The following is a 71,024-nucleotide window of genomic DNA, read 5'->3' as shown; positions in this document are numbered from 1 at the left end:
TCCAGTTTAAAAATGAGAGTGTGTGTCATTTCTCCAATCTTAAAATGGGAGTGTATGTCTTTTCCCCAGGTATAAAATGGGAGCGTGTGCCATTTCTCCAATTTGAAAATAGGATGGTGTGTCATTTCTCCTGTTTAAAAATGGGAGAGATTGTCATTTACCCAGGTTTAAAATTGGAGTGCGTATCATTTCTCCAGTTTTAAAATGGGAGGGTGTGTCATTTCTCCTGGTTAAAAATGGCAGTGTGTGTCATTTCCCGAGTTTTAAAATGGGAGAGTTTGTCTTTTCCCCAGTTTTAAAATGGGAGTGTCTGTCATTTCTCCAGTTTTAAAATGGGAGCGTGTGTCATTTCTCCAATTTTAAAATGGTAGGGTATGTCATTTCTCCAATTTTAAAATGGGAAAGTTTGTCTTTTCCACTGGTTTAAAAGGGGAGTGTGTGTCATTTCTCCAGTTTGAAAATGGGAGGGTATGTCATTTCTCCAGTTTTAAAATAGGAGGGTGTGTCATTTCTCCAATTTTAAAATGGGAGAGTTTGTCTTTTCCACTGGTTTAAAATGGGAGTGTGTGTCATTTCCCGAGTTTTAAAATGGGAGAGTTTGTCTTTTCCCCAGGTTTAAAATGGGAGTGTGTGTCATTTCTCCAGCTTTAAAATGGGAGTGTGTGTAATTTCTCCTATTTTAAAATGGGAGTGTGTGTCATTTTCTCCAGTTTTAAAATAGGAGGGTGTGTCATTTCTCCAATTTTAAAATTAGAGTGTGTGTCATTTCTCCAGTTTTAAAATGGGAGTGTGTGTCATTTCTCCAGTTTTAAAATGGGACGGTGTGTTATTTCTCCAATTTTGAAATGGGAGTGTATGTCATTTCTCCAGTTTTAAAATGGGAGTGTATGTCATTTCTCCAGTTTTAAAATGGGAGTGTGTGTCATTCCTCCAGTTTTAAAATGGGAGTGTGTGTCATTTCTCCAATTTTAAAATGGTAGGGTGTGTCATTTCTCCAATTTTAAAATGGGAGTGTGTGTCATTCCTCCAGTTTTAAAATGGGAGTGTGTGTCATTTCTCCAATTTTGAAATGGTAGGATGTGTCATTTCTCCAATTTTAAAATGGGGGTGTGTGTCATTTCTCCAGTTTTAAAATGGGAGTGTGTGTCATTTCTCCAATTTTGAAATGGGAGTGTATGTCTTTTCCCCAGGTTTAAAATGGGAGGGTGTGTCATTTCTCCAATTTTAAAATGGGAGTGTGTGTCATTTCTCCAGTTTTAAAATAGAAGGGTGTGTCATTTCTCCTGGTTAAAAATGGGAGTGTGTGTCATTTCCCGAATTTGAAAATGGGACGGGGTGTCATTTCTCCAGTTTATCAATGGGAGAGTTTGTCTTTTCCACTGGTTTAAAAGAGAAGTGTGTGTCATTTCTCCAGTTTTAAAATGGGACGGTGTGTCATTTCACGAGTTTTAAAATAGGAGGGTGTGTCATTTCTCCAATTTTAAAATGGGAGTGTGTGTCATTTCTCCAGTTTTAAAATGGGAGGGTGTGTCATTTCTCCAGTTTTAAAATAGGAGGGTGTGTCATTTCTCCAATTTTAAAATGGGAGAGTTTGTCTTTTCCACTGGTTTAAAATGGGAGTGTGTGTCATTTCCCGAGTTTTAAAATGGGAGAGTTTGTCTTTTCCCCAGGTTTAAAATGGGAGTGTGTGTCATTTCTCCATTTTTCAAATGGTAGTGTGTCTCATTTCTCCAATTTTAAACTGGGAGAGTTTGTCTTTTCCCCAGTTTTAAAATGGGAGTGTGTGTCATTTCGCCAATTTTAAAATGGTACTGTGTGTCATTTCTCCAGCTTTAAAATGGGAGGGTGTAATTTCTCCTATTTTAAAATGGGAGTGTGTGTCATTTTCTCCAGTTTTAAAAAAGGAGGGTGTGTCATTTCTCCAATTTTAAAATTAGAGTGTGTGTCTTTTCTCCAGTTTTAAAATGGAAGTGTGTGTCATTTCTCCAGTTTTAAAAAGGGAGGGTGAGACATTTCTCCAATTTTGAACTGGGAGCGTATGTCATTTCTCCAGTTTTAAAATGGGAGTGTATGTCATTTCTCCAGTTTTAAAATGGGAGTGTATGTAATTTCTCCAGTTTTAAAATGGGAGTGTGTGTCATTCCTCCAGTTTTAAAATGGGAGTGCATGTCATTTCTCCAGTTTTAAAATGGGAGGGTGTGTCATTTCTCCAATTTCGAAATGGGAGTGTATGTCATTTCTCCAATTTTAAAATGGGAGTGTATGTCATTTCTCCAGTTTTAAAATGGGAGTGTGTGTCATTCCTCCAGTTTTAAAATGGGAGAGTGTGTCATTTCTCCAATTTTGAAATGGGAGGGTGTGTCATTTCTCCAGTTTTAAAATGGGAGTGCGTGTCATTTCTCCAATTTTGAAATGGGATGGTGTGTCATTTCTCCAGTTTTAAAATGGGAGGGTGTGTCATTTCTCCAATTTTAAAATGGGACGGTGTGTTATTTCTCCAGTTTTAAAATGGGAGTGTGTGTCATTTCTCCAGTTTAAAAATGGGAGAGTTTGTCTTTTCCCCAGGAGTAAAATGGGAGCGTGTGTCATTTCTCCAGTTTTAAAATAGGAGGGTGTGTCATTTCTCCAGTTTTAAAATGGGAGGGTGTGTCATTTCTCCAGATTTAAAACGGGAATGTGTGTCATTTCTCCAGTTTTAAAATGGGAGTGTGTGTCATTTCTCCAATTTTGAAATGGGAGGGTGTGTCATTTCTCCAATTTTAAAATGGAAGTGTGTGTCATTTCTCCAGTTTTAATATGGGAGGGTGTGTCATTTCTCCAGTTTTAAAATGGGAGTGTGTGTCATTCTTCCAGTTTTAAAATGGGAGTGTGTGTCATTTCTCCAATTTTGAAATGGGAGTGTATGTCTTTTCCCCAGGTTTAAAATGGGAGGGTGTGTCATTTCTCCAATTTTAAAATGGGACGGTGTGTCATTTCTCCAGTTTTAAAATGGGAGTGTGTGTCATTTCTCCAGTTTTAAATTGGGAGTGTGTGTAATTTCTCCAATTTTGAAATGGGAGGGTGTGTCATTTCTCCAATTTTAAAATGGGAGTGTGTGTCATTTCTCCAGTTTTAATATGGGAGGGTGTGTCATTTCTCCAGTTTTAAAATGGGAGTGTGTGTCATTCTTCCAGTTTTAAAATGGGAAGGTGTGTCATTTCTCCTGGTTTAATAAGGGAGGGTGTGTCATTTCTCCAGTTTTAAAATGGGAGTGTGTGTCATTCTTCCAGTTTTAAAATGGGAGGGTGTGTCATTTCTCCAATTTTAAAATGGGACGGTGTGTCATTTCTCCAGTTTTAAAATGGGAGTGTGTGTCATTTCTCCAGTTCAAAAATGGGAGCGTGTGTCATTTCTCCAATTTTAAAATGGGAGTGTATTTCTTTTCCCCAGGTATAAAATGGAAGCGTGTGTCATTTCTCCAATTTTAAAATGGGAGTGTGTGTCATTTCTCCAATTTTGAAATGGGAGTGTATGTCTTTTCCCCAGGTTTAAAATGGGAGGGTGTGTCATTTCTCCAATTTTGAAATGGGAGGCTGTGTCATTTCTCCAATTTTAAAATGGGAGTGTGTGTCATTTCTCCAACTTTGAAATGGGAGTGTATGTCTTATCCCCAGGTTTAAAATGGGAGGGTGTGTCATTTCTCCAATTTTAAAATGGGACGGTGTGTCATATCTCCAGTTTTAAAATGGGAGTGTGTGTCATTTCTCCAGTTTAAAAATGAGAGTGTGTGTCATTTCTCCAATCTTAAAATGGGAGTGTATGTCTTTTCCCCAGGTATAAAATGGGAGCGTGTGCCATTTCTCCAATTTGAAAATAGGATGGTGTGTCATTTCTCCTGTTTAAAAATGGGAGAGATTGCTATTTACCCAGGTTTAAAATTGGAGTGCGTATCATTTCTCCAGTTTTAAAATGGGAGGGTGTGTCATTTCTCCTGGTTAAAAATGGCAGTGTGTGTCATTTCCCGAGTTTTAAAATGGGAGAGTTTGTCTTTTCCCCAGTTTTAAAATGGGAGTGTCTGTCATTTCTCCAGTTTTAAAATGGGAGCGTGTGTCATTTCTCCAATTTTAAAATGGTAGGGTATGTCATTTCTCCAATTTTAAAATGGGAGAGTTTGTCTTTTCCACTGGTTTAAAAGGGGAGTGTGTGTCATTTCTCCAGTTTGAAAATGGGAGGGTATGTCATTTCTCCAGTTTTAAAATAGGAGGGTGTGTCATTTCTCCAATTTTAAAATGGGAGAGTTTGTCTTTTCCACTGGTTTAAAATGGGAGTGTGTGTCATTTCCCGAGTTTTAAAATGGGAGAGTTTGTCTTTTCCCCAGGTTTATAATGGGAGTGTGTGTCATTTCTCCAGCTTTAAAATGGGAGTGTGTGTAATTTCTCCTATTTTAAAATGGGAGTGTGTGTCATTTTCTCCAGTTTTAAAATAGGAGGGTGTGTCATTTCTCCAATTTTAAAATTAGAGTGTGTGTCATTTCTCCAGTTTTAAAATGGGAGGGTGTGTCATTTCTCCAGTTTTAAAATGGGACGGTGTGTCATTTCTCCAATTTTGAAATGGGAGTGTATGTCATTTCTCCAGTTTTAAAATGGGAGTGTATGTCATTTCTCCAGTTTTAAAATGGGAGTGTGTGTCATTCCTCCAGTTTTAAAATGGGAGTGTGTGTCATTTCTCCAATTTTAAAATGGTAGGGTGTGTCATTTCTCCAATTTTAAAATGGGAGTGTGTGTCATTCCTCCAGTTTTAAAATGGGAGTGTGTGTCATTTCTCCAATTTTGAAATGGTAGGATGTGTCATTTCTCCAATTTTAAAATGGGGGTGTGTGTCATTTCTCCAGTTTTAAAATGGGAGTGTGTGTCATTTCTCCAATTTTGAAATGGGAGTGTATGTCTTTTCCCCAGGTTTAAAATGGGAGGCTGTGTCATTTCTCCAATTTTAAAATGGGAGTGTGTGTCATTTCTCCAGTTTTAAAATAGAAGGGTGTGTCATTTCTCCTGGTTAAAAATGGGAGTGTGTGTCATTTCCCGAATTTGAAAATGGGACGGGGTGTCATTTCTCCAGTTTATAAATGGGAGAGTTTGTCTTTTCCACTGGTTTAAAAGAGAAGTGTGTGTCATTTCTCCAGTTTTAAAATGGGACGGTGTGTCATTTCTCCAATTTTAAAATGGGAGTGTGTGTCATTTCTCCAATTTTAAAATGGGAGAGTTTGTCTTTTCCACTGGTTTAAAATGGGAGTGTGTGTCATTTCCCGAGTTTTAAAATGGGAGAGTTTGTCTTTTCCCCAGGTTTAAAATGGGAGTGTGTGTCATTTCTCCATTTTTCAAATGGTAGTGTGTCTCATTTCTCCAATTTTAAAATGGGAGAGTTTGTCTTTTCCCCAGTTTTAAAATGGGAGTGTGTGTCATTTCGCCAATTTTAAAATGGTACTGTGTGTCATTTCTCCAGCTTTAAAATGGGAGGGTGTAATTTCTCCTATTTTAAAATGGGAGTGTGTGTCATTTTCTCCAGTTTTAAAAAAGGAGGGTGTGTCATTTCTCCAATTTTAAAATTAGAGTGTGTGTCATTTCTCCAGTTTTAAAATGGGAGTGTGTGTCATTTCTCCAGTTTTAAAATAGGAGGGTGTGTCATTTCTCCAGTTTTAAAATGGGAGTGTATGTCATTTCTCCAGTTTTAAAATGGGAGTGTATGTCATTTCTCCAGTTTTAAAATGGGAGTGTATGTAATTTCTCCAGTTTTAAAATGGGAGTGTGTGTCATTCCTCCAGTTTTAAAATGGGAGTGCATGTCATTTCTCCAGTTTTAAAATGGGAGGGTGTGTCATTTCTCCAATTTCGAAATGGGAGTGTATGTCATTTCTCCAATTTTAAAATGGGAGTGTATGTCATTTCTCCAGTTTTAAAATGGGAGTGTGTGTCATTCCTCCAGTTTTAAAATGGGAGAGTGTGTCATTTCTCCAATTTTGAAATGGGAGGGTGTGTCATTTCTCCAGTTTTAAAATGGGAGTGCGTGTCATTTCTCCAATTTTGAAATGGGAGGGTGTGTCATTTCTCCAGTTTTAAAATGGGAGGGTGTGTCATTTCTCCAATTTTAAAATGGGACGTTGTGTTATTTCTCCAGTTTTAAAATGGGAGTGTGTGTCATTTCTCCAGTTTAAAAATGGGAGAGTTTGTCTTTTCCCCAGGAGTAAAATGGGAGCGTGTGTCATTTCTCCAGTTTTAAAATAGGAGGGTGTGTCATTTCTCCAGTTTTAAAATGTGAGGGTGTGTCATTTCTCCAGATTTAAAACGGGAATGTGTGTCATTTCTCCAGTTTTAAAATGGGAGTGTGTGTCATTTCTCCAATTTTGAAATGGGAGGGTGTGTCATTTCTCCAATTTTAAAATGGAAGTGTGTGTCATTTCTCCAGTTTTAATATGGGTGGGTGTGTCATTTCTCCAGTTTTAAAATGGGAGTGTGTGTCATTCTTCCAGTTTTAAAATGGGAGTGTGTGTCATTTCTCCAATTTTGAAATGGGAGTGTATGTTTTTTCCCCAGGTTTAAAATGGGAGGGTGTGTCATTTCTCCAATTATAAAATGGGACGGTGTGTTATTTCTCCAGTTTTAAAATGGGAGTGTGTGTCATTTCTCCAGTTTAAAAATGGGAGTGTGTGTCATTTCTCCAATTTTGAAATGGGAGGGTGTGTCATTTCTCCAATTTTAAAATGGGAGGGTGTGTCATTTCTCCAATTTTGAAATGGGAGTGTATGTCATTTCTCCAGTTTTAAAATGGGAGTGTATGTCATTTCTCCAGTTTTAAAATGGGAGGGTGTGTCATTCCTCCAGTTTTAAAATGGGAGGGTGTGTCATTTCTCCAATTTTGAAATGGGAGGATGTGTCATTTCTCCAATTTTGAAATGGAACGGTGTGTTATTTCTCCAGTTTTAAAATGGGAGTGTGTGTCATTTCTCCAGTTTAAAAATGGGAGAGTTTGTCTTTTCCCCAGGTGTAAAATGGGAGCGTGTGTCATTTCTCCAGTTTTAAAATAGGAGGGTGTGTCATTTCTCCAGTTTTAAAATGGGAGTGTGTGTCATTTCTCCAGGTTTAAAACGGGAATGTGTGTCATTTCTCCAGTTTTAAAATGGGAGTGTGTGTCATTTCTCCAATTTTGAAATGGGAGGGTGTGTCATTTCTCCAATTTTAAAATGGGAGTGTGTGTCATTTCTCCAGGTTTAATATGGGAGGGTGTGTCATTTCTCCAGTTTTAAAATGGGAATGTGTGTCATTCTTCCATTTTTAAAATGGGAGTGTGTGTCATTTCTCCAATTTTGAAATGGGAGTGTATGTCTTTTCCCCAGGTTTAAAATGGGAGGGTGTGTCATTTCTCCAATTTTAAAATGGGACGGTGTGTTATTTCTCCAGTTTTAAAATGGGAGTGTGTGTCATTTCTCCAGTTTAAAAATGGGAGGGTGTGTCATTTCTCCAGTTTTAAAATGGGAGGGTGTGTCATTTCTCCAGTTTTAAAATGGGAATGTGTGTCATTTCTCCAGTTTTAAAATGGGAGTGTGTGTCATTTCTCCAATTTTGAAATGGGAGGGTGTGTCATTTCTCCAATTTTAAAATGGGAGGGTGTGTCATTTCTCCAATTTTGAAATGGGAGTGTATGTCATTTCTCCAGTTTTAAAATGTGAGTGTATGTCATTTCTCCAGTTTTAAAATGGGAGGGTGTGTCATTTCTCCAATTTTGAAATGGGAGTGTATGTCATTTCTCCAATTTTAAAATGGGAGTGTATGTCATTTCTCCAGTTTTAAAATGGGAGTGTGTGTCATTCCTCCAGTTTTAAAATGGGAGGGTGTGTCATTTCTCCAATTTTGAAATGGGAGGGTGTGTCATTTCTCCAATTTTAAAATGGGAGTGTGTTTCATTTCTCCAGTTTTAAAATGGGAGTGTGTGTCATTTCTCCAATTTTGAAATGGGAGTGTATGTCTTTTCCCCAGGTTTAAAATGGGAGGGTGTGTCATTTCTCCAATTTTAAAATGGGACGGTGTGTCATTTCTCCAGTTTTAAAATGGGAGTGTGTGTCATTTCTCCAGTTTAAAAATGGGAGAGTTTGTCTTTTCCCCAGGTATAAAATGAAGTGTGTGTCATTTCTCCAGTTTTAAAATAGGAGTGTGTGTCATTTCTCCAATTTTGAAATGGGAGGGTGTGTCATTTCTCCAATTTTAAAATGGGAGTGTGTGTCATTTCTCCAGTTTTAATATGGGAGGGTGTGTCATTTCTCCAGTTTTAAAATGGGAGTGTGTGTCATTCTTCCAGTTTTAAAATGGGAGGGTGTGTCATTTCTCCAATTTTGAAATGGGAGGTTGTGTCATTTCTCCTATTTTAAAATGGGAGGGTGTGTCATTTCTCCAATTTTGAAATGGGAGTGTATGTCATTTCTCCAGTTTTAAAATGGGAGTGTATGTCATTTCTCCAGTTTTGAAATGGGAGTGTATGTCTTTTCCCCAGGTTTAAAATGGGAGGGTCTGTCATTTCTCCAGTTTAAAAATGGGAGAGTTTGTCTTTTCCCCAGGTATAAAATGGGAGAGTGTGTCATTTCTCCAGTTTTAAAATAGGAGGGTGTGTCATTTCTCCAGTTTTAAAATGGGAGGGTGTGTCATTTCTCCAGTTTTAAAATGGGAATGTGTGTCATTTCTCCAGTTTTAAAATGGGAGTGTGTGTCATTTCTCCAATTTTGAAATGGGAGAGTGTGTCATTTCTCCAATTTTAAAATGGGAGTTTGTGTCATTTCTCCAGTTTTAATATGGGAGGGTGTGTCATTTCTCCAGTTTTAAAATGGGAGTGTGTGTCATTCTTCCAGTTTTAAAATGGGAGGGTGTGTCATTTCTCCAATTTTGAAATGGGTGGGTGTGTCATTTCTCCAATTTTAAAATGGGAGTGTGTGTCATTTCTCCAGTTTTAAAATGGGAGTGTATGTCTTTTCCCCAGGTTTAAAATGGGAGGGTGTGTCATTTCTCCAGTTTTAAAATGGGACGTTGTGTCATTTCTCCAGTTTAAAAATGGGAGTGTGTGTCATTTCTCCAGTTTAAAAATGGGAACGTGTGTCATTTCTCCAATTTTAAAATGGGAGTGTATTTCTTTTCCCCAGGTATAAAATGGGAGCGTGTGTCATTTCTCCAATTTTAAAATGGGAGGGTGTGTCATTTCTCCAATTTAGAAATGGGAGTGTATGTCTTTTCCCCAGGTTAAAAATGGGAGGGTGTGTCATTTCTCCAATTTTAAAATGGGACTGTGTGTCATTTCTCCAGTTTAAAAATGGGAGTGTGTGTCATTTCTCCAGTTTAAAAATGGGAGTGTGTGTCATTTCTCCAGTTTTAAAATGGGAGTGTGTGTCATTTCTCCACTTTTAAAAAGGGAGGGTGTGTCATTTCTCCAGTTTTAAAATGGGAGGGTGTGTCATTTCTCCAGTTTTAAAATAGGAGTGTGTGTCATTTCTCCAGTTTAAAAATGAGATTGTGTGTCATTTCTCCAATCTTAAAATGGGAGTGTATGTCTTTTCCCCAGTTTTAAAATGGGAGGGTGTGTCATTTCTCCAATTTTGAAATGGGAGTGTATGTCATTTCTCCAATTTTAAAATGGGAGTGTATGTCATTTCTCCAGTTTTAAAATGGGAGTGTGTGTCATTCCTCCAGTTTTAAAATGGGAGGGTGTGTCATTTCTCCAAATTTGAAATGGGAGGGTGTGTCATTTCTCCAATTTTAAAATGGAAGTGTGTGTCATTTCTCCAGTTTTAAAATGGGAGTGTGTGTCATTTCTCCAATTTTGAAATGGGAGTGTATGTCTTTTCCCCAGGTTTAAAATGGGAGGGTGTGTCATTTCTCCAATTTTAAAATGGGACGGTGTGTCATTTCTCCAGTTTTAAAATGGGAGTGTGTGTCATTTCTCCAGTTTAAAAATGGGAGAGTTTGTCTTTTCCCCAGGTATAAAATGAAGCGTGTGTCATTTCTCCAGTTTTAAAATAGGAGGGTGTGTCATTTCTCCAGTTTTAAAATGGGAGGGTGTGTCATTTCTCCAGTTTTAAAATGGGAATGTGTGTCATTTCTCCAGTTTTAAATTGGGAGTGTGTGTCATTTCTCCAATTTTGAAATGGGAGGGTGTGTCATTTCTCCAATTTTAAAGTGGGAGTGTGTGTCATTTCTCCAGTTTTAATATGGGAGGGTGTGTCATTTCTCCAGTTTTAAAATGGGAGTGTGTGTCATTCTTCCAGTTTTAAAATGGGAAGGTGTGTCATTTCTCCTGGTTTAATAAGGGAGGGTGTGTCATTTCTCCAGTTTTAAAATGGGAGTGTGTGTCATTCTTCCAGTTTTAAAATGGGAGGGTGTGTCATTTCTCCAATTTTAAAATGGGACGGTGTGTCATTTCTCCAATTTTAAAATGGGAGTGTGTGTCATTTCTCCAGTTTAAAAATGGGAGCGTGTGTCATTTCTCCAATTTTAAAATGGGAGTGTATTTCTTTTCCTCAGGTATAAAATGGGAGCGTATGTCAATTCTCCAATTTTAAAATGGGAGGGTGTGTCATTTCTCCAATTTTGAAATGGGAGTGTATGTCTTTTCCACAGGTTTAAAATGGGAGGGTGTGTCATTTCTCCAATTTTGAAATGGGAGGCTGTGTCATTTCTCCAATTTTAAAATGGGAGTGTGTGTCATTTCTCCAACTTTGAAATGGGAGTGTATGTCTTATCCCCAGGTTTAAAATGGGAGGGTGTGTCATTTCTCCAATTTTAAAATGGGACGGTGTGTCATATCTCCAGTTTTAAAATGGGAGTGTGTGTCATTTCTCCAGTTTAAAAATGAGAGTGTGTGTCATTTCTCCAATCTTAATTTGGGAGTGTATGTCTTTTCCCCAGATATAAAATGGGAGCGTGTGCCATTTCTCCAATTTGAAAATAGGAGGGTGTGTCATTTCTCCTGTTTAAAAATGGGAGAGATTGTCATTTACCCAGGTTTAAAATTGGAGTGCGTATCATTTCTCCAGTTTTAAAATGGGAGGGTGTGTCATTTCTCCTGGTTAAAAATGGCAGTGTGTGTCATTTCCCGAGTTTTAAAATGGGAGAGTTTGTCTTTTCCCCAGTTTTAAAATGGGAGTGTCTGTCATTTCTCCAGTTTTAATTTGGGAGCGTGTGTCATTTCTCCAATTTTAAAATGGGAGGGTATGTCATTTCTCCAATTTTAAAATGGGAGAGTTTGTCTTTTCCACTGGTTTAAAAGGGGAGTGTGTGTCATTTCTACCGTTTGAAAATGGGAGGGTATGTCATTTCTCCAGTTTTAAAATAGGAGGGTGTGTCATTTCTCCAATTTTAAAATGGGAGAGTTTGTCTTTTCCACTGGTTTAAAATGGGAGTGTGTGTCATTTCCCGAGTTTTAAAATGGGAGAGTTTGTCTTTTCCCCAGGTTTAAAATGGGAGTGTGTGTCATTTCTCCAGCTTTAAAATGGGAGTGTATGTCATTTCTCCAGTTTTAAAATGGGAGTGTGTGTCATTCCTCCAGTTTTAAAATGGGAGGGTGTGTCATTTCTCCAATTTTGAAATGGGAGGATGTGTCATTTCTCCAATTTTAAAATGGGAGTGTGTGTCATTTCTCCAGTTTTAAAATGGGAGTGTGTGTCATTTCTCCAATTTTGAAATGGGAGAGTTTGTCTTTTCCCCAGGTATAAAATGAAGCGTGTGTCATTTCTCCAGTTTTAAAATAGGAGGGTGTGTCATTTCTCCAGTTTTAAAATGGGAGGGTGTGTCATTTCTCCAGTTTTAAAATGGGAATGTGTGTCATTTCTCCAGTTTTAAATTGGGAGTGTGTGTCATTTCTCCAATTTTGAAATGGGAGGGTGTGTCATTTCTCCAATTTTAAAGTGGGAGTGTGTGTCATTTCTCCAGTTTTAATATGGGAGGGTGTGTCATTTCTCCAGTTTTAAAATGGGAGTGTGTGTCATTCTTCCAGTTTTAAAATGGGAAGGTGTGTCATTTCTCCTGGTTTAATAAGGGAGGGTGTGTCATTTCTCCAGTTTTAAAATGGGAGTGTGTGTCATTCTTCCAGTTTTAAAATGGGAGAGTGTGTCATTTCTCCAATTTTAAAATGGGACGGTGTGTCATTTCTCCAATTTTAAAATGGGAGTGTGTGTCATTTCTCCAGTTTAAAAATGGGAGCGTGTGTCATTTCTCCAATTTTAAAATGGGAGTGTATTTCTTTTCCTCAGGTATAAAATGGGAGCGTATGTCAATTCTCCAATTTTAAAATGGGAGGGTGTGTCATTTCTCCAATTTAGAAATGGGAGTGTATGTCTTTTCCCCAGGTTTAAAATGGGAGGGTGTGTCATTTCTCCAATTTTGAAATGGGAGGCTGTGTCATTTCTCCAATTTTAAAATGGGAGTGTGTGTCATTTCTCCAACTTTGAAATGGGAGTGTATGTCTTATCCCCAGGTTTAAAATGGGAGGGTGTGTCATTTCTCCAATTTTAAAATGGGACGGTGTGTCATATCTCCAGTTTTAAAATGGGAGTGTGTGTCATTTCTCCAGTTTAAAAATGAGAGTGTGTGTCATTTCTCCAATCTTAAAATGGGAGTGTATGTCTTTTCCCCAGGTATAAAATGGGAGCGTGTGCCATTTCTCCAATTTGAAAATAGGAGGGTGTGTCATTTCTCCTGTTTAAAAATGGGAGAGATTGTCATTTACCCAGGTTTAAAATTGGAGTGCGTATCATTTCTCCAGTTTTAAAATGGGAGGGTGTGTCATTTCTCCTGGTTAAAAATGGCAGTGTGTGTCATTTCCCGAGTTTTAAAATGGGAGAGTTTGTCTTTTCCCCAGTTTTAAAATGGGAGTGTGTGTCATTTCTCCAGTTTTAATTTGGGAGCGTGTGTCATTTCTCCAATTTTAAAATGGGAGGGTATGTCATTTCTCCAATTTTAAAATGGGAGAGTTTGTCTTTTCCACTGGTTTAAAAGGGGAGTGTGTGTCATTTCTCCAGTTTGAAAATGGGAGGGTATGTCATTTCTCCAGTTTTAAAATAGGAGGGTGTGTCATTTCTCCAATTTTAAAATGGGAGAGTTTGTCTTTTCCACTGGTTTAAAATGGGAGTGTGTGTCATTTCCCGAGTTTTAAAATGGGAGAGTTTGTCTTTTCCCCAGGTTTAAAATGGGAGTGTGTGTCATTTCTCCAGCTTTAAAATGGGAGTGTGTGTAATTTCTCCTATTTTAAAATGGGAGTGTGTGTCATTTTCTCCAGTTTTAAAATAGGAGGGTGTGTCATTTCTCCAATTTTAAAATTAGAGTGTGTGTCATTTCTCCAGTTTTAAAATGGGAGTGTGTGTCATTTCTCCAGTTTTAAAATGGAACGGTGTGTCATTTCTCCAATTTTGAAATGGGAGTGGATGTCATTTCTCCAGTTTTAAAATGGGAGTGTGTGTCATTCCTCCAGTTTTAAAATGCGAGTGAGTGTCATTTCTCCAATTTTGAAATGGTAGGGTGTGTCATTTCTCCAATTTTAAAATGGGGATGTGTGTCATTTCTCCAATTTTAAAATGGGGATGTGTGTCATTTCTCCAGTTTTAAAATGGGAGTGTGTGTCATTTCTCCAATTTTAAAATGGGAGTGTATTTCTTTTCCTCAGGTATAAAATGGGAGCGTATGTCATTTCTCCAATTTTAAAATGGGAGGGTGTGTCATTTCTCCAATTTTGAAATGGGAGTGTATGTCTTTTCCCCAGGTTTAAAATGGGAGGGTGTGTCATTTCTCCAATTTTGAAATGGGAGGCTGTGTCATTTCTCCAATTTTAAAATGGGAGTGTGTGTCATTTCTCCAACTTTGAAATGGGAGTGTATGTCTTATCCCCAGGTTTAAAATGGGAGGGTGTGTCATTTCTCCAATTTTAAAATGGGACGGTGTGTCATATCTCCAGTTTTAAAATGGGAGTGTGTGTCATTTCTCCAGTTTAAAAATGGGAGGGTGTGTCATTTCCCGAGTTTGGAAATGGGACGGGGTGTCATTTCTCCAGTTTTAAAATGGGAGTGTGTGTCATTTCTCCAGTTTAAAAATGAGAGTGTGTGTCATTTCTCCAATCTTAAAATGGGAGTGTATGTCTTTTCCCCAGGTATAAAATGGGAGCGTGTGCCATTTCTCCAATTTGAAAATAGGAGGGTGTGTCATTTCTCCTGTTTAAAAATGGGAGAGATTGTCATTTACCCAGGTTTAAAATTGGAGTGCGTATCATTTCTCCAGTTTTAAAATGGGAGGGTGTGTCATTTCTCCTGGTTAAAAATGGCAGTGTGTGTCATTTTCCGAGTTTTAAAATGGGAGAGTTTGTCTTTTCCCCAGTTTTAAAATGGGAGTGTGTGTCATATCTCCAGTTTTAATTTGGGAGCGTGTGTCATTTCTCCAATTTTAAAATGGGAGGGTATGTCATTTCTCCAATTTTAAAATGGGAGAGTTTGTCTTTTCCACTGGTTTAAAAGGGGAGTGTGTGTCATTTCTCCAGTTTGAAAATGGGAGGGTATGTCATTTCTCCAGTTTTAAAATAGGAGGGTGTGTCATTTCTCCAATTTTAAAATGGGAGAGTTTGTCTTTTCCACTGGTTTAAAATGGGAGTGTGTGTCATTTCCCGAGTTTTAAAATGGGAGAGTTTGTCTTTTCCCCAGGTTTAAAATGGGAGTGTGTGTCATTTCTCCAGCTTTAAATATGGGAGTGTGTGTAATTTCTCCTATTTTAAAATGGGAGTGTGTGTCATTTTCTCCAGTTTTAAAATAGGAGGGTGTGTCATTTCTCCAATTTTAAAATTAGAGTGTGTGTTATTTCTCCAGTTTTAAAATGGGAGTGTGTGTCATTTCTCCAGTTTTAAAATGGAACGGTGTGTCATTTCTCCAATTTTGAAATGGTAGGGTGTGTCATTTCTCCAATTTTAAAATGGGGATGTGTGTCATTTCTCCAGTTTTAAAATGGGAGTGTGTGTCATTTCTCCAATTTTGAAATGGGAGTGTATGTCTTTTCCCCAGGTTTAAAATGGGAGGGTGTGTCATTTCTCCAATTTTAAAATGGGAGTGTGTGTCATTTCTCCAGTTTTAAAATAGAAGGGTGTGTCATTTCTCCTGGTTAAAAATGGGAGTGTGTGTCATTTCCCGAGTTTGAAAATGGGACGGGGTGTCATTTCTCCAGTTTATAAATGGGAGAGTTTGTCTTTTCCACTGGTTTAAAAGAGAAGTGTGTGTCATTTCTCCAGTTTTAAAATGGGACGGTGTGTCATTTCACGAGTTTTAAAATAGGAGGGTGTGTCATTTCTCCAATTTTAAAATGGGAGTGTGTGTCATTTCTCCAGTTTTAAAATGGGAGGGTGTGTCATTTCTCCAATTTTGAAATGGGAGGGTGTGTCATTTCTCCAGTTTTAAAATGGGAGTGTGTGTCATTTCTCCAATTTTGAAATGGGAGTGTATGTCTTTTCCCCAGGTTTAAAATGGGAGGGTGTGTCATTTCTCCAATTTTAAAATGGGACGGTGTGTTATTTCTCCAGTTTTAAAATGGGAGTGTGTGTCATTTCTCCAGTTTAAAAATGGGAGAGTTTGTCTTTTCCCCAGGTGTAAAATGGGAGCGTGTGTCATTTCTCCAGTTTTAAAATAGGAGGGTGTGTCATTTCTCCAGTTTTAAAATGGGAGGGTGTGTCATTTCTCCAGTTTTAAAATGGGAATGTGTGTCATTTCTCCAGTTTAAAATAGCAGGGTGTGTCATTTCTCCAGTTTTAAAATGGGAGTGTGTGTCATTCTTCCAGTTTTAAAATGGGAGGGTGTGTCATTTCTCCAATTTTGAAATGGGAGGGTGTGTCATTTCTCCAGTTTTAAAATGGGAGTGTGTGTCATTCTTCCAGTTTTAAAATGGGAGGGTGTGTCAATTCTCCAATTTTGAAATGGGAGGTTGTGTCATTTCTCCGATTTTAAAATGGGAGGGTGTGTCATTTCTCCAATTTTGAAATGGGAGTGTATGTCATTTCTCCAGTTTTAAAATGGGAGTGTATGTCATTTCTCCAGTTTTAAAATGAGAGGGTGTGTCATTTCTCCAACTTTGAAATGGGAGTGTATGTCATTTCTCCAATTTTAAAATGGGAGTGTATGTCATTTCTCCAGTTTTAAAATGGGAGTGTGTGTCATTCCTCCAGTTTTAAAATGGGAGGGTGTGTCATTTCTCCAATTTTGAAATGGGAGGGAGTGTCATTTCTCCAATTTTAAAATGGGAGTGTGTGTCATTTCTCCAGTTTTAAAATGGGAGTGTGTGTCATTTCTCCAATTTTGAAATAGGAGGGTGTGTCATTTCTCCAGTTTTAAAATGGGAGGGTGTGTCATTTCTCCAGTTTTAAAATGGGAATGTGTGTCATTTCTCCAGTTTTAAAATGGGAGTGTGTGTCATTTCTCCAATTTTGAAATGGGAGGGTGTGTCATTTCTCCAATTTTAAAATGGGAGTGTGTGTCATTTCTCCAGTTTTAATATGGGAGGGTGTGTCATTTCTCCAGTTTTAAAATGGGAGTGTGTGTCATTCTTCCAGTTTTAAAATGGGAGGGTGTGTCATTTCTCCAATTTTGAAATGGGAGGGTGTGTCATTTCTCCAATTTTAAAATGGGAATGTGTGTCATTTCTCCAGTTTTAAAATGGGAGTGTATGTCTTTTCCCCAGGTTTAAAATGGGAGGGTGTGTCATTTCTCCAATTTTAAAATGGGAAGGTGTGTCATTTCTCCAGTTTAAAAATGGGAGTGTGTGTCATTTCTCCATTTTAAAAATGGGAGCGTGTGTCATTTCTCCAATTTTAAAATGGGAGTGTATTTCTTTTCCCCAGGTATAAAATGGGAGCGTGTGTCATTTCTCCAATTTTAAAATGGGAGGGTGTGTCATTTCTCCAATTTAGAAATGGGAGTGTATGTCTTTTCCCCAGGTTTAAAATGGGAGGGTGTGTCACTTCTCCAATTTTGAAATGGGAGGCTGTGTCATTTCTCCAATTTTAAAATGGGAGTGTGTGTCATTTCTCCAATTTTGAAATGGGAGTGTATGTCTTTTCCCCAGGTTTAAAATGGAAGGGTGTGTCATTTCTCCAATTTTGAAATGGGAGTGTATGTCTTTTCCCCAGGTTTAAAATGGGAGGGTGTGTCATTTCTCCAATTTTAAAATGGGACGGTGTGTCATTTCTCCAGTTTTAAAATGGGAGTGTGTGTCATTTCTCCAATCTTAAAATGGGAGTGTATGTCTTTTCCCCAGGTATAAAATGGGAGCGTGTGTCATTTCTCCAATTATAAAATGGGAGGGTGTGTCATTTCTCCTGTTTAAAAATGGGAGTGTGTGTCATTTCTCCTGTTTTAAAATAGGATGGTGTTTCATTTCTCCAATTTTATAATGGTAGTGTGTGTCATTTCTCCAGTTTTAAAATGGGAGTGTAAGTCATTTCTCCAGTTTTAAAATGGGAGTGTGTGTCATTTCTCCAGTTTTAAAATGGGAGTGTGTGTCATTTCTCCAGTTTTACAATAGGAGTGTGTGTCATTTCTCCTGTTTTAAAATGGGAGCGTGTGTCATTTCTCCAATTTTAAAATGGGAGGGTGTGTCATTTCTCCAGTTTAAAAATGGGAGAGATTTTCATTTACCCAGGTTAAAATTGGAGTGCGTATCATTTCTCCAGTTTTAAAATGGGAGGGTGTGTCATTTCTCCTGGTTTAAAATGGCAGTGTGTGTCATTTCCCGAGTTTTAAAATGGGAGTGTTTGTCTTTTCCCCAGGTTTAAAATGGGAGTGTGTGTCATTTCTCCAGTTTTAAAATGGCAGTGTGTGTCATTTCGCCAGTTTTAAAATGGGAGAGTTTGTCTTTTCCCCAGGTTTAAAATGGGAGTGTGTGTCATTTCTCCAGTTTTTAAATGGGAGTGTGTGTCATTTCTCCAGTTTTAAAATGGGAGGGTGTGTCATTTCTCCAGTTTAAAAATGGGAACGTGTGTCATTTCTCCAATTTTAAAATGGGAGTGTATTTCTTTTCTCCAATTTTGAAATGGGAGTGTTTGTCTTTTCCCCAGGTTTAAAATGGGAGGGTGTGTCATTTCTCCAATTTTGAAATGGGAGGCTGTGTCATTTCTCCAATTTTAAATTGGGAGTGTGTGTCATTTCTCCAATTTTGAAATGGGAGTGTATGTCTTTTCCCCAGGTTTAAAATGGGAGGGTGTGTCATTTCTCCTATTTTAAAATGGGACGGTGTGTCATTTCTTCAGTTTTAAAATGGGAGTGTGTGTCATTTCTCCAGTTTAAAAATGGCAGTGTGTGTCATTTCTCCAATCTTAAAATGGGAGTGTATGTCATTTCTCCAGTTTTAAAATGGGAGCGTGTGTCATTTCCCCAATTTTAAAATGGGAGGGTGTGTCATTTCTCCAGTTTAAAAATGGGAGAGATTGTCATTTACCCAGGTTAAAATAGGAGTGCGTATCATTTCTCCAGTTTTAAAATGGGAGGGTGTGTCATTTCTCCTGGTTTAAAATGGCAGTGTGTGTCATTTCCCGAGTTTTAAAATGGGAGTGTTTGTCTTTTCCCCAGGTTTAAAATGGGAGTGTGTGTCATTTCGCCAGTTTTAAAATGGGAGAGTTTGTCTTTTCCCCAGTTTTAAAATGGGAGTGTGTGTCATTTCTCCAGTTTTAAAATGGGAGTGTGTGTCATTTCTCCAGTTTTACAATAGGAGTGTGTGTCATTTCTCCTGTTTTAAAATGGGAGCGTGTGTCATTTCTCCAATTTTAAAATGGGAGGGTGTGTCATTTCTCCAGTTTAAAAATGGGAGAGATTTTCATTTACCCAGGTTAAAATTGGAGTGCGTATCATTTCTCCAGTTTTAAAATGGGAGGGTGTGTCATTTCTCCTGGTTTAAAATGGCAGTGTGTGTCATTTCCCGAGTTTTAAAATGGGAGTGTTTGTCTTTTCCCCAGGTTTAAAATGGGAGTGTGTGTCATTTCTCCAGTTTTAAAATGGCAGTGTGTGTCATTTCGCCAGTTTTAAAATGGGAGAGTTTGTCTTTTCCCCAGGTTTAAAATGGGAGTGTGTGTCATTTCTCCAGTTTTTAAATGGGAGTGTGTGTCATTTCTCCAGTTTTAAAATGGGAGGGTGTGTCATTTCTCCAGTTTAAAAATGGGAACGTGTGTCATTTCTCCAATTTTAAAATGGGAGTGTATTTCTTTTCTCCAATTTTGAAATGGGAGTGTTTGTCTTTTCCCCAGGTTTAAAATGGGAGGGTGTGTCATTTCTCCAATTTTGAAATGGGAGGCTGTGTCATTTCTCCAATTTTAAATTGGGAGTGTGTGTCATTTCTCCAATTTTGAAATGGGAGTGTATGTCTTTTCCCCAGGTTTAAAATGGGAGGGTGTGTCATTTCTCCTATTTTAAAATGGGACGGTGTGTCATTTCTTCAGTTTTAAAATGGGAGTGTGTGTCATTTCTCCAGTTTAAAAATGGGAGTGTGTGTCATTTCTCCAATCTTAAAATGGGAGTGTATGTCATTTCTCCAGTTTTAAAATGGGAGCGTGTGTCATTTCTCCAATTTTAAAATGGGAGGGTGTGTCATTTCTCCAGTTTAAAAATGGGAGAGATTGTCATTTACCCAGGTTAAAATAGGAGTGCGTATCATTTCTCCAGTTTTAAAATGGGAGGGTGTGTCATTTCTCCTGGTTTAAAATGGCAGTGTGTGTCATTTCCCGAGTTTTAAAATGGGAGTGTTTGTCTTTTCCCCAGGTTTAAAATGGGAGTGTGTGTCATTTCGCCAGTTTTAAAATGTTAGAGTTTGTCTTTTCCCCAGTTTTAAAATGGGAGTGTGTGTCATTTCTTCAGTTTTAAAATGGGAGTGTGTGTCATTTCTCCAGTTTTAAAATGGGAGGGTGTGTCATTTCTCCAGTTTTAAAATAGGAGGGTGTGTCATTTCTCCAATTTTAAAATAGAAGCGTGTGTCATTTCTCCAGTTTTAAAATGGGAGCGTGAGTCATTTCTCCAGTTTTAAAATAGGAGGGTGTGTCATTTCTCCAATTTTAAAATGGGAGTGTGTGTCATTTCTCCAGTTTTAAAATAGAAGGGTGTGTCATTTCTCATGGTTAAAAATGGGAGTGTGTGTCATTTCCCGAGTTTGGAAATGGGACGGGGTGTCATTTCTCCAGTTTAAAAATGGGAGAGTTTGTCTTTTCCACTGGTTTAAAAGGGGAGTGTGTGTCATTTCTCCAGTTTGAAAATGGGAGGGTATGTCATTTCTCCAGTTTTAAAATAGGAGGGTGTGTCATTTCTCCAATTTTAAAATGGGAGTGTGTGTCATTTCTCCAGTTTTAAAATAGAAGGGTGTGTCATTTCTCATGGTTAAAAATGGGAGTGTGTGTCATTTCCCGAGTTTGGAAATGGGACGGGGTGTCATTTCTCCAGTTTAAAAATGGGAAAGTTTGTCTTTTCCACTGGTTTAAAAGGGGAGTGTGTGTCATTTCTCCAGTTTGAAAATGGGAGGGTATGTCATTTCTCCAGTTTTAAAATAGGAGGGTGTGTCATTTCTCCAATTTTAAAATGGGAGAGTTTGTCTTTTCCACTGGTTTAAAATGGGGGTGTGTGTCATTTCCCGAGTTTTAAAATGGGAGAGTTTGTCTTTTCCCCAGGTTTAAAATGGGAGTGTGTGTCATTTCTCCAGCTTTAAAATGGGAGTGTGTGTAATTTCTCCTATTTTAAAATGGGAGTGTGTGTCATTTTCTCCAGTTTTAAAATAGGAGGGTGTGTCATTTCTCCAATTTTAAAATTAGAGTGTGTGTCATTTCTCCAGTTTTAAAATGGGAGTGTGTGTCATTTCTCCAGTTTTAAAATGGAACGGTGTGTCATTTCTCCAATTTTGAAATGGGAGTGTATGTCATTTCTCCAGTTTTAAAATGGGAGTGTGTGTCATTCCTCCAGTTTTAAAATGCGAGGGAGTGTCATTTCTCCAATTTTGAAATGGTAGGGTGTGTCATTTCTCCAATTTTAAAATGGGGATGTGTGTCATTTCTCCAGTTTTAAAATGGGAGTGTGTGTCATTTCTCCAATTTTGAAATGGGAGTGTATGTCTTTTCCCCAGGTTTAAAATGGGAGGGTGTGTCATTTCTCCAATTTTAAAATGGGAGTGTGTGTCATTTCTCCAGTTTTAAAATAGAAGGGTGTGTCATTTCTCCTGGTTAAAAAATGGGAGTGTGTGTCATTTCCCGAGTTTGAAAATGGGACGGGGTGTCATTTCTCCAGTTTATAAATGGGAGAGTTTGTCTTTGCCACTGGTTTAAAAGAGAAGTGTGTGTCATTTCTCCAGTTTTAAAATGGGACGGTGTGTCATTTCACGAGTTTTAAAATAGGAGGGTGTGTCATTTCTCCAATTTTAAAATGGGAGCGTGTGTCATTTCTCCAGTTTTAAAATAGGAGGGTGTGTCATTTCTCCAATTTTAAAATGGGAGTGTTTGTCTTTTCCACTTGTTTAAAATGGGAGTGTGTGTCATTTCCCGAGTTTTAAAATGGGAGAGTTTGTCTTTTCCCCAGGTTTAAAATGGGAGTGTGTGTCATTTCTCCAGTTTTAAAATGGTAGTGTGTCTCATTTCTCCAATTTTAAAATGGGAGAGTTTGTCTTTTCCCCAGGTTTAAAATGGGAGTGTGTGTCATTTCGCCAATTTTAAAATGGTACTGTGTGTCATTTCTCCATCTTAAAAATGGGAGGGTGTAATTTCTCCTATTTTAAAATGGGAGTGTGTGTCATTTTCTCCAGTTTTAAAATAGGAGGGTGTGTCATTTCTCCAATTTTAAAATTAGAGTGTGTGTCATTTCTCCAGTTTTAAAACGGGAGTGTGTGTCATTTCTCCAGTTTTAAAATGGGAGGGTGTGACATTTCTCCAATTATGAACTGGGAGTGTATGTCATTTCTCCAGTTTTAAAATGCGAGTGTATGTCATTTCTCCAGTTTTAAAATGGGAGTGTATGTCATTTCTCCAGTTTTAAAATGGGAGTGTGTGTCATTCCTCCAGTTTTAAAATGGGAGTGCATGTCTATTCTCCAGTTTTAAAATGGGAGGGTGTGTCATTTCTCCAATTTCGAAATGGGAGTGTATGTCATTTCTCCAATTTTAAAATGGGAGTGTATGTCATTTCTCCAGTTTTAAAATGGGAGTGTGTGTCATTTCTCCAGTTTTAAAATGGGAGGGTGTGTCATTTCTCCAATTTTGAAATGGGAGGGTGTGTCATTTCTCCAGTTTTAAAATGGGAGTGTGTGTCATTTCTCCAATTTTGAAATGGGAGTGTATGTCTTTTCCCCAGGTTTAAAATGGGAGGGTGTGTCATTTCTCCAATTTTAAAATGGGACGGTGTGTTATTTCTCCAGTTTTAAAATGGGAGTGTGTGTCATTTCTCCAGTTTAAAAATGGGAGAGTTTGTCTTTTCCCCAGGTGTAAAATGGGAGCGTGTGTCATTTCTCCAGTTTTAAAATGGGAATGTGTGTCATTTCTCCAGTTTAAAATAGGAGGGTGTGTCATTTCTCCAGTTTTAAAATGGGAGTGTGTGTCATTCTTCCAGTTTTAAAATGGGAGGGTGTGTCATTTCTCCAATTTTGAAATGGGAGGGTGTGTCATTTCTCCAGTTTTAAAATGGGAGTGTGTGTCATTCTTCCAGTTTTAAAATGGGAGGGTGTGTCAATTCTCCAATTTTGAAATGGGAGGTTGTGTCATTTCTCCTATTTTAAAATGGGAGGGTGTGTCATTTCTCCAGTTTTAAAATAGGAGGGTGTGTCATTTCTCCAATTTTAAAATGGGAGAGTTTGTCTTTTCCACTTGTTTAAAATGGGAGTGTGTGTCATTTCCCGAGTTTTAAAATGGGGGAGTTTGTCTTTTCCCCAGGTTTAAAATGGGAGTGTGTGTCATTTCTCCAGTTTTAAAATGGTAGTGTGTCTCATTTCTCCAATTTTAAAATGGGAGAGTTTGTCTTTTCCCCAGGTTTAAAATGGGAGTGTGTGTCATTTCGCCAATTTTAAAATGGTACTGTGTGTCATTTCTCCATCTTAAAAATGGGAGGGTGTAATTTCTCCTATTTTAAAATGGGAGTGTGTGTCATTTTCTCCAGTTTTAAAATAGGAGGGTGTGTCATTTCTCCAATTTTAAAATTAGAGTGTGTGTCATTTCTCCAGTTTTAAAATGGGAGTGTGTGTCATTTCTCCAGTTTTAAAATGGGAGGGTGTGACATTTCTCCAATTATGAACTGGGAGTGTATGTCATTTCTCCAGTTTTAAAATGCGAGTGTATGTCATTTCTCCAGTTTTAAAATGGGAGTGTATGTCATTTCTCCAGTTTTAAAATGGGAGTGTGTGTCATTCCTCCAGTTTTAAAATGGGAGTGCATGTCTATTCTCCAGTTTTAAAATGGGAGGGTGTGTCATTTCTCCAATTTCGAAATGGGAGTGTATGTCATTTCTCCAATTTTAAAATGGGAGTGTATGTCATTTCTCCAGTTTTAAAATGGGAGTGTGTGTCATTCCTCCAGTTTTAAAATGGGAGGGTGTGTCATTTCTCCAATTTTGAAATGGGAGGGTGTGTCATTTCTCCAGTTTTAAAATGGGAGTGTGTGTCATTTCTCCAATTTTGAAATGGGAGTGTATGTCTTTTCCCCAGGTTTAAAATGGGAGGGTGTGTCATTTCTCCAATTTTAAAATGGGACGGTGTGTTATTTCTCCAGTTTTAAAATGGGAGTGTGTGTCATTTCTCCAGTTTAAAAATGGGAGAGTTTGTCTTTTCCCCAGGTGTAAAATGGGAGCGTGTGTCATTTCTCCAGTTTTAAAATGGGAATGTGTGTCATTTCTCCAGTTTAAAATAGGAGGGTGTGTCATTTCTCCAGTTTTAAAATGGGAGTGTGTGTCATTCTTCCAGTTTTAAAATGGGAGGGTGTGTCATTTCTCCAATTTTGAAATGGGAGGGTGTGTCATTTCTCCAGTTTTAAAATGGGAGTGTGTGTCATTCTTCCAGTTTTAAAATGGGAGGGTGTGTCAATTCTCCAATTTTGAAATGGGAGGTTGTGTCATTTCTCCTATTTTAAAATGGGAGGGTGTGTCATTTCTCCAATTTTGAAATGGGAGTGTATGTCATTTCTCCAGTTTTAAAATGGGAGTGTATGTCATTTCTCCAGTTTTAAAATGAGAGGGTGTGTCATTTCTCCAACTTTGAAATGGGAGTGTATGTCATTTCTCCAATTTTAAAATGGGAGTGTATGTCATTTCTCCAGTTTTAAAATGGGAGTGTGTGTCATTCCTCCAGTTTTAAAATGGGAGGGTGTGTCATTTCTCCAATTTTGAAATGGGAGGGAGTGTCATTTCTCCAATTTTAAAATGGGAGTGTGTGTCATTTCTCCAGTTTTAAAATGGGAGTGTGTGTCATTTCTCCAATTTTGAAATGGGAGTGTATGTCTTTGCCCCAGGTTTAAAATGGGAGGGTGTGTCATTTCTCCAGTTTTAAAATAGGAGGGTGTGTCATTTCTCCAGTTTTAAAATGGGAGGGTGTGTCATTTCTCCAGTTTTAAAATGGGAATGTGTGTCATTTCTCCAGTTTTAAAATGGGAGTGTGTGTCATTTCTCCAATTTTGAAATGGGAGGGTGTGTCATTTCTCCAATTTTAAAATGGGAGTGTGTGTCATTTCTCCAGTTTTAATATGGGAGGGTGTGTCATTTCTCCAGTTTTAAAATGGGAGTGTGTGTCATTCTTCCAGTTTTAAAATGGGAGGGTGTGTCATTTCTCCAATTTTGAAATGGGAGGGTGTGTCATTTCTCCAATTTTAAAATGGGAGTGTGTGTCATTTCTCCAGTTTTAAAATGGGAGTGTATGTCTTTTCCCCAGGTTTAAAATGGGAGGGTGTGTCATTTCTCCAATTTTAAAATGGGAAGGTGTGTCATTTCTCCAGTTTAAAAATGGGAGTGTGTGTCATTTCTCCATTTTAAAAATGGGAGCGTGTGTCATTTCTCCAATTTTAAAATGGGAGTGTATTTCTTTTCCCCAGGTATAAAATGGGAGCGTGTGTCATTTCTCCAATTTTAAAATAGAAGCGTGTGTCATTTCTCCAGTTTTAAAATGGGAGCGTGAGTCATTTCTCCAGTTTTAAAATAGGAGGGTGTGTCATTTCTCCAATTTTAAAATGGGAGTGTGTGTCATTTCTCCAGTTTTAAAATAGAAGGGTGTGTCATTTCTCATGGTTAAAAATGGGAGTGTGTGTCATTTCCCGAGTTTGGAAATGGGACGGGGTGTCATGTCTCCAGTTTAAAAATGGGAGAGTTTGTCTTTTCCACTGGTTTAAAAGGGGAGTGTGTGTCATTTCTCCAGTTTTAAAATGGGAGGGTGTGTCATTTCTCCAGTTTTAAAATAGGAGGGTGTGTCATTTCTCCAATTTTAAAATAGAAGTGTGTGTCATTTCTCCAGTTTTAAAATGGGAGCGTGTGTCATGTCTCCAATTTTAAAATGGGAGGGTGTGTCATTTCTCCTGTTTAAAAATGGGAGAGATTGTCATTTACCCAGGTTAAAATGGGAGTGTGTGTCATTTCTCCAGTTTTAAAATGGGAGTGTGTGTCATTTCTCCAGTTTTAAAATGGGAGGGTGTGTCATTTCTCCAGTTTTAAAATAGGAGGGTGTGTCATTTCTCCAGTTTTAAAATAGGAGGGTGCGTCATTTCTCCAATTTTAAAATGGGAGTCTGTGTCATTTCTCCAATTTTAAAATGGGAGTTTGTGTCATTTCTCCAGTTTTAAAATGGGATTGTGTGTCATTTCTCCAGTTTTAAAATAGGAGGGTGCGTCATTTCTCCAGTTTTAAAATAGGAGGGTGTGTCATTTCTCCAATTTTAAAATGCGAGTGTGTGTCATTTCTCCAGTTTTAAAATGGGAGGTTGTCATTTCTCCAATTTAAAAATGGGAGTGTGTGTCATTTCTCCAGTTTTAAAATAGGAGGGTGTGTCATTTCTCCAATTTTAAAATGGGAGTGTGTGTCATTTCTCCAGTTTTAAAATAGAAGGGTGTGTCATTTCTCCTGGTTAAAAATGGGAGTATGTGTCATTTCCCGAGTTCGGAAATGGGACGGGGTGTCATTTCTCCAGTTTAAAAATGGGAGAGTTTGTCTTTTCCACTGGTTTAAAAGGGGAGTGTGTGTCATTTCTCCAGTTTTAAAATGGGAGGGAGTGTCATTTCTCCAGTATTAAAATGGCAGTGTGTGTCATTTCGCCAGTTTTAAAATGGGAGAGTTTGTCTTTTCCCCAGGTTTAAAATGGGAGTGTGTGTCATTTCTCCAGTTTTAAAATTGGAGTGCGTATCATTTCTCCAGTTTTAAAATGGGAGGGTGTGTCATTTCTCCTGGTTTAAAATGGCAGTGTGTGTCATTTCCCGAGTTTTAAAATGGGAGTGTTTGTTTTTTCCCCTGGTTTAAAATGGGAGTGTGTGTCATTTCTCCAGTTTTAAAATGGCAGTGTGTGTCATTTCGCCAGTTTTAAATTGGGAGAGTTTGTCTTTTCCCCAGATTTAAAATGGGAGGGTGTGTCATTTCTCCAGTTTTAAAATGGGAGGGTGTGTCATTTCTCCAGTTTTAAAATAGGAGGGTGTGTCATTTCTCCAATTTTAAAATGGGAGTGTGTGTCATTTCTCCAGTTTTAAAATGGGAGTGTAAGTCATTTCTCCAGTTTTAAAATGGGAGTTTGTGTCATTTCTCCAGTTTTAAAATGGGATTGTGTGTCATTTCTCCAGTTTTAAAATAGGAGGGTGCGTCATTTCTCCAGTTTTAAAATAGGAGGGTGTGTCATTTCTCCAATTTTAAAATGCGAGTGTGTGTCATTTCTCCAGTTTTAAAATGGGAGGTTGTCATTTCTCCAATTTAAAAATGGGAGTGTGTGTCATTTCTCCAGTTTTAAAATAGGAGGGTGTGTCATTTCTCCAATTTTAAAATGGGAGTGTGTGTCATTTCTCCAGTTTTAAAATAGAAGGGTGTGTCATTTCTCCTGGTTAAAAATGGGAGTGTGTGTCATTTCCCGAGTTTGGAAATGGGATGGGGTGTCATTTCTCCAGTTTAAAAATGGGAGAGTTTGTCTTTTCCACTGGTTTAAAAGGGGAGTGTGTGTCATTTCTCCAGTTTTAAAATGGGAGGGAGTGTCATTTCTCCAGTTTTAAAATGGCAGTGTGTGTCATTTCGCCAGTTTTAAAATGGGAGAGTTTGTCTTTTCCCCAAGTTTAAAATGGGAGTGTGTGTCATTTCTCCAGTTTTAAAATTGGAGTGCGTATCATTTCTCCAGTTTTAAAATGGGAGGGTGTGTCATTTCTCCTGGTTTAAAATGGCAGTGTGTGTCATTTCCCGAGTTTTAAAATGGGAGTGTTTGTCTTTTCCCCAGGTTTAAAATGGGAGTGTGTGTCATTTCTCCAGTTTTAAAATGGCAGTGTGTGTCATTTCGCCAGTTTTAAAGTGGGAGAGTTTGTCTTTTCCCCAGGTTTAAAATGGGAGTGAGTGTCATTTCTCCAGTTTTAAAATGGGAGTGTGTGTCATTTCTCCAGTTTTAAAATGGGAGGGTGTGTCATTTCTCCAGTTTTAAAATGGGAGTGTAAGTCATTTCTCCAATTTTAAAATGGGAGTGTAAGTCATTTCTCCAGTTTTAAAATGGGAGTGTGTGTCATTTCTCCAGTTTTAAAATGGGAGTGTGTGTCATTTCTCCAGTTTTAAAATAGGAGTGTGTGTCATTTCTCCAGTTTTAAAATGGGAGTGTGTGTCATTTCTCCAGTTTTAAAATGGGAGGTTGTCATTTCTCCAATTTAAAAATGGGAGTGTGTGTCATTTCTCCAATTTTAAAATGCGAGTGTGTGTCATTTCTCCAATTTTAAAAAGGGATTGTGTGTCATTTCTCCAGTTTAAAAATAGGAGGGTGCGTCATTTCTCCAGTTTTAAAATAGGAGGGTGTGTCATTTCTCCAATTTTAAAATGCGACTGTGTGTCATTTCTCCAGTTTTAAAATGGGAGTGTGTGTCATTTCTCCAGTTTTAAAATAGGAGGGTGTGTCATTTCTCCAATTTTAAAATGGGAGTGTGTGTCATTTCTCCAGTTTTAAAATAGAAGGGTGTGTCATTTCTCCTGGTTAAAAATGGGAGTGTGTGTCATTTCCCGAGTTTGGAAATGGGACGGGGTGTCATTTCTCCAGTTTAAAAATGGGAGAGTTTGTCTTTTCCACTGGTTTAAAAGGGGTGTGTGTGTCATTTATCCAGTTTTAAAATGGGAGGGAGTGTCATTTCTCCACTTTTAAAATGGCAGTGTGTGTCATTTCGCCAGTTTTAAAATGGGAGAGTTTGTCTTTTCCCCAGGTTTAAAATGGGAGTGTGTGTCATTTCTCCAGTTTTAAAATAGGAGTGCGTATCATTTCTCCAGTTTTAAAATGGGAGGGTGTGTCATTTCCCCTGGTTTAAAATGGCAGTGTGTGTCATTTCCCGAGTTTTAAAATGGGAGTGTTTGTCTTTTCCCCAGGTTTAAAATGGGAGTGTGTGTCATTTCTCCAGTTTTAAAATGGCAGTGTGTGTCATTTCGCCAGTTTTAAAGTGGGAGAGTTTGTCTTTTCCCCAGGTTTAAAATGGGAGTGTGTGTCATTTCTCCAGTTTTAAAATGGGAGTGTGTGTCATTTCTCCAGTTTTAAAATGGGAGGGTGTGTCATTTCTCCAGTTTTAAAATGGGAGGGTGTGTCATTTCTCCAGTTTTAAAATAGGAGGGTGTGTCATTTCTCCAATTTTAAAATGGGAGTGTGTGTCATTTCTCCTGTTTTAAAATGGGAGTGTAAGTCATTTCTCCAGTTTTAAAATGGGAGTTTGTGTCATTTCTCCAGTTTTAAAATGGGAGGGTGCATCATTTCTCCAGTTTTAAAATAGGAGGGTGTGTCATTTCTCCAATTTTAAAATGCGAGTGTGTGTCATTTCTCCAGTTTTAAAATGGGAGGTTGTCATTTCTCCAATTTAAAAATGGGAGTGTGTGTCATTTCTCCAGTTTTAAAATAGGAGGGTGTGTCATTTCTCCAATTTTAAAATGGGAGTGTGTGTCATTTCTCCAGTTTTAAAATAGAAGGGTGTGTCATTTCTCCTGGTTAAAAATGGGAGTGTGTGTCATTTCCCGAGTTTGGAAATGGGACGGGGTGTCATTTCTCCAGTTTAAAAATGGGAGAGTTTGTCTTTTCCACTGGTTTAAAAGGGGAGTGTGTGTCATTTCTCCAGTTTTAAAATGGGAGGGAGTGTCATTTCTCCAGTTTTAAAATGGCAGTGTGTGTCATTTCGCCAGTTTTAAAATGGGAGAGTTTGTCTTTTCCTCAAGTTTAAAATGGGAGTGTGTGTCATTTCTCCAGTTTTAAAATTGGAGTGCGTATCATTTCTCCAGTTTTAAAATGGGAGGGTGTGTCATTTCTCCTGGTTTAAAATGGCAGTGTGTGTCATTTCCCGAGTTTTAAAATGGGAGTGTTTGTCTTTTCCTCAAGTTTAAAATGGGAGTGTGTGTCATTTCTCCAGTTTTAAAATTGGAGTGCGTATCATTTCTCCAGGTTTAAAATGGGAGTGTGTGTCATTTCTCCAGTTTTAAAATGGCAGTGTGTGTCATTTCGCCAGTTTTAAAGTGGGAGAGTTTGTCTTTTCCCCAGGTTTAAAATGGGAGTGAGTGTCATTTCTCCAGTTTTAAAATGGGAGTGTGTGTCATTTCTCCAGTTTTAAAATGGGAGTGTGTGTCATTTCTCCAGTTTTAAAATGGGAGTGTAAGTCATTTCTCCAATTTTAAAATGGGAGTGTAAGTCATTTCTCCAGTTTTAAAATGGGAGTGTGTGTCATTTCTCCAGTTTTAAAATGGGAGTGTGTGTCATTTCTCCAGTTTTAAAATAGGAGTGTGTGTCATTTCTCCAGTTTTAAAATGGGAGTGTGTGTCATTTCTCCAGTTTTAAAATGGGAGGTTGTCATTTCTCCAATTTAAAAATGGGAGTGTGTGTCATTTCTCCAATTTTAAAATGCGAGTGTGTGTCATTTCTCCAATTTTAAAAAGGGATTGTGTGTCATTTCTCCAGTTTAAAAATAGGAGGGTGCGTCATTTCTCCAGTTTTAAAATAGGAGGGTGTGTCATTTCTCCAATTTTAAAATGCGACTGTGTGTCATTTCTCCAGTTTTAAAATGGGAGTGTGTGTCATTTCTCCAGTTTTAAAATAGGAGGGTGTGTCATTTCTCCAATTTTAAAATGGGAGTGTGTGTCATTTCTCCAGTTTTAAAATAGAAGGGTGTGTCATTTCTCCTGGTTAAAAATGGGAGTGTGTGTCATTTCCCGAGTTTGGAAATGGGACGGGGTGTCATTTCTCCAGTTTAAAAATGGGAGAGTTTGTCTTTTCCACTGGTTTAAAAGGGGTGTGTGTGTCATTTATCCAGTTTTAAAATGGGAGGGAGTGTCATTTCTCCACTTTTAAAATGGCAGTGTGTGTCATTTCGCCAGTTTTAAAATGGGAGAGTTTGTCTTTTCCCCAGGTTTAAAATGGGAGTGTGTGTCATTTCTCCAGTTTTAAAATAGGAGTGCGTATCATTTCTCCAGTTTTAAAATGGGAGGGTGTGTCATTTCCCCTGGTTTAAAATGGCAGTGTGTGTCATTTCCCGAGTTTTAAAATGGGAGTGTTTGTCTTTTCCCCAGGTTTAAAATGGGAGTGTGTGTCATTTCTCCAGTTTTAAAATGGCAGTGTGTGTCATTTCGCCAGTTTTAAAGTGGGAGAGTTTGTCTTTTCCCCAGGTTTAAAATGGGAGTGTGTGTCATTTCTCCAGTTTTAAAATGGGAGTGTGTGTCATTTCTCCAGTTTTAAAATGGGAGGGTGTGTCATTTCTCCAGTTTTAAAATGGGAGGGTGTGTCATTTCTCCAGTTTTAAAATAGGAGGGTGTGTCATTTCTCCAATTTTAAAATGGGAGTGTGTGTCATTTCTCCTGTTTTAAAATGGGAGTGTAAGTCATTTCTCCAGTTTTAAAATGGGAGTTTGTGTCATTTCTCCAGTTTTAAAATGGGAGGGTGCATCATTTCTCCAGTTTTAAAATAGGAGGGTGTGTCATTTCTCCAATTTTAAAATGCGAGTGTGTGTCATTTCTCCAGTTTTAAAATGGGAGGTTGTCATTTCTCCAATTTAAAAATGGGAGTGTTTGTCATTTCTCCAGTTTTAAAATAGGAGGGTGTGTCATTTCTCCAATTTTAAAATGGGAGTGTGTGTCATTTCTCCAGTTTTAAAATAGAAGGGTGTGTCATTTCTCCTGGTTAAAAATGGGAGTGTGTGTCATTTCCCGAGTTTGGAAATGGGACGGGGTGTCATTTCTCCAGTTTAAAAATGGGAGTGTGTGTCATTTCTCCAGTTTTAAAATTGGAGTATGTGTCATTTCTGCAGTTTTAAAATGGGAGTTTGTGTCATTTCTCCAGTTTTAAAATGGGAGGGTGAGTCATTTCTCCAATTTTGAAAAGGGAGTGTAAGTCATTTCTCCAGTTTTAAAATGGGAGAGTGTGTCATTTCTACATTTTAAAAATGCGAGTGTGTGTCATTACTCCAGTTTTAAAATGCGAGTGTGTGTCATTTCTCCAGTTTTAAAATGTGAGGGTGTGTCATTTCTCCAGTTTTAAAATGGGAGTGTGTCTCATTTCTCCAGTTTTAAAATGGGAGGGTGTGTCATTTCTCCAGTTTTAAAATGGGAGGGTGTGTCATTTCTCCAGTTTTAAAATAGGAGGGTGTGTCATTTCTCCAATTTTAAAATGGGAGTGTGTGTCATTTCTCCAGTTTTAAAATGGGAGTGTAAGTCATTTCTCCAGTTTTAAAATGGGTGTTTGTGTCATTTCTCCAGTTTTAAAATGGGATTGTGTGTCATTTCTCCAGTTTTAAAATAGGAGGGTGCGTCATTTCTCCAGTTTTAAAATAGGAGGGTGTGTCATTTCTCCAATTTTAAAATGCGAGTGTGTGTCATTTCTCCAGTTTTAAAATGGGAGGTTGTCATTTCTCCAATTTAAAAATGGGAGTGTGTGTCATTTCTCCAGTTTTAAAATAGGAGGGTGTGTCATTTCTCCAATTTTAAAATGGGAGTGTGTGTCATTTCTCCAGTTTTAAAATAGAAGGGTGTGTCATTTCTCCTGGTTAAAAATGGGAGTGTGTGTCATTTCCCGAGTTTGGAAATGGGACGGGGTGTCATTTCTCCAGTTTAAAAATGGGAGAGTTTGTCTTTTCCACTGGTTTAAAAGGGGAGTGTGTGTCATTTCTCCAGTTTTAAAATGGCAGGGAGTGTCATTTCTCCAGTTTTAAAATGGCAGTGTGTGTCATTTCGCCAGTTTTAAAATGGGAGAGTTTGTCTTTTCCCCAAGTTTAAAATGGGAGTGTGTGTCATTTCTCCAGTTTTAAAATTGGAGTGCGTATCATTTCTCCAGTTTTAAAATGGGAGGGTGTGTCATTTCTCCTGGTTTAAAATGGCAGTGTGTGTCATTTCCCGAGTTTTAAAATGGGAGTGTTCGTCTTTTCCCCAGGTTTAAAATGGGAGTGTGTGTCATTTCTCCAGTTTTAAAATGGCAGTGTGTGTCATTTCGCCAGTTTTAAAGTGGGAGAGTTTGTCTTTTCCCCAGGTTTAAAATGGGAGTGAGTGTCATTTCTCCAGTTTTAAAAAAGGAGTGTGTGTCATTTCTCCAGTTTTAAAATGGGAGGGTGTGTCATTTCTCCAGTTTTAAAATGGGAGGGTGTGTCATTTCTCCAGTTTTAAAATAGGAGGGTGTGTCATTTCTCCAATTTTAAAATGGGAGTGTGTGTCATTTCTCCAATTTTAAAATGGGAGTTTGTGTCATTTCTCCAGTTTTAAAATGGGAGTATAAGTCATTTCTCCAGTTTTAAAATGGGAGGGTGTGTCATTTCTCCAGTTTTAAAATGGGAGTGTAAGTCATTTCTCCAATTTTAAAATGGGAGTGTAAGTCATTTCTCCAGTTTTAAAATGGGAGTGTGTGTCATTTCTCCAGTTTTAAAATGGGAGTGTGTGTCATTTCTCCAGTTTTACAATAGGAGTGTGTGTCATTTCTCCAGTTTTAAAATGGGAGTGTGTGTCATTTCTCCAGTTTTAAAATGGGAGGTTGTCATTTCTCCAATTTAAAAATGGGAGTGTGTGTCATTTCTCCAATTTTAAAATGCGAGTGTGTGTCATTTCTCCAATTTTAAAAAGGGATTGTGTGTCATTTCTCCAGTTTTAAAATAGGAGGGTGCGTCATTTCTCCAGTTTTAAAATAGGAGGGTGTGTCATTTCTCCAATTTTAAAATGCGACTGTGTGTCATTTCTCCAGTTTTAAAATGGGAGGTTGTCATTTCTCCAATTTAAAAATGGGAGTGTGTGTCATTTCTCCAGTTTTAAAATGGGAGTGTGTGTCATTTCTCCAGTTTTAAAATAGGAGGGTGTGTCATTTCTCCAATTTTAAAATGGGAGTGTGTGTCATTTCTCCAGTTTTAAAATAGAAGGGTGTGTCATTTCTCCTGGTTAAAAATGGGAGTGTGTGTCATTTCCCGAGTTTGGAAATGGGTCGGGGTGTCATTTCTCCAGTTTAAAAATGGGAGAGATTGTCTTTTCCACTGGTTTAAAAGGGGAGTGTGTGTCATTTCTCCAGTTTTAAAATGGGAGGGAGTGTCATTTCTCCAGTTTTAAAATGGCAGTGTGTGTCATTTCGCCAGTTTTAAAATGGGAGAGTTTGTCTTTTCCCCAGGTTTAAAATGGGCGTGTGTGTCATTTCTCCAGTTTTAAAATTGGAGTGCGTATCATTTCTCCAGTTTTAAAATGGGAGGGTGTGTCATTTCCCCTGGTTTAAAATGGCAGTGTGTGTCATTTCCCGAGTTTTAAAATGGGAGTGTTTGTCTTTTCCCCAGGTTTAAAATGGGAGTGTGTGTCATTTCTCCAGTTTTAAAATTGCAGTGTGTGTCATTTCTCCAGTTTTAAAATGGGAGGTTGTCATTTCTCCAATTTAAAAATGGGAGTGTGTGTCATTTCTCCAATTTTAAAATGCGAGTGTGTGTCATTTCTCCAATTTTAAAAAGGGATTGTGTGTCATTTCTCCAGTTTTAAAATAGGATGGTGCGTCATTTCTCCAGTTTTAAAATAGGATGGTGTGTCATTTCTCCAATTTTAAAATGCGACTGTGTGTCATTTCTCCAGTTTTAAAATGGGAGGTTGTCATTTCTCCAATTTAAAAATGGGAGTGTGTGTCATTTCTCCAGTTTTAAAATGGGAGTGTGTGTCATTTCTCCAGTTTTAAAATAGGAGGGTGTGTCATTTCTCCAATTTTGAAATGGGAGTGTGTGTCATTTCTCCAGTTTTAAAATAGAAGGGTGTGTCATTTCTCCTGGTTAAAAATGGGAGTGTGTGTCATTTCCCGAGTTTGGAAATGGGTCGGGGTGTCATTTCTCCAGTTTAAAAATGGGAGAGATTGTCTTTTCCACTGGTTTAAAAGGGGAGTGTGTGTCATTTCTCCAGTTTTAAAATGGGAGGGAGTGTCATTTCTCCAGTTTTAAAATGGCAGTGTGTGTCATTTTGCCAGTTTTAAAATGGGAGAGTTTGTCTTTTCCCCAAGTTTAAAATGGGCGTGTGTGTCATTTCTCCAGTTTTAAAATTGGAGTGCGTATCATTTCTCCAGTTTTAAAATGGGAGGGTGTGTCATTTCCCCTGGTTTAAAATGGCAGTGTGTGTCATTTCCCGAGTTTTAAAATGGGAGTGTTTGTCTTTTCCCCAGGTTTAAAATGGGAGTGTGTGTCATTTCTCCAGTTTTAAAATTGCAGTGTGTGTCATTTCGCCAGTTTTAAAGTGGGAGAGTTTGTCTTTTCCCCAGGTTTAAAATGGGAGTGTGTGTCATTTCTCCAGTTTTAAAATGGGAGTGTGTGTCATTTCTCCAGTTTTAAAATGGGAGGGTGTGTCATTTCTCCAGTTTTAAAATGGGAGGGTGTGTCATTTCTCCAGTTTTAAAATAGGAGGGTGTGTCATTTCTCCAATTTTAAAATGGGAGTGTGTGTCATTTCTCCAGTTTTAAAATGGGAGTGTAAGTCATTTCTCCAGTTTTAAAATGGGAGTTTGTGTCATTTCTCCAGTTTTAAAATGGGAGGGTGCGTCATTTCTCCAGTTTTAAAATAGGAGTGTGTGTCATTTCTCCAGTTTTAAAATGGGAGTGTGTGTCATTTCTCCAGTTTTAAAATGGGAGGTTGTCATTTCTCCAATTTAAAAATGGGAGTGTGTGTCATTTCTCCAATTTTAAAATGCGAGTGTGTGTCATTTCTCCGATTTTAAAATGCGTGTGTGTGTCATTTCTCCAGTTTTAAAATGGGATTGTGTGTCATTTCTCCAGTTTTAAAATAGGAGGGTGCGTCATTTCTCCAGTTTTAAAATAGGAGGGTGTGTCATTTCTCCAATTTTAAAATGCGAGTGTGTGTCATTTCTCCAGTTTTAAAATGGGAGGTTGTCATTTCTCCAATTTAAAAATGGGAGTGTGTGTCATTTCTCCAGTTTTAAAATAGGAGGGTGTGTTATTTCTCCAATTTTAAAATGGGAGTGTGTGTCATTTCTCCAGTTTTAAAATAGAAGGGTGTGTCATTTCTCCTGGTTAAAAATGGGAGTGTGTGTCATTTCCCGAGTTTAGAAATGGGACGGGGTGTCATTTCTCCAGTTTAATAATGGGAGGGTGTGTCATTTCTCCAGTTTTAAAATGGGAGGGTGTGTCATTTCTCCAGTTTTAAAATAGGAGGGTGTGTCATTTCTCCAATTTTAAAATGGGAGTGTGTGTCATTTCTCCAGTTTTAAAATGGGAGTGTAAGTCATTTCTCCAGTTTTAAAATGGGAGTTTGTGTCATTTCTCCAGTTTTAAAATGGGAGGGTGCGTCATTTCTCCAGTTTTAAAATAGGAGGGTGTGTCATTTCTCCAATTTTAAAATGGGAGTGTGTGTCATTTCTCCAGTTTTAAAATGGGAGTGTAAGTCATTTCTCCAGTTTTAAAATGGGAGTTTGTGTCATTTCTCCAGTTTTAAAATGGGAGGGTGCGTCATTTCTCCAGTTTTAAAATAGGAGGGTGTGTCATTTCTCCAATTTTAAAATGCGAGTGTGTGTCATTTCTCCAGTTTTAAAATGGGAGGTTGTAATTTCTCCAATTTAAAAATGGGAGTGTGTGTCATTTCTCCAGTTTTAAAATAGGAGGGTGTGTCATTTCTCCAATTTTAAAATGGGAGTGTGTGTCATTTCTCCAGTTTTAAAATAGAAGGGTGTGTCATTTCTCCTGGTTAAAAATGGGAGTGTGTGTCATTTCCCGAGTTTGGAAATGGGACGGGGTGTCATTTCTCCAGTTTAAAAATGGGAGGGAGTGTCATTTCTCCAGTTTTAAAATGGCAGTGTGTGTCATTTCGCCAGTTTTAAAATGGGAGAGTTTGTCTTTTCCCCAGGTTTAAAATGGGAGTGTGTGTCATTTCTCCAGTTTTAAAATTGGAGTGCGTATCATTTCTCCAGTTTTAAAATGGGAGGGTGTGTCATTTCTCCTGTTTTAAAATGGCAGTGTGTGTCATTTCCCGAGTTTTAAAATGGGAGTATTTGTCTTTTCCCCAGGTTTAAAATGGGAGTGTGTGTCATTTCTCCAGTTTTAAAATGGCAGTGTGTGTCATTTCGCCAGTTTTAAAGTGGGAGAGTTTGTCTTTTCCCCAGGTTTAAAATGGGAGTGTGTGTCATTTCTCCAGTTTTAAAATGGGAGTGTGTGTCATTTCTCCAGTTTTAAAATGGGAGGGTGTGTCATTTCTCCAGTTTTAAAATGGGAGGGTGTGTCATTTCTCCAGTTTTAAAATAGGAAGGTGTGTCATTTCTCCAATTTTAAAATGGGAGTGTGTGTCATTTCTCCAATTTTAAAATGGGAGTTTGTGTCATTTCTCCAGTTTTAAAATGGGAGTGTAAGTCATTTCTCCAGTTTTAAAATGGGACTGTGTGTCATTTCTCCAGTTTTAAAATAGGAGGGTGCGTCATTTCTCCAGTTTTAAAATGGGAGGGTGTGTCATTTCTCCAGTTTTAAAATGGGAGTGTAAGTCATTTCTCCAATTTTAAAATGGGAGTGTAAGTCATTTCTCCAGTTTTAACATGGGAGTGTGTGTCATTTCTCCAGTTTTAAAATAGGAGTGTGTGTCATTTCTCCAGTTTTAAAATGGGAGTGTGTGTCATTTCTCCAGTTTTAAAATGGGAGGTTGTCATTTCTCCAATTTAAAAATGGGAGTGTGTGTCATTTCTCCAATTTTAAAATGCGAGTGTGTGTCATTTCTCCAATTTTAAAATGCGTGTGTGTGTCATTTCTCCAGTTTTAAAATGGGAGGTTGTCATTTCTCCAATTTAAAAATGGGAGTGTGTGTCATTTCTCCAGTTTTAAAATGGGAGGTTGTCATTTCTCCAATTTAAAAATGGGAGTGTGTGTCATTTCTCCAGTTTTAAAATAGGAGGGTGTGTCATTTCTCCAGTTTTAAAATAGGAGTGTGTGTCTTTTCTCCAGTTTTAAAATGGGAGTGTGTGTCATTTCTCCAATTTTAAAATGCGAGTGTGTCTCATTTCTCCAGTTTTAAAATGGGAGGTTGTCATTTCTCCAATTTAAAAATGGGAGTGTGTGTCATTTCTCCAGTTTTAAAATAGGAGGGTGTGTCATTTCTCCAATTTTAAAATGGGATTGTGTGTCATTTCTACAGTTTTAAAATAGAAGGGTGTGTCACTTCTCCTGGTTAAAAATGGGAGTGTGTGTCATTTCCCCATTTTGGAAATGGGACGGGGTGTCATTTCTCCAGTTTAAAAATGGGAGAGTTTGTCTTTTCCACTGGTTTAAAAGGGGAGTGTGTGTCATTTCTCCAGTTTTAAAATGGGAGGGTGTGTCATTTCTCCAGTTTTAAAATAGGAGGGTGTGTCATTTCTCCAATTTTAAAATAGAAGGGTGTGTCATTTCTCCTGGTTAAAAATGGGAGTGTGTGTCATTTCCCGAGTTTGAAAATGGGACGGGGTGTCATTTCTCCAGTTTATAAATGGGAGAGTTTGTCTTTTCCACTGGTTTAAAAGGGGAGTGTGTGTCATTTCTCCAGTTTTAAAATGGGAGGGTGTGTCATTTCTCCAGTTTTAAAATAGGAGGGTGTGTCATTTCTCCAATTTTAAAATGGGAGAGTTTGTCTTTTCCACTGGTTTAAAATGGGAGTGTGTGTCATTTCCCGAGTTTTAAAATGGGAGAGTTTGTCTTTTCCCTAGGTTTAAAATGGGAGTGTGTGTCATTTCTCCAGTTTTAAAATGGGAGGGTGTGTCTTTTCTCCAATTTTAAAATGGGAGTGTGTGTCATTTCTCCAGTTTTAAAATGAGAGGGTGTGTCATGTCTCTAGTTTTGAAATGGGAGGGGCTGTCATTTCTCCAGTTTTAAAATGAGAGGCGGTGTCATGTCTCTAGTTCTAAAATGGGAGGGGCTGTCATTTCTCCAGTTTTAAAATCAGAGGAGCTGTCATTTTTCCAATTTTAAAATGGGTGTGTGTGTCATTTCTCCAGTTTTAAAATGGTAGGGTGTCATTTCTCCAATTTAAAAATGGGAGTGTGTGTCATTTCTCCAGTTTTAAAATAGGAGGGTGTGTCATTTCTCCAGTTTTAAAATGGGAGTGTGTGTCATTTTTCTCCAGTTTTAATATGAGAGTGTGTGTCATTTCTCCAGTATTAAAATGGGAGGGTGTGTCATTTCTCCAGTTTTAAAATGGGAGGGTGTGTCATTTCTCCAGTTTTAAAATAGGAGGGTGTGTCATTTCTCCAATTTTAAAATGGGAGTGTGTGTCATTTCTCCAGTTTTAAAATGGGAGTGTAAGTCATTTCTCCAGTTTTAAAATGGGAGTTTGTGTCATTTCTCCAGTTTTAAAATGGGAGGGTGCGTCATTTCTCCAGTTTTAAAATAGGAGTGTGTGTCATTTCTCCAGTTTTAAAATGGGAGTGTGTGTCATTTCTCCAGTTTTAAAATGGGAGGTTGTCATTTCTCCAATTTAAAAATGGGAGTGTGTGTCATTTCTCCAATTTTAAAATGCGAGTGTGTGTCATTTCTCCGATTTTAAAATGCGTGTGTGTGTCATTTCTCCAGTTTTAAAATGGGATTGTGTGTCATTTCTCCAGTTTTAAAATAGGAGGGTGCGTCATTTCTCCAGTTTTAAAATAGGAGGGTGTGTCATTTCTCCAATTTTAAAATGCGAGTGTGTGTCATTTCTCCAGTTTTAAAATGGGAGGTTGTAATTTCTCCAATTTAAAAATGGGAGTGTGTGTCATTTCTCCAGTTTTAAAATAGGAGGGTGTGTCATTTCTCCAATTTTAAAATGGGAGTGTGTGTCATTTCTCCAGTTTTAAAATGGGAGTGTAAGTCATTTCTCCAGTTTTAAAATGGGAGTTTGTGTCATTTCTCCAGTTTTAAAATGGGAGTGTGCGTCATTTCTCCAGTTTTAAAATAGGAGTGTGTGTCATTTCTCCAGTTTTAAAATGGGAGTGTGTGTCATTTCTCCAGTTTTAAAATGGGAGGTTGTCATTTCTCCAATTTAAAAATGGGAGTGTGTGTCATTTCTCCAATTTTAAAATGCGAGTGTGTGTCATTTCTCCGATTTTAAAATGCGTGTGTGTGTCATTTCTCCAGTTTTAAAATGGGATTGTGTGTCATTTCTCCAGTTTTAAAATAGGAGGGTGCGTCATTTCTCCAGTTTTAAAATAGGAGGGTGTGTCATTTCTCCAATTTTAAAATGCGAGTGTGTGTCATTTCTCCAGTTTTAAAATGGGAGGTTGTAATTTCTCCAATTTAAAAATGGGAGTGTGTGTCATTTCTCCAGTTTTAAAATAGGAGGGTGTGTCATTTCTCCAATTTTAAAATGGGAGTGTGTGTCATTTCTCCAGTTTTAAAATAGAAGGGTGTGTCATTTCTCCTGGTTAAAAATGGGAGTGTGTGTCATTTCCCGAGTTTAGAAATGGGACGGGGTGTCATTTCTCCAGTTTAAAAATGGGAGAGTTTGTCTTTTCCACTGGTTTAAAAGGGGAGTGTGTGTCATTTCTCCAGTTTTAAAATGGGAGGGAGTGTCATTTCTCCAGTTTTAAAATGGCAGTGTGTGTCATTTCGCCAGTTTTAAAATGGGAGAGTTTGTCTTTTCCCCAGGTTTAAAATGGGAGTGTGTGTCATTTCTCCAGTTTTAAAATTGGAGTGCGTATCATTTCTCCAGTTTTAAACTGGGAGGGTGTGTCTTTTCCCCAGGTTTAAAATGGGAGTGTGTGTCATTTCTCCAGTTTTAAAATGGCAGTGTGTGTCATTTCGCCAGTTTTAAAGTGGGAGAGTTTGTCTTTTCCCCAGGTTTAAAATGGGAGTGTGTGTCATTTCTCCAGTTTTAAAATGGGAGTGTGTGTCATTTCTCCAGTTTTAAAATGGGAGGGTGTGTCATTTCTCCAGTTTTAAAATGGGAGGGTGTGTCATTTCTCCAGTTTTAAAATAGGAGGGTGTGTCATTTCTCCAATTTTAAAATGGGAGTGTGTGTCATTTCTCCAGTTTTAAAATGGGAGTGTAAGTCATTTCTCCAGTTTTAAAATGGGAGTTTGTGTCATTTCTCCAGTTTTAAAATGGGAGGGTGCGTCATTTCTCCAGTTTTAAAATAGGAGGGTGTGTCATTTCTCCAATTTTAAAATGCGAGTGTGTGTCATTTCTCCAGTTTTAAAATGGGAGGTTGTAATTTCTCCAATTTAAAAATGGGAGTGTGTGTCATTTCTCCAGTTTTAAGATAGGAGGGTGTGTCATTTCTCCAATTTTAAAATGGGAGTGTGTGTCATTTCTCCAGTTTTAAAATAGAAGGGTGTGTCATTTCTCCTGGTTAAAAATGGGAGTGTGTGTCATTTCCCGAGTTTGGAAATGGGACGGGGTGTCATTTCTCCAGTTTAAAAATGGGAGAGTTTGTCTTTTCCACTGGTTTAAAATGGGAGTGTGTGTCATTTCCCGAGTTTTAAAATGGGAGAGTTTGTCTTTTCCCTAGGTTTAAAATGGGAGGTTGTGTCATTTCTCCAGTTTTAAAATGGGAGGGTGTGTCTTTTCTCCAATTTTAAAATGGGAGTGTGTGTCATTTCTCCAGTTTTAAAATGAGAGGGTGTGTCATGTCTCTAGTTTTGAAATGGGAGGGGCTGTCATTTCTCCAGTTTTAAAATGAGAGGCGGTGTCATGTCTCTAGTTCTAAAATGGGAGGGGCTGTCATTTCTCCAGTTTTAAAATCAGAGGAGCTGTCATTTTTCCAATTTTAAAATGGGTGTGTGTGTCATTTCTCCAGTTTTAAAATGGTAGGGTGTCATTTCTCCAATTTAAAAATGGGAGTGTGTGTCATTTCTCCAGTTTTAAAATAGGAGGGTGTGTCATTTCTCCAGTTTTAAAATGGGAGTGTGTGTCATTTTTCTCCAGTTTTAATATGAGAGTGTGTGTCATTTCTCCAGTTTTAAAATGGGAGGGTGTGTCATTTCTCCAGTTTTAAAATGGGAGGGTGTGTCATTTCTCCAGTTTTAAAATAGGAGGGTGTGTCATTTCTCCAATTTTAAAATGGGAGTGTGTGTCATTTCTCCAGTTTTAAAATGGGAGTGTAAGTCATTTCTCCAGTTTTAAAATGGGAGTTTGTGTCATTTCTCCAGTTTTAAAATGGGAGGGTGCGTCATTTCTCCAGTTTTAAAATAGGAGTGTGTGTCATTTCTCCAGTTTTAAAATGGGAGTGTGTGTCATTTCTCCAGTTTTAAAATGGGAGGTTGTCATTTCTCCAATTTAAAAATGGGAGTGTGTGTCATTTCTCCAATTTTAAAATGCGAGTGTGTGTCATTTCTCCGATTTTAAAATGCGTGTGTGTGTCATTTCTCCAGTTTTAAAATGGGATTGTGTGTCATTTCTCCAGTTTTAAAATAGGAGGGTGCGTCATTTCTCCAGTTTTAAAATAGGAGGGTGTGTCATTTCTCCAATTTTAAAATGCGAGTGTGTGTCATTTCTCCAGTTTTAAAATGGGAGGTTGTAATTTCTCCAATTTAAATATGGGAGTGTGTGTCATTTCTCCAGTTTTAAAATAGGAGGGTGTGTCATTTCTCCAATTTTAAAATGGGAGTGTGTGTCATTTCTCCAGTTTTAAAATAGAAGGGTGTGTCATTTCTCCTGGTTAAAAATGGGAGTGTGTGTCATTTCCCGAGTTTAGAAATGGGACGGAGTGTCATTTCTCCAGTTTAAAAATGGGAGAGTTTGTCTTTTCCACTGGTTTAAAAGGGGAGTGTGTGTCATTTCTCCAGTTTTAAAATGGGAGGGAGTGTCATTTCTCCAGTTTTAAAATGGCAGTGTGTGTCATTTCGCCAGTTTTAAAATGGGAGAGTTTGTCTTTTCCCCAGGTTTAAAATGGGAGTGTGTGTCATTTCTCCAGTTTTAAAATGGCAGTGTGTGTCATTTCGCCAGTTTTAAAGTGGGAGAGTTTGTCTTTTCCCCAGGTTTAAAATGGGAGTGTGTGTCATTTCTCCAGTTTTAAAATGGGAGTGTGTGTCATTTCTCCAGTTTTAAAATGGGAGGGTGTGTCATTTCTCCAGTTTTAAAATGGGAGGGTGTGTCATTTCTCCAGTTTTAAAATAGGAGGGTGTGTCATTTCTCCAATTTTAAAATGGGAGTGTGTGTCATTTCTCCAGTTTTAAAATAGAAGGGTGTGTCATTTCTCCTGGTTAAAAATGGGAGTGTGTGTCATTTCCCGAGTTTGGAAATGGGACGGGGTGTCATTTCTCCAGTTTAAAAATGGGAGAGTTTGTCTTTTCCACTGGTTTAAAATGGGAGTGTGTGTCATTTCCCGAGTTTTTAAATGGGAGAGTTTGTCTTTTCCCTAGGTTTAAAATGGGAGTGTGTGTCATTTCTCCAGTTTTAAAATGGGAGGGTGTGTCTTTTCTCCAATTTTAAAATGGGAGTGTGTGTCATTTCTCCAGTTTTAAAATGAGAGGGTGTGTCATGTCTCTAGTTTTGAAATGGGAGGGGCTGTCATTTCTCCAGTTTTAAAATGAGAGGCGGTGTCATGTCTCTAGTTCTAAAATGGGAGGGGCTGTCATTTCTCCAGTTTTAAAATCAGAGGAGCTGTCATTTTTCCAATTTTAAAATGGGTGTGTGTGTCATTTCTCCAGTTTTAAAATGGTAGGGTGTCATTTCTCCAATTTAAAAATGGGAGTGTGTGTCATTTCTCCAGTTTTAAAATAGGAGGGTGTGTCATTTCTCCAGTTTTAAAATGGGAGTGTGTGTCATTTTTCTCCAGTTTTAATATGAGAGTGTGTGTCATTTCTCCAGTTTTAAAATGGGAGGGTGTGTCATTTCTCCAGTTTTAAAATGGGAGGGTGTGTCATTTCTCCAGTTTTAAAATAGGAGGGTGTGTCATTTCTCCAATTTTAAAATGGGAGTGTGTGTCATTTCTCCAGTTTTAAAATGGGAGTGTAAGTCATTTCTCCAGTTTTAAAATGGGAGTTTGTGTCATTTCTCCAGTTTTAAAATGGGAGGGTGCGTCATTTCTCCAGTTTTAAAATAGGAGTGTGTGTCATTTCTCCAGTTTTAAAATGGGAGTGTGTGTCATTTCTCCAGTTTTAAAATGGGAGGTTGTCATTTCTCCAATTTAAAAATGGGAGTGTGTGTCATTTCTCCAATTTTAAAATGCGAGTGTGTGTCATTTCTCCGATTTTAAAATGCGTGTGTGTGTCATTTCTCCAGTTTTAAAATGGGATTGTGTGTCATTTCTCCAGTTTTAAAATAGGAGGGTGCGTCATTTCTCCAGTTTTAAAATAGGAGGGTGTGTCATTTCTCCAATTTTAAAATGCGAGTGTGTGTCATTTCTCCAGTTTTAAAATGGGAGGTTGTAATTTCTCCAATTTAAAAATGGGAGTGTGTGTCATTTCTCCAGTTTTAAAATAGGAGGGTGTGTCATTTCTCCAATTTTAAAATGGGAGTGTGTGTCATTTCTCCAGTTTTAAAATAGAAGGGTGTGTCATTTCTCCTGGTTAAAAATGGGAGTGTGTGTCATTTCCCGAGTTTAGAAATGGGACGGAGTGTCATTTCTCCAGTTTAAAAATGGGAGAGTTTGTCTTTTCCACTGGTTTAAAAGGGGAGTGTGTGTCATTTCTCCAGTTTTAAAATGGGAGGGAGTGTCATTTCTCCAGTTTTAAAATGGCAGTGTGTGTCATTTCGCCAGTTTTAAAATGTGAGAGTTTGTCTTTTCCCCAGGTTTAAAATGGGAGTGTGTGTCATTTCTCCAGTTTTAAAATGGCAGTGTGTGTCATTTCGCCAGTTTTAAAGTGGGAGAGTTTGTCTTTTCCCCAGGTTTAAAATGGGAGTGTGTGTCATTTCTCCAGTTTTAAAATGGGAGTGTGTGTCATTTCTCCAGTTTTAAAATGGGAGGGTGTGTCATTTCTCCAGTTTTAAAATGGGAGGGTGTGTCATTTCTCCAGTTTTAAAATAGGAGGGTGTGTCATTTCTCCAATTTTAAAATGGGAGTGTGTGTCATTTCTCCAGTTTTAAAATGGGAGTGTAAGTCATTTCTCCAGTTTTAAAATGGGAGTTTGTGTCATTTCTCCAGTTTTAAAATGGGAGGGTGCGTCATTTCTCCAGTTTTAAAATAGGAGGGTGTGTCATTTCTCCAATTTTAAAATGCGAGTGTGTGTCATTTCTCCAGTTTTAAAATGGGAGGTTGTAATTTCTCCAATTTAAAAATGGGAGTGTGTGTCATTTCTCCAGTTTTAAGATAGGAGGGTGTGTCATTTCTCCAATTTTAAAATGGGAGTGTGTGTCATTTCTCCAGTTTTAAAATAGAAGGGTGTGTCATTTCTCCTGGTTAAAAATGGGAGTGTGTGTCATTTCCCGAGTTTGGAAATGGGACGGGGTGTCATTTCTCCAGTTTAAAAATGGGAGAGTTTGTCTTTTCCACTGGTTTAAAAGGGGAGTGTGTGTCATTTCTCCAGTTTTAAAATGGGAGGGAGTGTCATTTCTCCAGTTTTAAAATGGCAGTGTGTGTCATTTCGCCAGTTTTAAAATGGGAGAGTTTGTCTTTTCCCCAGGTTTAAAATGGGAGTGTGTGTCATTTCTCCAGTTTTAAAATTGGAGTGCGTATCATTTCTCCAGTTTTAAAATGGGAGGGTGTGCCATTTCTCCTGGTTTAAAATGGCAGTGTGTGTCATTTCCCGAGTTTTAAAATGGGAGTATTTGTCTTTTCCCCAGGTTTAAAATGGCAGTGTGTGTCATTTCTCCAGTTTTAAAATGGCAGTGTGTGTCATTTCGCCAGTTTTAAAGTGGGAGAGTTTGTCTTTTCCCCAGGTTTAAAATGGGAGTGTGTGTCATTTCTCCAGTTTTAAAATGGGAGTGTGTGTCATTTCTCCAGTTTTAAAATGGGAGGGTGTGTCATTTCTCCAGTTTTAAAATGGGAGGGTGTGTCATTTCTCCAGTTTTAAAATAGGAAGGTGTGTCATTTCTCCAATTTTAAAATGGGAGTGTGTGTCATTTCTCCAATTTTAAAATGGGAGTTTGTGTCATTTCTCCAGTTTTAAAATGGGAGTGTAAGTCATTTCTCCAGTTTTAAAATGGGACTGTGTGTCATTTCTCCAGTTTTAAAATAGGAGGGTGCGTCATTTCTCCAGTTTTAAAATGGGAGGGTGTGTCATTTCTCCAGTTTTAAAATGGGAGTGTAAGTCATTTCTCCAATTTTAAAATGGGAGTGTAAGTCATTTCTCCAGTTTTAAAATGGGAGTGTGTGTCATTTCTCCAGTTTTAAAATAGGAGTGTGTGTCATTTCTCCAGTTTTAAAATGGGAGTGTGTTTCATTTCTCCAGTTTTAAAATGGGAGGTTGTCATTTCTCCAATTTAAAAATGGGAGTGTGTGTCATTTCTCCAATTTTAAAATGCGAGTGTGTGTCATTTCTCCAATTTTAAAATGCGTGTGTGTGTCATTTCTCCAGTTTTAAAATGGGAGGTTGTCATTTCTCCAATTTAAAAATGGGAGTGTGTGTCATTTCTCCAGTTTTAAAATGGGAGGTTGTCATTTCTCCAATTTAAAAAAGGGAGTGTGTGTCATTTCTCCAGTTTTAAAATAGGAGGGTGTGTCATTTCTCCAGTTTTAAAATAGGAGTGTGTGTCATTTCTCCAGTTTTAAAATGGGAGTGTGTGTCATTTCTCCAATTTTAAAATGCGAGTGTGTCTCATTTCTCCAGTTTTAAAATGGGAGGTTGTCATTTCTCCAATTTAAAAATGGGAGTGTGTGTCATTTCTCCAGTTTTAAAATAGGAGGGTGTGTCATTTCTCCAATATTAAAATGGGATTGTGTGTCATTTCTACAGTTTTAAAATAGAAGGGTGTGTCACTTCTCCTGGTTAAAAATGGGAGTGTGTGTCATTTCCCCATTTTGGAAATGGGACGGGGTGTCATTTCTCCAGTTTAAAAATGGGAGAGTTTGTCTTTTCCACTGGTTTAAAAGGGGAGTGTGTGTCATTTCTCCAGTTTTAAAATGGGAGGGTGTGTCATTTCTCCAGTTTTAAAATAGGAGGGTGTGTCATTTCTCCAATTTTAAAATAGAAGGGTGTGTCATTTCTCCTGGTTAAAAATGGGAGTGTGTGTCATTTCCCGAGTTTGAAAATGGGACGGGGTGTCATTTCTCCAGTTTATAAATGGGAGAGTTTGTCTTTTCCACTGGTTTAAAAGGGGAGTGTGTGTCATTTCTCCAGTTTTAAAATGGGAGGGTGTGTCATTTCTCCAGTTTTAAAATAGGAGGGTGTGTCATTTCTCCAATTTTAAAATGGGAGAGCTTGTCTTTTCCACTGGTTTAAAATGGGAGTGTGTGTCATTTCCCGAGTTTTAAAATGGGAGAGTTTGTCTTTTCCCTAGGTTTAAAATGGGAGTGTGTGTCATTTCTCCAGTTTTAAAATGGGAGGGTGTGTCTTTTCTCCAATTTTAAAATGGGAGTGTGTGTCATTTCTCCAGTTTTAAAATGAGAGGGTGTGTCATGTCTCTAGTTTTGAAATGGGAGGGGCTGTCATTTCTCCAGTTTTAAAATGAGAGGCGGTGTCATGTCTCTAGTTCTAAAATGGGAGGGGCTGTCATTTCTCCAGTTTTAAAATCAGAGGAGCTGTCATTTTTCCAATTTTAAAATGGGTGTGTGTGTCATTTCTCCAGTTTTAAAATGGTAGGGTGTCATTTCTCCAATTTAAAAATGGGAGTGTGTGTCATTTCTCCAGTTTTAAAATAGGAGGGTGTGTCATTTCTCCAGTTTTAAAATGGGAGTGTGTGTCTTTTCTCCAGTTTTAATATGAGAGGGCGTGTCGTTTTCCCAGTTTTAAATTGGGAGTGTGTGTCATTTCTCCAATTTTAAAATGGGAGTGTGTGTCATTTCTCCAGTTTTAAAAGGTGCACGGTATCATTTCCCCACTTTTAAAATGGGACTGGGTGTCATTTCTTCAGTTTTAAAATTGGTGATGGTGTCATTTCTCCTGGGTTAAAATAGGAGGGGCTGTCATTTCTCCAGTTTTAAAATGTTAGGGGGTGTCATTTCTCCAGTTTTAAAAGGGGCACGGTGTCATGTCTCCAGTTTTAAAATTCAAGGTGCTGTCATTTCCCCACTTTTAAAATGGGGCTGGGTGTCATTTCTCCAGTTTTGAAATAGGAGGGGTTGTCATTTCTCCAGTTTTAAAATGTTAGGGGGTGTCATTTCTCCAGATTTAAAAGGGGCACGGTGTCATTTCTCCAATTTTAAAATGGGACGGCGTGTCATTTCTCCAGTTTTAAAATGGAAGGGGCTGTCATTTCCCCACGTTTAAAATGGGACTGGGTGTCATTTCTCCAGTTTTAAAATTGTTGATGGTGTCATTAATCCTGGTTTAAAATAGGAGGGGTTGTCATTTCTCCAGTTTTAAAATGGGAGGGGGTGACTTTTCTCCAGTTTTAAAAGCGGCGCTGTGTTATGTCTCCAGGCTTGAAAAGCGAGTGTTGCTTCATTTCTCCAGGTACAAAATGGGAGGGGGTGTCATTTCTCAAGGTTTAAAATCGAAGGGTGTGTCATTTGATGCTGCTGTGTTTATGCATTAGCCTGTAATCAATCGAAAAAACCGTCTTAACATTTACCTGTTTAATGTTACAAGGGTTTGCAAAGCTGGGAAATGGCTATTTAACACAAATTGATTTAAAGATCTTCCAGTTTTCACCTCCAGTTTATATAAAGATCAGCGATAAAGACCTCCACATTCTGACAAAGAGTTTTTACTGCTGCAGTAAAATGTCGCTTGTTTCCAGGGTTCAATCCCAACTGTAACACAACATGTTTCCTTCATCATTTTGTAAGCGTGCATCAGCTCACCGTTAATTCTATCCCTCTCTGAAGTATAGAGTGCTATCTCTTTCAGCTTATCTTAAAAGAAAGATGCTTCAAAGTGAATATCTGTCTCTTTGGCCTCTTTATTACACTACCAACTAAAGTTGCATTTTAATCACTCCGATCCAATTTTAAACACTCCAAAATTGTTGGCCATTCCTTGAAACCTCTCCCCCTTTCTCTCTCATATACACACAAAGTCTTCCTTAGAGACTGGTAAAACTCCTTTGCACTCTCTCCAAGGCCTTGACATCCTTCCTAAAGTATGGTGCCCAGGATCGATCACAATACTGCAGTTGAGGCCTAACCAGCAGTTTGAATGAGGCAATTGATTTTAATTCTTTGCCTTATTTATATTAAAAAATCATCATCTGCAGTAACAGGCATGCTGATGATTTTTGCTCTGATGTCAATCATCTTCAAATTCGCAGTTTTTATGCGTTACTTCAAATATGTCCTTCAGTTTGGAGGAGCTCACAGTTGTCTGCTGAGAACACTATGTGTCAATGGAAATGAATGAGATGTAATAAAACTTTGCCGCTGCAATAAAGTGTCACTCGTTTCACTTTCCATCCTGACTGTTTCTATCCTCTGCTTTCCTGCTGGATTCAGAGGGAGATTTTTGTCACTTGTTCATCACTGTCCAAATTCAGGAGCTACTAGCAACTCTGCAGCTGCCTTGGAGAAACAAATAGTATTCAAATTCTTTCACTCAGTTTGGATTAATGAGGACAGTTTGTTTCCAGTAGCAGAGAGGGGTCAGGAACCAGAGAGCACAGCATGAAGGTGAATAAAAATGGGGGAGCGATGCGAGGAAATAATCAGGGGAAATAATCCAGCACAAGTTGTTCTGGTCTGGAATGCACTGTCTGACAGGTTGGTGAAAGCACATTTAATATCTATTTTCAAAAGGCAAATGCATCAATGCTTCAATTCCTCTTACTAATAGTAGAGAAGATAAAGAACAAAGAACAAAGATAATTACAGCACAGGAACAGGCCCTTCGGCCCTCCAAGCCTGCGCCGATCCAGATCCTCTCTCTAAACATGTCGCCTATTTTCTAAGGTTCTGTATCTCTTTTCTTCCTGCCCATTCATGTATCTGTCTAGATACATCTTAAAAGACTCCATCGTGCCCGCGTCTACCACCTCCGCTGGCAACGCATTCCAGGTGCCCACCACCCTCTGCGTAAAGAACTTTCCACGCATGTCCCCCCTAAACATTTCCCCTTTCACTTTGAACTCGTGTCCTCTAGTAATTGAAACCCCCACTCTGGGAAAAAGCCTCTTGCTGTCCACCCTGTCTATACCTCTCATGATTTTGTACACCTCAATCAGGTCCCCCCTCAACCTCCGTCTTTCTAATGAAAATAATCCTAATCTACTCAACCTCTCTTCATAGCTAGCGCCCTCCATACCAGGCAACATCCTGGTGAACCTCCTCTGCACCCTCTCCAAAGCATCCACATCCTTTTGATAATGTGGCGACCAGAACTGTACGCAGTATTCCAAATGTGGCCGAACCAAAGTCCTATACAACTGTAACATGACCTGCCAACTCTTGTACTCAATGCCCCCGTCCGATGAAGGAAAGCATGCCGTATGCCTTCTTGACCACTCTATTTACCTGCGTTGCCACCTTCAGGGAACAGTGGACCTGAACACCCAAATCTCTCTGGACATCAATTTTCCCCAGGACTTTTCGATTTACTGTATAGTTCACTCTTGAATTGGATCTTCCAAAATGCATCACCTCGCATTTGCCCTGATTGAACTCCATCTGCCATTTCTCTGCCCAACTCTCTAATCTATCTATATTCTGCTGTATTCTCTGACAGTCCCCTTCACTATCTGCTACTCCACCAATCTTAGTGTCGTCTGCAAACTTGCTAATCAGTCCACCTATACTTTCCTCCAAATCATTAATGTATATCACAAACAACAGTGGTCCCAGCACGGATCCCTGTGGAACACCACTGGTCACACGTCTCCATTTTGAGAAACTCCCCTCTACTGCTACTCTCTGTCTCCTGTTGCCCAGCCAGTTCTTTATCCATCTAGCTAGTACACCTTGGACCCCAAGCGCCTTCACTTTCTCCATCAGCCTGCCATGGGGAACCTTATCAAACGCCTTACTGAAGTCCATGTATATGACATCGACAGCCCTTCCCTCATCAATCAACCTTGTCACTTCCTCAAAGAATTCTATTAAGTTGGTAAGACATGACCTTCCCTGCACAAAACCATGTTGCCTATCACTGATGAGCCCATTTTCTTCCAAATGGGAATAGATCCTATCCCTCAGTATCTTCTCCAGCAGCTTCCCTACCACTGACGTCAGGCTCACTGGTCTATAATTACCTGGATTATCCCTGCTACCCTTCTTAAACAAGGGGACAACATTAGCAATTCTCCAGTCCTCCGGGACCTCACCCGTGTTTAAGGATGCTGCAAAGATATCTGTTAAGGCCCCAGCTATTTCCTCTCTCGCTTCCCTCAGTAACCTGGGATAGATCCCATCCGGACCTGGGGACTTGTCCACCTTAATGCCCTTTAGAATACCCAACATTTCCTCCCTCCTTATGCCGACTTGACCTAGAGTAATCAAACATCTGTTCCTAACCTCAACATCCGTCATGTCCCTCTCCTCGGTGAATACCGATGCAAAGTACTCGTTTAGAATCTCACCCATTTTCTCTGAGTCCAAGCATAACATTCCTCCTTTGTCCTTTAGTGGGCCAATCCTTTCTCTAGTTACCCTCTTTCTCCTTATATATGAATAAAAGGCTTTGGGATTTTCCTTAACCCTGTTTGCTAAAGATATTTCATGACCCCTTTTAGCCCTCTTAATTCCTCGTTTCAGATTGGTCCTACATTACCGATATTCTTTCAAAGCTTCGTCTTTCATCAGCCGCCTACACCTTATGTATGCTTCCTTTTTCCTCTTAGCTAGTCTCACAATTTCACCTGTCATCCATGGTACCCTAATCTTGCCATTTCTATCCCTCATTTTCACAGGAACATGTCTCTCCTGAACGCTAATCAACCTCTCTTTAAAAGCCTCCCACATATCACATGTGGATTTACCTTCAAACAGCTGCTCCCAATCTACGTTTCCCAGCTCCTGCCGAATTTTGGTATAGTTGGCCTTCCCCCAATTTAGCACTCTTCCTTTAGGACCACTCTCGTCTTTGTCCATGAGTATTTTAAAGCTTACGGAATTGTGATCACTATTCCCAAAGTAGTCCCCTACTGAAACTTCAACAACCTGGCCGGGCTCATTCCCCAACACCAGGTCCAGTATGGCCCCTTCCCGAGTTGGACTATTTACATACTGCTCTAGAAAACCTTCCTGGATGCTCCTTACAAATTCTGCTCCATCTGGACCTCTAACACTAAGCGAATCCCAGTCAATGTTGGGAAAATTAAAATCTCCTATCACCACCACCCTGTTGCTCCTACATCTTTCCATAATCTGTTTACATATTTGTACCTCTATCTCACGCTCGCTGTTGGGAGGCCTGTTGTACAGCCCCAACATTGTTACCGCACCCTTCCTATTTCTGAGTTCTGTCCATATTGCCTCACTGCTCGAGTCCTCCATAGTGCCCTCCTTCAGCACAGCTGTGATATCCTCTTTGACCAGTAATGCAACTCTTCCACCCCTTTTACCTCCCTCTCTATCCCGCCTGAAGCATCGATATCCTGGGATATTTAGTTGCCAATCATGCCCTTCCCTCAACCAAGTCTCAGTAATAGCAATAACATCATACTCCCAGGTACTTATCCAAGCCCTACGTTCATCTGCCTTACCTACTACACTTCTTGCATTAAAACAAATGCACCTCAGACCACCAGTCCCTTTATATTCATCATCTGCTCCCTGCCTGTTCTTCCCCTTAGTCACACTGACTTCATTGCCTAGTTCCTTACAGGCTTTTGTTACTACCTCCTTACTGTCAACTGACCTCAATTGGTTCCCATCCCCCTGCCACATTAGTTTAAACCCTCCCCAACAGCGTTAGCAAAAGCACCTCCAAGGACATTGGTTCCAGTCCGGCCCAGGTGTAGACCGTCCAATTTGTAATAGTCCCACCTCTCCCAGAACCGGTCCCAATGTCCCAAAAATCTGAACCCCTCCTTCCTGCACCATCTCTCAAGCCACGCATTCATCCTGACTATTCTTTCATTTTTACTCTGACTATCACGTGGCACTGGTAGTAATCCTGAGATTACTACCTCTGAGGTCCTACTTTTTAACTTGGCTCCTAACTCCCTAAACTCTGCATGTAGGACCTCATCCCGTTTTGTACCTATATCATTAGTGCCTATGTGCACAATGACAACTGGCTGTTCACCCTCCCCCTTTAGAATGTTCTGCAGCCGATCTGAGACATCCCTGACCCGTGCACCTTGGAGGCAACATACCATTCGGGAGCCTCGTTTTCGACCACAGAACCGCCTATCTACTCCCCTTACAATCGAATCCCCTAGGACTATAGCCCTTCCACTCTTTTTCCCGCCCTTCTGAACAGCAGAGCCAGCCACGGTGCCATGGACCTGGCTACTGCTGCCTTCCCCTGGTGAGCCATCTCCCCCAACAGTATCCAAAACGGTATACTTGTTTTGGAGGGAGATGACCGCAGGGGACTCCTGCGCTGCCTTCCTGCTCTTTCTCTGCCTTTTGGTCACCCATTCCCTTTCTCCCTCAGCAATCCTAATCTGCGGTGTGACCAATTCACTGAACGTGCTATCCACGACCTCCTCAGCATCGCGCATGCTCCAAAGTGAGTCCATCCGCAGCTCGAGAGCCGTCATGCGGTCTAACAAGAGCTGCAGTTGGACACACTTCCTGCACGTGAAGGAGTCAGGGACATCAGCCGTGTCCCTGAGCTCCCACATTGAGCAAGAGGAGCATGACACGGGTCTGAGATCTCCTGCCATTTTTAATCTTAAGCTTAACTTAGTTAAATGAAAAAGGAACGAAAATTTTTTACCAATCACAATAAAACCAGAGAAATCGAAAAAGCCTTACCTTATAAACACCCCACCGAGTCCTTTTTTTTTGGTTAGAGGAGGAGGGCGGGTGGGAGACACGACAAGTGTGGTGTCTCGGGTTCAGAAACCGCCCAAATATATAGTGTTTTACTTACCCAGCAGCCCCCTGGCCTCCGCCGAAAAACAAAAGGAAATTAAATTTACTTTCAAACTGACCTTCCCAGCTGCTCACTCGCTCACTCTGCTCCCGAAAAAGCTTCCCAGCTGCTCACTCGCTCACTCTCTGCTCCCGAAAAAGCTGCTGCAATGAAAGGAAAGTTATTTTAAACCGCCCAAATATATAGTGTTTTACTTACCCAGCAGCCCCCTGGCCTCCGCCGAAAAACAAAAGGAAATTAAATTTACTTTCAAACTGACCTTCCCAGCTGCTCACTCGCTCACTCTCTGCTCCCGAAAAAGCTGCTGCAATGAAAAGGGCAAAAATAACAAAAAGATAACAGCACAAATAGGAAAGTGAGAGATGTCATAACTTCAGTGATGAAGAATTCAACGCAACTTATTCAGAGAATTTTAATTTGTAAATTAATGTTTGGACTTTATTCGATTTTCTTGTTTTATTTCTGCATTATGAAACAGAAACCAGGTTAATGTTACAAGCGATGACATAGTTGGAAAATTAACATTTAACACAAACTGTATTTAAATTCTTCCATTAAGCATCTAAAGATTACATAACGTGTCACTTTGACACAAACATACATTCCTCCAACTGATAGCAAACGTTCAAACTCTCAGGAGCACTGTATCTTCCCATTAGCAATAGCTCAGTACCTCCATCTGCTGGCGTCTCTGTCTCACTGCAGTTACTGCCCACCTCACCATCTCCATCTTCCGGTGTCCCTGTCTCACTGCAGTTACTGTCCCCTCACCATCGCCATCTGCTGGTGTCCCTGTCTCACTGCAGCTACTATGCATGGGTGTGAGAGAGAGAGAGCAGTTACCGGGTTGTGGGATTGGTTGGGGGATTGGAAGGGAGAAAGATTTAATTAAGTGTCTTCAAAAATAACTGAATTTCCAATAAACAACATACCTGAGAAGATTTCGAGCATCAGCAGCATTTTGCAAGTAGAGATTCTGTTTTCCGGAGCAGATGTAAGGAGCTCAGAATCAGATCATTGGAGTTGGAGGAGAGACTGTGGTTGTTTTTTCCTCTCCTGTCTTGCAGGGGTGCTCTGAATCTTCTCGTGCCCCCTTTCCATCTGGCCCTCCACGAATCACCTCTTGCCCAATGTCTTACTACTCTTTAGCATGTGTGACCGCTCTCACCCGCCTGCGTATTTCAGATCACCCAGCTGTTGATCAGCTTCTGAACGCTGCCCCACTGCTCTTGGGCGGCTGTGACACGCCTCTCCCCACCCACCCAGCCGCCGGTGTATTTAAGGTCATCCAGCTGTCGGTCACCTCTTTCCCATTGGGGATAAATATTACATTCATGGACTGGAAACTCTGGGACCGCCTCTGGGCTGCTGTCAGTTACTTTGTTTAGTCGTTAATTGAATAATTGCTCTAACTGGATATTTCACCGCACTCTTGACCTGCTCTCTGAACCTGGACTGAGTGGACACATAAATAAAGGTGCTTGTGCAGTAACCTCTTATCTGCAGCATCAATCCAAATCGTCGAAACAAACAATCAGAATCGGTGTGATTCCTGGGATCTGTTCCTGTAACTATGTAATACAAATATTTCATACCATACACCAACCACAGAAGTATGAAGCTGCTGCATGTGGTGAAGAGCAAACTCACATACTTCCTTCTGCCCTCGATCACTGGGTCTCTGTGATTCTCACTCTTACTCTGACCCCTCAGTCCCTTACGGCCATTAAAATGAGTCTGTCTGCCAGAGTGTTGAGCAACCAAATTAAAGTGAATGGCAGCAATGGGACTGATACTTTATGAAACCAGTCAAACCAGTCAACCCGACCCATCCAGGCTCAGTAAAATAGCTTGAGATTGGAGAACAGCCCCACGGTACATTGTCAATCATCTCTCCATGTTAAAATATAAAGTATATGGGGATGTTTTCAAAACAGAACAGAATGCAGGTTGTTGTTGGAACTACAGCTACAGTTTTCTCGGTGCAATATTTTGTCTTCAGTTTCTGACCATAAATGGACACAAATCGATCAAAAGAGAAAGTGACGGTGAACCAGACAGAACAGTCTGTGGATGTATGAATTAGGGTGATAATAGTATAGCAGACAGGGGTAATGTGCAGAAAACATCGCAGGAATTGATAATAACCAATCCTGAGCGGTATGACCTCAGTTATAATGACTAGTAGATCCTCCATTGCCATGGCCACCAGGTAGCGAGTGGTGCAGGTGGAGAGTCCACGCTTTCTCCGGGACAGGATCACAATCGCCAGTAGATAAGAGAAGGGACAGGAGTCTGGAAATTACTGATTCAACATTCTCCTTGTTTGACACTCACAGTAAAGGCAGGACTTTAACACAAATAATACAAGGGTTGGGGGGCAGGTCAATACGATCATGGCTGAACATCCATTGCAATGCCATATTCCCACATTATTCCCAGATACCATTATATCATTTGTATTTAGACATCTGTCAATCACTGCTGTAAACATACTCAACGACTGAGCTTCCACAGCCCTCTGGAGTAGAGAATTCCAAAGATTCACAACCCTCTGAATAAAGAAATTCCTCCTCATCTCTGTCCTAAGTGGCTTCCCCATTATTTTTAAATTGTGTCCCCTGGTTTTAGACTCCCAGACAGGGGAAACATCTTACCTGCATCTACCCAGTATATCCCTTTAAGTATTTTGTAAGTTTCAATGAGATCACCTCTCATTCTTCGAAACTCTAGAAAATGCAGGCCCAGTTTCCCCAATCTCTCTTCATAGGACAGTACCACTATCCCGGGAAAAAGTCTGGTGACCCTTCGTTGCACTCCCTCTATGGCAACAATATCCTCCCTAAGCTACGGGTATCAAAACTGCACATAGTACTCCAGGTGCTGTCACAAGATTCTACACAATTGAAGCAAGACTTCACTACTACTGTACTCAAATCCTCTTGTGATAAACGATAACAAACCATTAGCCTGCCAAATGGCTTGCTGCAGCTGCATGAAAACTTTCAGTGACGTATTGACGAAGACACCCATATCCCTTTATCGCTTAGTATGCACAATTATGAGGGGCATTGATAGGTTAGGTAGGAAGAAACATTCCCTTAGCGCAGAGGTCAATAACCAGGGGAACACAGATTTAAGGTTAGGGTCAGGAGGTTTAGAGGGGATTTGAGGAAGTTTTTTTTTTCTGGAACGCACTGTCTGAAGACGTGGTAGAGGCAGGAACCGTCATAACATTTAATATGTATTTAGATGAGCTCTTGCAACGCCATAGCATACAAAGCTACGGGCTGAGTGCAGGAAAATGGGATTAGAATAGTTAGGTGCTTGGTGGCTGGCACAGACACGATGGGTCGAAGGGCCAGTTTCTGTGGTGTAGAACTCTACGGCTTCACATCTACATCGTTCCCCTCCTGCTAAAGTGTCTCAGGGTCTCCCAGCACTTTCTGCACTTCCCGCTGACAAAATTTAAAGAACGAGAGTTAAACAGAACATCAGTTTCTGCTCCAGTTTAGAAATGACAATGGACTTCTCCCCTCCTTATAACTCAGAGACAAGATTTACTACCCACTGAGCAACAACTGGCTTCAATGTTCCATAACAAATTGCATTGTTGAGTGTGGCCAGTTTTTTTTCAGTGTATAATCCCAGGAAATTTTGATTTAAATTTGTTTACAACAAAATAAGCTGCAAATGTTTCACTTACAACTCTCCCTATCTCTCTGTCTGTCTCTCTCCCTCTCTTCCTCCCTCTGTGTTTCTCCCTCTCTCTCTCTCTCTCTCTCTCTCCCGCTGTCTTCATCTCTACGCCTCTGTCTCTGATTCTCTCCCTCTCCCTGTGTCAAGCTCTCTCCCTCTCTCTGGTTCTCTCTCCCCATCCCTCTGTTTTTCCATCTCTCTCTCTCTCCAGATGTCTCTCTCACTCAGTCACTGTTTATCCCCGTCTGTCAACCCCTCGCGCTCCCTATTTTTCTGTTTCTCTGCCTCTGTCTGAATGGGGAATTGGGGGAGGCAACAGTAATTGTGAAACTGGGGGACGGTCACCAGCAGATGGAGATGGTGAGAGGGGACAGTAACTGCAGTGTGACAGAGGCAACAGCAGATGGAGATGGTGAGAGGGGGCAGTAACTGCAGTGAAACACGGACACCAGCAGATGGCGATGGTGAGAGGGGACAGTAAATGGAGTGAGACAGGGACACCAGCAGATGGAGATGGTGAGAGGGGGACAGTAACTGCGGTGAGAAAGGGACACCAGCAAATGGAGATGGTGAGAGGGGACAGTAATAGAAGCGAGACAGGGACATCAGCAGATGGAGATGGTGAGAGGGGACAGTAACTGCAGTGAGACAGAGACAACAGCAGATGGAGATGGTGAGAGGGGACAGTAACTACAGTGAGACACGGACACCAGCAGATGGAGATGGTGAGAGGGGACAGGAATTGGAGTGAGACAGGGACACCAGCAGATGGAGATGGTGAGAGGGGGACAGTAACTGCGGTGAGAAAGGGACACCAGCAAATGGAGATGGTGAGAGGGGATAGTAATAGAAGCGAGACAGGGACATCAGCAGATGGAGATGGTGAGAGGGGACAGTAACTGCAGGGAGACAGGGACACCAGCAGATGGAGATGGTGAGAGGGGACAGTAACTGCAGGGAGACAGGGAAACCAGCAGATGGAGATGGTGAGAGGGGACAGTAAATGGAGTGAGACAGGGACACCAGCAGATGGAGATGGTGAGAGGGGGACCGTAACTGCGCTGAGACAGGGACACCAGCAGATGGAGATGGTGAGAGGGGACAGTAACAGCAGCGAGACGGGGACACCAGCAGATGGAGATGGTGATAGGGGACAGTAACTGCAGTGAGACAGGGACACCAGAAGATGGAGATGGTGAGAGGGGGTCAGTAACTGCAGGGAGACAGGGACACCAGCAGATGGAGATGGAGAGAGGGGACAGTAACTGCAGGGAGACAGGGAAACCAGCAGATGGCGATGGTGAGAGGGGACAGTAAATGGAGTGAGACAGGGACACCAGCAGATGGAGATGGTGAGAGGGGGGCAGTAACTGCGGTGAGATAGGGACACCAGCAAATGTAGATGGTGAGAGGGGACCGTAACAGAAGCGAGACAGGGCCACCAGCAGATGGAGATGGTGAAAGGGGACAGTAAATGCGCTGAGACAGGGACACCAGCAGATGGAGATGGTGAGAGGGGACAGTAACAACACCGAGACAGGGACACCAGCAGATGGAGATGGTGAGAGGGGACAGTAACCGCAGTGAGACAGGGACACCAGCAAATGGAGATGGTGAGAGGGGGACAGTAACTGCAGTGAGAAAGGGACACCAGCAGATGGAGATGGTGAGAGGGGAGAGTCACAGCAGCGAGACAGGGACACCAGCAGATGGAGATGCTGAGAGGGGGCAGTAACTGCAGTAAGACACGGACACCAGCAGATGGAGATGGATAGAGGGGACAGTAACAGCAGCGAGACAGGGACACCAGCAGATGGAGATGGTGGGAAGGTCAATAACTGCAGTGAGTGAGGGACACCAGCAGCTGGAGATGGTGAGAGGAGGACAGTAACTGCTGTGAGACAGGGACGCTAGCAGATGGAGATGGTGAAAGGGGACAATAACAGGAGGGAGACAGGGACACCAGAAGATGGAGATGGTGAGAGGCGGCAGCAAATGCAGTGAGGCAGGAACACAAGAAGATGGAGATGTTGGGAGGGGATAGTAACTGCAGTGAGACAGGGACACCAGCAGATGGAGATGGTTAGCGGGGGCAGTAACTGCAGTGAGAGTTTAACACCAGCAGATGGAGATGGTGAGACAGGAGAGTATCTGCAGTGAGGCAGGGACATCAGCAAAGAAAGAACAAAGAACAGAGAAAATTACAGCACTGGAACAGGCCCTTCGGCCTTCCAAGCCTGCGCCGATCCAGATCCTCTATCTAAACATGAGGCCTATTTTCTAAGGGTCTGTATCTCTTTACTTCCTGCCCATTCTTGTATCTGTCGACATGCATCTTAAAAGACGGTATGGTGCCCGCGTCTACAACCTCCGCTGGCAACGCATTCCAGGCAACCACCACCCTCTGTGTAAAGAACTTTCCACGCATTTCCCCCCTAAACCTTTCCTCTTTCACTTTGAACTCCTGACCCCTACTAATTGAATCCCCCACTCTGGGAAAAAGCTTCTTGCTATCCAACCTGTCCATACCTCTTATGATTTTGTACACCTCAATCAGGTCCCCCCACAACCTCCGTCTTTCTAATGAAAATAATCCTAATCTACTCAACCTCTCTTCATAGCTAGCGCCCTCCATACCAGGCAACATCCTGGTGAACCTCCTCTGCACCCTCTCCAAAGCATCCACATCCTTTTGGTAATGTGGCGACCAGAACTGCACGCAGTATTCCAAATGTGGCCGAACCAAAGTCCTGTGCAGCTGTAACATGACCTGCCAACTCTTGTACTCAATACCCCGTCCGATGAAGGCAAGCATGCCGTATACATCCTTGACCACTCTATTGACCTGCGTTGCCACCTTCAGGGAACAATGGACCTGAACACCCAAATCTCTCTGCACATCGATTTTCCACAGGACTTTTCCATTTATTGTATAGTTCACTCTTGAATTGGATCTTCCAAAATGCATCACCTCACATTTGCCCTGATTGAACTCCATCTGCCATTTCTCTGCCCAAATCTCCAATCTATCCATATTCTGCCGTATTCTCTGACAGTCCCCTTCACTATCTGCTACTCCACCAATCTTAGTGTCGTCTGCAAACTTGCTAATCAGACCACCTATACTTTCCTCCAAATCATTTATGTATACCACAAACAACAGTGGTCCCAGCACAGATCCCTGTGGAACACCACTGGTCACACATCTCCATTTTGAGAAACTCCCTTCCACTGCTACTCTCTGTCTCCTGTGGCCCAGCCAGTTCTTTTTCCATCTAGCTAGTACACCTTGGGCCCCATGCGCCTTCATTTTCTCCATCAACCTACCATGGGGAGCCTTATCAAACGCCTTACTGAAGTCCATATATATGACATCTACAGCCCTTCCCTCATCAATCAACTTTGTCACTTCCTCCAATAATTCTATTAAGTTGGTAAGACATGACCTTCCCTGCACAAAACCATGTTGCCTATCACTGATGAGCCCATTTTCTTCCAAATGGGAATAGATCCTATCCCTCAGTATCTTCTCCAGCAGCTTTCCGACCACTGACGTCAGGCTCACCGGTCTATAATTACCTGGATTATCCCTGCTGCCCTACTTAAACGAGGGAACAACATTAGCAATTCTCCAGTCCTCCAGAACCTCACGCGTGTTTAAGGATGCTGCAAAGATAACTGTTAAGGCCCCAGCTATTTCCTCTCTCGCTTCCCTCAGTAACCTGGGATAGATCCTATCCGGACCTGGGGACCTGTCCACCGTAATGCCTTTTAGAATACCCAACACTTCCTTCCCCCTTATGCCGACAAGACCTAGAATAATCAAACATCTGTTCCTAACCTCAACATCCGTCATGTCCCTCTCCTCGGTGAATACCGATGCAAAGTACTCATTTAGAATCTCTCCCATTTTCTCTGAGTCCAAGCATAACTTTCCTCCTACGTCCTTGAGTGGGCCAATCCTTTCTCTAGTTACCCTCTTGCGCCTTTTATATGAATAAAAGGCTTTGGGATTTTCCTTAACCCTGTTTGCTAAAGATACTTCATGACCCCTTTTAGCCCTCTTAATTCCTCGTTTCAGATTGGACCTACATTCCCGATATTCTTCCAAAGCTTCGACTTTCTTCAGCCGCCTAGACCTTATGTATGCTTGCTTTTTACTTTTAGCTAGTCTCACAATTTCACCTGTCATCCACGGTTCCCTAATCTTGCCATTTCTATCCCTCATTTTCACAGGAACATGTCTCTCCTGCACTCTAATAAACCTCTCTTTAAAAGCCTCCCACATATCACATGTGGATTTACCTTCAAACAGCTGCTCCAAATCTACATCCCCAGCTCATGCCGAATTTTGGTATAGTTGGCCTTCCCCCAATTTAACACTCTTCCTTTAGGACCACTCTCGTCTTTGTCCATGAGTATTTTAAAATTTACGGAACTGTGATCACTATTCCCAAAGTAGTCCCCGACAGAAACTTCAACCACCTGGCCGGGCTCATTCGTCAACACCAGGTCCAGTATGGCCCCTTCCCGAGTTGGACTATTTACATACTGCTCTAGAAAACCCTCCTGGATGCTCCTTACAAATTCTGCTCCATCTGGACCTCTAACACTAAGTGAATCCCAGTCAATGTTGGGAAAATTAAAATCTCCTATCACCACCACCCTGCTGCTCCTAAATCTTTCCATAATCTGTTTACATATTTGTACCTCTATCTCACGCTCGCTGTTGGGAGGCCTGTAGTGCAGCCCCAACATTGTTACCGCACCCTTCCTATTTCTGATTTCTGTCCATATTGCCTCACTGCTCGAGTCCTCCATAGTGCCTTCCTTCAGCACAGCTGTGATATCTTCTTTGACCAGTAATGCAACTCCTCCACCCCTTTTACCTCCCTCTCTATCTCGCCTGAAGCATCGATATCCTGGGATATTTAGTTGCCAATCATTCCCTTCCCTCAACCAAGTCTCAGTAATAGCAATAACATCATACTCCCAGGTACTAATCCAAGACCTAAGTTCATCTGCCTTACCTACTACACATCTTGCATTAAAGCAACTGCACCTCAGACCACCAGTCCCTTTGCTTTCATCATCTGCACCCTGCCTACTCTTCCACTTAGTCATGCTGACTTCATTACCTAGTTCCTTACAGGCTTTAGTTACTACCTCCTTACTGTCCACTGACCTCCTCATTTGGTTCCCAACCCCCTGCCACATTAGTTTAAACCCTCCCCAACAGCGTTAGCAAAAGCACCCCCAAGGACATTGGTTCCAGTCCGGCCCAGGTGTAGACCGTCCAATTTGTAATAGTCCCACCTCCCCCAGAACCGGTCCCAATGTCCCAAAAATATGAACCCCTCCTTCCTACAACACCTCTCAAGCCACGCATTCATCCTGACTATTCTTTCATTTCTACTCTGACTATCACGTGGCACTGGTAGCAATCCTGAGATTACTACCTCTGAGGTCCTACTTTTTAACTTGGCTCCTAACTCCCTAAATTCTGCTTCTAGGACCTCATCCCGTTTTTTACCTATATCATCGGTGCCTATGTGCACAACGACAGCTGGCTGTTCACCCTCCCCCTTTAGAATGTTCTGCAGTCGATCTGAGACATCCCTGACCCGTGCACCTGGGAGGCAACATACCATTCGGGAGTCTCGTTTTCGACCACAGAACCGCCTATCTACTCCCCTTACAATCGAATCCCCTATGACGATAACCCTTCCACTCTTTTTCCCCCCCTTCCGAACAGCAGAGCCAGCCACGGTACCATGAACCTGGCTACTGCTGCCTTCCCCTGGTGAGCCATTTCCCTCAACAGTATCCAAAACGGTATACCTGTTTTGGAGGGAGATAACCGCAGGGGACTCCTGCGCTGCCTTCCTGCTCCTTCTCTGCCTTTTGGTCACCCATTCCCTTTCTCCCTCAGCAATCCTAATCTGCGGTGTGACCAATTCACTAAACGTGCTATCCACGACCTCCTCAGCATCGCGGATGCTCCAAAGTGAGCCCACCCGCAGCTCCAGAGCCGTCATGTGGTCTAACAAGAGCTGCCGCTGGACACACTTCCTGCACGTGAAGGAGTCAGGGACATGAACCATGTCCCTGATCTCCCAAATTGAGCAAGAGGATCATGACACGGGTCTGAGATCTCCTGCCATTTTTAATCTTAAGATCAACTTAGTTAAATGAAAAAGGAACGAAAAGTTTTTACCAATCACACTATAAAAAGAAGAGAAACAGAAAACGCCTTACCTTATCTACACACCACCGAGTCCTTTTTTTTGGTTAGAGGAGGAGGGCGTGTGGGCTACAGTACAGGTGTAGTGTCTCGGATTCAGAAACGGCTCAAATATATAGGGGTTTACTTACCCAGCAGCCCCCTGGTCTCCGCCGAAAACAAAATTAGATTAAGTTTACTTTGAAACTGACCTTCCCAGCTGCTCACTCGCTCGCACTCTCTGCTCCCGAATAAGCTGCTGCAATGAAAGGTAAGTTATTTTAAACAGCCCAAAGAAATAGGGTTTTACTTACCCAGCAGCCCCCTGGTCGCCGCCGAAAACAAAAGGAGATTAAGTTTACATTGAAACTGACGTTCCCAGCTGCTCATTCGCTCGCACACTCTGCTCCCGACTAAGCTGCTGCAATGAAAGCAGATGGAGATGGTGAGAGGGGACAGTAACGGCAGTTAGACAGGGACACCAGGTGATGGAGATGGTGAAAGGGGACAGTAACTGAAGTGAGACAGGAACACCAGAAGATGGGGATGGTGAGAGTGGGCAGTAACTGCTGTGAGACAGGAGCACCAGCAAATGGAGATTTTGAGAGGGTCAGTAACTGCAGTGAGACAGGAAGACCTGCAGATGGGTATGGTGAGGGGGCAGTAACTGCAGTGAGACAGGGGCACCAGCAGATGGAGATGCTGAGAGGAAGTAACTGCAGTGAGACAGGGACACCAGCAGATGGAGATGGTGAGAGGGGAGCATAGCAATTCCCGCCTCAATTGTTCAGATTCTCAATAAAATATAATCTCTGAATCAGATTTAAAATGATTTCAGGGCTCAGTGCTGTGATTATGAAACGGTCTGAAATGCCCTACCTGGGAGGGTGGTAAAGGCGGATTGCCTCACATCCTTTAAAAAGTACATGGATGAGCACTTGGCACGTCATAACATTCAAGGCTCTGGGCCAAATGCTGGCAAATGGGATGAGGTAGACAGGTCAGGTGTCTTCAATGCATCGGCGCTGAATAGATGGACCGAAGGGCCCCTTCTGCTGTGTATTATTCTGTGATTCTGTGAATATAAAATGTACTTTCTGTCCTGTGGAGTGTGTAGGAAGAGAATCTGAACATGAATATGATTTAGTTCCAGTGTTTGAAACCCTTCAGCTCTTTCTATGATTTCACTAATTTAACAATGAGATTGAGAGGGTATTGCACCGCCTTCTTCAGCTCCTCTCTGAATTTAGTCTGGGTCACAGTGTAAATACACGTATTGGTGCAGGAACTGAGAAGCTGCAGCATTAGTGATGTGTGATCTGTGATAAAGTGTGGGTCAGTGTAGGAGGAATAAGACTGAATATCTGCAATTCGAGCATAAATTTTAAACACAACCAGTGTCACCCACAGAATTATAAAACTGCCGGATATACTGAACAGTAAAATAATTGATTTTCTGCGATTCTCCATCTCTGGGTCTTTGTGATTCTCTCCATTGCTGGGGCCCTGGAATGCCCTGCGGACTTTACTGGAGAATAAAATCCGTCTGACCGTCAGAACATTGAGCAGCAAAATCAGAAAGAACGGGACACAAGGCGTTAAAATGTATTGAAACATTTCAAATTCCCCCCCTGTGGGGGAAGTAAAGAAGCTCAGTTTATAAACACAACCCATGGGAACATTATCAATAATATTATATTGTTTCAGTGTAAAGTACCAGGGGACAGTCTCTAAGCAGCCCATTAGGAACGCTCACTGTTCCTACAACCACAGCCGCTGTTTTCTTGGTGCAATATTTAGTTTTCAGCTTCTCACAACAAATGGTCACAAATCTATCAAAGGTGAAAGTGACTGTGAGCCAGACAGAAATAACTGTGGCTGCAAATCTCAAAACCCGAATGAGAGAACACACAGGAGTAATGTTCAGGAATGAATCTGGGAAATAAATTAAAACAATCCAGTTCAATATTGGATCAGTGATAATGACCATGAGATCAGACACTGCCATTCCCACCAGGTTGACACTGATACATTTGGAGAGACCGCACTTTCCTCGGGACAGGATCACAATCGTCAACAAGTTAACTGGAAGAGAGAGAAAAGGAAGCAGATAAATTACTGATCAGACTTGGAGACAAAGCAGCAGTTTGACAGGATCTGGGCTGAAATTTCCAGCTTTGTTGCTGCATTGAACAGTGAAAACCGATTCATTGACCTGGGCAGTGCTTTTCCACAGTGAAATGTTTGAAAAACAATTACACTGTTCACGGCACAGTGGCTCAGTGGTTAGCACCGCAGCCTCACAGTTCCAGCGACCCAGGTTCAATTCTGGGTACTGCCTGTGCAGAGTTTGCAAGTTCTCCCTGTGTCTGCGTGGGTTTTCGCTGGGTGCTCCGGTTTCCTCCCACAACCAAAGACAGATAAATTGGCCATTATAAACAGGTAGGTGGAAGGGAAATATAGGGACAGGTGAGGATATGGTAGTAATATGGGATTAGTGTAGGGTTAGTATTAATGGCTGGTTGGTGGTCGGCACAGACTCGGTGGGTCGAAGGGCCTGTTTCACTGCTGTATCTCAAAATAAAAAAAGTTGGGAAATTGATACAGAAAGTGAATAAAATCAGCACAGGATGTATACTGAGTGAGATGCAGTACTGGTAGCGAAATGAGAAGGGGTTTTGCAGAGATGGAATCCAGTGGGTTAAATGGGAATTTGTCTCCAAACTGTTGATTGGGAAGGTTTATGGACAGTGGAAGGTACAGATGGTTTGTTGCTGTAGGTTCAGAGAACCGACCGTGGCTGGTACAAAATGGCAAAAGGCTGAGTGCCGCTGCGGTGAGTTTGAGGGTTGGGATTTATTTGGAAGGGGCAGCTGGAGATGGAACCAGTGAATGAGATTGGGAGGGAGAGAAGGAAAAGGCCATGTTGGAGCTGGAGGAGAGACAGGAGCAGATGTTTTGGGAAAGTGGATAAACTGAAGTAATAGATGAGGTGACTGAGGATTCAATACTGTGAGAGGAGAGTAATAGATTCACAGAGATAGAGGGAGACTGCGGTAAAGTGTTAGAGGAAATCTAATCTCTAGATCCCAGTAACACAACTCAATTAATACATTCAAACAATAATACCTGTTGTTATTTGTGTTGGAGAACTGTTCGCTGTTTATACAATATCGTCAATACATTTAGTTTGAACAGGCAATTAAATATAAATTTAAATATACTTCTGATATCAGTCTCGTTCTTTATTGAATTCAGCAGTCACAGAGATTTTAAAGTGCAATATTTAAATAATGAATTATCATCAGCGAAGAACTGATTCTATTGTGTTTATTCAGTCAGTAAGTAATGAATAGGAAATTTCTACAAAACAAAATGTGAATCTGAGAGAAATAAACACAAAGAATCAAGTCCAACAGTAAATTCAACACAATCTCACAACACACAGCTTCAACTCACAGTTTCCCTCACTAATTGTCCTGGATATTCCAGCACTTTATGACAGTGAATTATTCACACCGCTGTTTCTTTCTCTCTTTCTTTCCATCGGTTTTGTTTTCCCTGCTCCTTTTCTCCATCCTTCCCTCAGTCGCCCGACCCATCTCTCTGGAGTACTCGCACCCTAATGTTAAGTAATGTTACTTAATGCCACTTTTCACATACGATTTATGCCTGACATTCTGCACCTGTACTCTGTTCACCAGCCCCGTGTTCAATGATTCTGTTCTCAGAGTCAGTTTGTTGAATGGTGAAACCTCTGTGAATAATTTAATGTGCCTACTGAACACCCAAGTCTCCACCTTTTCACCTACACTCTTCACTTCATCTACAATGCATGGGATAAACAGAATCGAAAGCTTCTTCAAGACAAACCTAACAATCATTGAAATTCCTTCTCCTGGAATTATAAAGTACACCGACGGAATGTGGGTTGTTTCATCAATGAAACACCAACATCAGCGCTGCAGCTGAAAAACTACAGATAAATGGAAAGACTCTTGATTCCAACTGATCGAGTGTAAATCAATAAAACATCACATCAATATTTCTTAATTTACAAGGTATTCCAGTAACAGTGAAGTAGGGAAGGATATGTAAAAGAGACAGCAGCAAATTCAGTTCAGTAGCCAGACCTCTGAAGCAGTGTCAGGCACACGCTGAATTAAATGATATTTTATAACAGTGATAACCAATAAATACATTGAAATCGCAGTTAAACAGCACCATATTATTGGGGAGGCAGGACATTGTTCTGTCCCCTTGTAACACTGAGACTGTGAGATGTCTCATTATCAATCACTGAAAAAAATCATAAAAATATTCCAGGACCGGTTAGATCCACATCATGAAACTGTTAAAAGCTCCTGATGGTCTGATTATTGATCCTCGCTGAAACATCTCATTCCAATACATTCCATACACAGAATAATCCAGGAATAATGCTACAGTTACTTAAAACAATACCATTAAATACATAATACTGTTCCTGCAAGAATGAAAGTGTCGACAATGAGGAGATTCCATCAGTAAATTGCTGGAAAAGAACAGGCGGCTGTGTAACACACACAGAGGGAAATAATACCCGGTACAGCAGCACAGTTAACATCGATTTACACCATTAACAGCTGAGATACTGCTTACCAGCAACTCCAATTGCTGCAAGTACAGGATAATAAATGTCTTCGATCTGATGCATTACTGGATATCCCATTTCTGTGAGAAGCAGGGACTTCGATTAGCCTGGAATCCACAGCTCCACCAGGCACTCTGAGCTGAACCATTCCAATCGTCCTGATTTATGCAGGGGATAAGTCTCCACTGATACGGTTATAGACCTGATCATTGCTATTAGTCACACTCACCTGAACAAACACATTGCATCAGCAGCTTTGACTCTGATGTTAACGATGTGGTGGATAAAACACAATACTTTCAATGTCAATGACATTTTCTCAGTAAGACCTCTCTCGGGAATAAACCTGACACCAGTACTCATACTGAATGGATGTTACAATTATGAGTGGCATCATTTACATTTTCCATATTATTGTATTGACCTTATTCATTCCTGGTAATTCTATTGTGACTGTAACTAACTGTCTGCACTGTACACTGAATCCAGGCACAAAAACAATCCCGTTTCAATCTGTTCCTGCCTTTTCCCAGTTAAAATGTGAACTTTGAGTCTCTGATTCGGGACCACGTTGAGGGTTACAGTCTAGAAACTACTGTAGTTGATGTTAGGGGGCAGGCACTATATATGTCCGTTGGGAGGCAGTCATGGAGTGAAAATATCACTTGGCTAGTAATCCAGAGGTCCAGCCCAATGGCCTGGGGACAGATGTTCAAATCCTACCATGGCAGCTGCTGCAATTTAAATCCATCAATAACAAAAGTCTGCAATTGAAAGCTACTCTGTACTGGTGCCATAAAACTCTCATAGATTGCTGTAAAACCCCATTTGATTCGCTAATTCCTTTCAGGAATGGAAATCTGCCATCGTTACCTGGTCTGGCCTACGTGTGGCTACAGACCCAGAGCATGTGGCTGACTCTTAACTGGTCTCTGAAACGACCCAACAGGTTGTTAAGGGCAACAAATGCTGACCTTGCCAAAAGAGCGCACACCACAGGAAAGAATAAAAGACATTCTTCTCTCCGCTATTTCACTGCAGATATTTATCTGTTTATTCTCTAGTGCTTCATGGCTGCTGTAAAATTAGAACTATGCCAACTACTGACTCCTTTACTCCAGTTCACTGCTGACCAGACACCCAAATTCCACCTTCCCTCACTATCAGCTGCTCCAAATCCCAGCTTCCATGTCCAATACTCGTCAAGTCCATCTCGCCCAACAACGTCAGCCTAACTGACCTGCATTGGCTCCCAGTCCTCTAATTATGTAAAGTTATAATTATTATCATTTGGTTAACATTCTTCCATGCCCTCACCACTCCTCATCTCCGGCCACTCCTCGAAATCTACAGCCAACCCATCTGTGATCTCCCCATACTGCTGACATTGGTATCTTTTAGTGGGACTGTCCCCGCCTGGTTCTTCTATTACTGATCTGATTGTAACCAGAGCATCTCCAGCAATGGGCTCTCTTCCCAAACCAGCACTGTTACCACTGGACTCCCGGAACTTTTTACCCGTGTTCCCTCCTCTTCCTCATCTACACACTGCCCGTTGGTCACATCATATACAGATATGGGATGAGCTTCCACATGTCAGCTGTCAACAGCCAGCTCCAGCTCTCCATCATCTCTCTCGACCCTCCACTGCCTCTGTGTTTTCAGACTGTCCAAGTCTGTTTCCCATGAGCTGTAATTTCCTCCAATTAAACATAGGGCAGTGCGAAGCTTCCACCTTTGGTTCCACCACAAACTCCACTCCCTTGTCATTGATTCCAACACCATTCCTAGCTGTTGTATCAGGCTAAATATGATGTCGTGTAAAATATGCTCCCTATTCTTCCCAGACCTGAGCTTCTGGCCTGATGTTGCCTCCATCAGAAATGGCACCTCCTTCCACCTCCATAACATCTCCGGCCTCTGTCCTTGCCTCAGCCCATCAGGCACTTAAAATGCTCAATAACTCACCTGTGTAAGATTATTAGGTTGCTAAAGGCTACTAACCAGATTACTATTTGTTAAAATCTAGTTATTATAAACTAACTATTGACCTTAGTATTATTAACTAACATTTAGCTTTATTAGAACCCTTCTTTGTAATATGGCAAAGTGGGGAAACTTAGGAAATAGGGCACCATATAAACAAGATGTCAAGGTAGAAGGGATTCTGGAGATTATGTCAATACAAGTAAGTTTTAAAGTTTTACTGGCAGCAAAGGGGTGAGACCTTGAGAGCAGACAGTGACAACAGCTTCTGTGCAGATTTGTCTCATAATGAGATGAGGAACCTCGAAATGTAAAATCATTGAGATAAAGTAGTCAACACAAAGGGATACTAATTGCACAAATTCGAAAGGTCGGCAACCATCTCAAAATTATTCATGGTTGGTTCAGAAAGACTAATCACTGATTGGCAGTGGGAAGGGTTAACTGGAAAGCTGCCAGTATAAAATAAGTCATGTCTTTGATACTGTTTGGCACAGAATCTTCGAACAACAAAGAGACAAGAGAGAGAACGTCCAATAACTTGAAGAGAAAAACTGCAAGAGAAAGATTTCTGCACTCTGCCATCTCTTCTCTAATATGTGTACGAGAACTAGGGGTCACTGTTTTAAAATAAGGGGTCGCCCATTTAAGTTAGAGATGAGAAGAAATTTGTCATCTCGCAGGGTCATGAGTCTTTGGAATTCTCTTCCTCAAAAGGTGGTCGAAGCAGAGTCTTTGAATATTTATAAGACAGCGGTAGATAGATTCTTGATAAGCAGGGGGATGGAAGGTTATCGGGGGCAAGTGGTAATGTGGCGTAATCAGTTCAGCAATGAACTTATTGAATGTTGGAGCAGGCTCGAAGGGCCGAATGGCCTACTTCTGCCCCTAATTCGAATGTTCGTGT

This window comes from Heterodontus francisci, unplaced genomic scaffold (genome assembly GCF_036365525.1).
Source record: "Heterodontus francisci isolate sHetFra1 unplaced genomic scaffold, sHetFra1.hap1 HAP1_SCAFFOLD_374, whole genome shotgun sequence".
Classification (NCBI taxonomy): Eukaryota; Metazoa; Chordata; class Chondrichthyes; order Heterodontiformes; family Heterodontidae; genus Heterodontus; species Heterodontus francisci.
The sequence above is the reverse complement of the archived record's forward strand: the minus strand, read 5'-3'. Positions refer to the sequence as shown.